The sequence below is a fragment of the Papaver somniferum genome, chromosome 5, assembly GCF_003573695.1.
Source record: "Papaver somniferum cultivar HN1 chromosome 5, ASM357369v1, whole genome shotgun sequence".
NCBI lineage: Eukaryota > Viridiplantae > Streptophyta > Magnoliopsida > Ranunculales > Papaveraceae > Papaver > Papaver somniferum.
The window spans coordinates 136533757-136605845 of record NC_039362.1 but is presented as its reverse complement, the minus strand read 5'-3'; the positions used below and the strand labels follow the sequence as shown (position 1 = coordinate 136605845).

At 37.1% G+C, this 72089-nt stretch overlaps 4 protein-coding genes and 1 long non-coding RNA gene across 6 annotated transcripts; 2 read left to right on the top strand and 3 right to left on the bottom strand.

The window, feature by feature from the left end:
- Positions 1-16892: 16892 nt before the first annotated feature.
- LOC113279667 (F-box protein CPR1-like) lies at positions 16893-17639 on the bottom strand. Its single transcript, XM_026528341.1, has one exon. It carries the CDS (start codon positions 17637-17639, stop codon positions 16893-16895), a length of 747 nt encoding a protein of 248 aa, XP_026384126.1.
- Positions 17640-31837: 14198 nt separating this feature from the next.
- Positions 31838-34532, top strand: LOC113282844 (taxane 13-alpha-hydroxylase-like). 2 transcript variants are annotated; one of them, XM_026531952.1, is made up of 4 exons: positions 31838-32249; positions 32363-32949; positions 33060-33178; positions 33992-34532. In XM_026531952.1, exons 1-4 carry the CDS (start codon positions 31867-31869, stop codon positions 34298-34300), a joined length of 1398 nt encoding a protein of 465 aa, XP_026387737.1. In that variant the 5' UTR covers positions 31838-31866; the 3' UTR covers positions 34301-34532. The 2 variants fall into 2 exon arrangements, with proteins under 2 accessions (XP_026387737.1, XP_026387736.1); XM_026531951.1 differs by having other exon boundaries at positions 31839-32249; positions 33060-33268.
- A 5603-nt stretch (positions 34533-40135) lies between these two features.
- Positions 40136-41917, bottom strand: LOC113282845. The gene is made up of 3 exons (XR_003327188.1): positions 41612-41917; positions 40617-40991; positions 40136-40533 (listed from the first exon to the last, which is right to left on the bottom strand). It is a non-coding gene; the product is annotated as an uncharacterized LOC113282845 (long non-coding RNA).
- A 12142-nt stretch (positions 41918-54059) lies between these two features.
- On the top strand, positions 54060-55598 carry LOC113279666 (taxadiene 5-alpha hydroxylase-like). Its single transcript, XM_026528340.1, has 3 exons — positions 54060-54321; positions 54417-54634; positions 55377-55598. The coding sequence occupies exons 1-3, from the start codon at positions 54060-54062 to the stop codon at positions 55596-55598; spliced, it is 702 nt and encodes a 233-aa protein (XP_026384125.1).
- Positions 55599-55942: 344 nt separating this feature from the next.
- LOC113282843 (cyclic nucleotide-gated ion channel 1-like) lies at positions 55943-61129 on the bottom strand. Its single transcript, XM_026531950.1, has 7 exons — positions 60792-61129; positions 59750-60233; positions 59187-59399; positions 58546-58832; positions 57982-58093; positions 57547-57801; positions 55943-56726 (listed from the first exon to the last, which is right to left on the bottom strand). Exons 2-7 carry the CDS (start codon positions 60107-60109, stop codon positions 56190-56192), a joined length of 1764 nt encoding a protein of 587 aa, XP_026387735.1. The 5' UTR covers positions 60110-60233; positions 60792-61129; the 3' UTR covers positions 55943-56189.
- Between the last annotated feature and the right edge of the window lie 10960 nt (positions 61130-72089).

Below are 72089 nucleotides of genomic sequence, written 5' to 3'. Positions count from 1 at the left end.
ACTTGCAGACTCTTTAAAGGAGTGTGCAAATTTGGACTCCTATACATCCAAGTTGGTACTTGCAAATTAGCATATTTACACGGTCAACGCTATCCAAATCATACTGCTTTTGATTAATGAGCTTTAGCGAGTTCCCGAATAGCTGCTCTTGTTCTGGCTCTGCAGCTGGAAAGCGTTCTTTTTTCTTCCTCTTATTGGGGCTTGGTGCTGATACAACCATATACCCATTCCAAGTGCTGATGACATGAGCATAAAGGATCCGTTAACATGAGGAATTTTGTTTTAGAGGCAGCAAAGATTAAGTCGTGCTCATGTTTTGGCTTTCAATCAAATTAAGCAACTAAGATTAAGGGACCAAAATTTGGGAGAGAAGGATAAAACAGAGCAACCTTCAAAACAACATCTTATGACTTTACGAGTATTGGCCCGCCTACCTTGCAATTTGATCTAGGGGGAAAAGTAAAACAGTAACCACCACGCATGCTGTATGTTGCCCACCAAATTGCGTGAAGAGATGGTCCATAACAAATTTCCACTAAAGAGTTGGGAGTTGTTCTTCCTCGTCGTTTTTCTTACTATTTACCGATCACTTCTCATAGCATCATATGCCGGTTGCCGGTTGGATGAAGCCAATGTCCAGCATAAATGAATGGGGGCAGGAAACAGAAACCATTCTCAATCCGTCAAAGGTTCAGATTCTTCTTAATGTCTGAGTTTCCTTGGGAGATTTTGGAGTTGGTGTTTGATTCTATTAGGATTTTGATTTTACACAGTTTTTGAGATAAAGGTCTTCCGACTATCAAGCCACAAGGAATTATATAGTTCTGTTTCCGATAATGACTTCTCCTTTCAATAGTAAGTCTTTCTTTTCTCATTTTCATCGATTTTGTCTGAATTCTAGCTGTTCACTTGATTATTGTGAAGCTGGTGAGAGTATTGTTCGATTCTCTGCTAACAATGACCTAGTCTGAGTGTGTTATGTAACTAGTTTGAATTTTATGTGCACCTTGTACACTAGGAAGTTCTTAATAATATTCTGGAACATAGAGCAAAGGCATGTTTCTTCCTTCCTGGATCCTGCTACATGTAATTGGGTTACAGGATATCGATGAAACAGAGACTTCTTAGGATTTTCTTATTAGGCCATGGCCATAAGACTCATATGCATGCCTTTGCACCATAAGGACACTGGATTTTTTAATGTGTATTTTAGATGTTGGATGGTGGTAAAGGTTCACCTGTAAAGCTCAATAGCCTTTATTCAAAAGGTATTGTTAGGGCCGTCTTTTTCAAAATAAAAAATATAAGTAAATTACGGATGACCAGTTATGACACGCATGATTGCAAAACGAGTATACACTTCTAAGGCAAAATAAATGGATGTATATCAGTCTATATATATATAATCTGATGGTAGAAGTGCATGTTCTTTTTGTTGTTATGTACTCGTGCACATAACACGACTTAAAGTGCACAAACCTATGATTTACATAACTTGTCAAATTACATCATGTTATTTATGCAAACTATGTCTTGCATTTCATCAACGTATGAACACCGCAAGCTTACGTACAAACAGTTTGAGATAGCATTGACCACGTAACCGTGCTGTCGAGTTTAGCTTTATGTTGAAAAACAAAAAAAAAAACAGAAATTTATTAATGAAAAAGGGGGAACGGGAGCAAGGAGCTCCAGATTCAAACAGGAAAACAAAAGAAAGCAAAAGAAACATAAAGCAGAAAACAAAAAAGTTACAGAAACTTAAAGAGGATTCCACTCAAAGAGGAAATTTATTACAGAAACAAAAACCGTGCTGTGGACTATTTCAATGCTAATTGTTGAATATTGATCGGGGTGCAATATTTTGAGTTACGTTGGAAGAAGCAATCTCTCGCAAATTGGTATTTCACTGCTTCAGATGGATGAATTGCGTCATAGTAAAGACGATTATCTCTATCACTACATGGGGTTTCTCCAGGTACACACTTTCCCAACACATCAAAATTACAGCAAGGTGTTTTTCCATCGGAAAATCCTGCATGAAAAGATGTTTCAACTGTTATATGGGTAGAAATTGTGTATTATGTGTTGGAAAAACGATTAATAAAAAAAATAATTTTTTAAAGTTTTAATAAAAAATTATAATTTATTGTTTTATTTTGTGAATGAAACTTTTTAGTCCCACATCGTGGAGTTTCCAATTTTTAATAGTTTTAAGAAACTATATAAAATTTTTAGTCCCACATCGGGGAGTTTTTCTTTTTAAGTTGTATTTGTCAACTACATAAAGAAATTCATTACTTTTGTAAAATCTATGGGAAAGGGGTTGGTATATATTTTAGAGGGACCCTTAAGGGAAAATATTTTATAGCGTTTCTTAAGAGTTCGCGATTTTCCTTAACGGTTTTTTCGGAGTTGCCAAGCTCAAGTTGAGCATCTACTACATATGCTAGTAGTAGGTGTAGTAGGGTGTTTTATCCTGGAGATATTCGTCCTGTGAGGGCTATAGCATCACTCTTGAGTGTAGCCGGGCACTAATGTCTTAAGGGCAACGTGTTGAACACGTGACTCACTCAGTTTTTCCAAAGTTTTTCCTTGTTGCTGTTGTGGAGATATGAGAAGCTCGTTCGTTTCGTCAATCGATCAATTCCATTATAAAGGAAATAAGTATCAATAACTTTTGCTTATTTGATTTTTTCTTTATTTTGATTATTGCACCCAACAATCTTAAGACATTAGTATGTGTAATCATAAAAAAAATGGTTGGTTGGTTTGTGAATCATGGATGTTAATTGTGGAGTGAAAAACAAAAACGAACTTTTTGCTCAGCTGTAAAGTTTCGAGATTACCTCTTAACCTAGAAGGAATTTCGATGAACCCTTTTGACACAACGTAGTAGACATCCTGATAGTTATCCACGTAAAATTTCAGAATTTTTGGAGTTGTAAAAGTATTTTTTTGATATTTTACAAAACAGACAAATGTTCCTGAAAAATTCTGATGGGCAAACTTTTGTTGTTAACTAAAGTATTTTTTATGGGGTAATCATGAGTTTTTTTATATGGTGGTTCAAACGAAGTTTGTAAATCTAGATATTATCTTCAAAACTCATATTTTATCTTCCGTTTCGGAACTAAGGTTTGTGAGATGTGGTGTATTAGGTGATTGGGAAATTACCGTGTCCGTGGTCAGAGTATAAACGAAGATTGTGACATGAAATTGAAAAGGAACATGGCTACCAGGCGCATGTGGATGAACACAAGTCTTCCAAAGCTGACAAAGGCGGGAATATCAAACACAACTCTAACCGTAGTCTTCATAAGAAAGGTATGTTTCGTAAAACTGAATCCGGCGTTACTTTAATTAAGGGTGATTGTTATGTTTGTAAAATTCCGGGCCATACGGTAGTAAAGTGTAGACAACGTAAAACCTTAATAAGTAGAAATTTAATGCTAATTTAGTTGAAACAAATTAGAACGAGTTCATTGACATGATGTCGGAAGTTATTTTAACAACTAATGTGAGAGACCAGAAGGTGGACTCTGGAGCCACCAAGAATTTTTGTTGAAACAGAGACATGTTCACCTCCTATCATAGGATAGGGGATGTCGAGAAACTCTTTTTGAGTAACTCATCTGCAATAGAGGTTGCATAAAAGGAAAGGGTCGAGCAGAAGCTCATATCTGTAATACTCTCACATTGAATGAAGTTTTCATGTTCCAAGCATATGCAAGAATCATGTATCTTGTTCTATTGTAGATGGAAAAATATTTAAGATCTTAATTTTTTCTGGAAAACTTGTTGTAACAAGGCAGTTATTTTTTAAGCAAGAGTTATAGGACTTTGGGTCTATATAAGCTTAACGGAAAAAACTGATGATGTGAACATAGTTGATTCTTGTGCTTTCTTTATGTGATTGATTGTTTTATGTGGTAAGCTTGTAACCGTAAACTTATAAGTAAATGTTTAACTGGATAGCATAGGCTGCGTACCCAAATTTAGTTTGGACTTTGAACACAAAAGTGAAATCTGTGAAGAATCAAATTTGCTTTAAAACCTTTTAGCACAAATGTTCAGAGTAATTCTAAGCCTTTAGAATTAATTCAGTTAGGCCTAGATGACATGAGTTCAACCTAAAATCACTGTGGTAAAAGATGGTTTATAACTTCCGTAGATGATTGTACGAGGTACTGTCTTGTATAATTGCTTAGGGATAAGGATGATGCCTTAGAAGCCTTAAGATGTATAAACTTGAAGTTGATAACCAATTAGAAGCCTTGAACATATTAATTGTATCCTTAAGGAGATCATAATTACCATGTTGATTAGTTCAGGATTACCTGCGGTCTTGTGGGAGGAGGAAGTCCTCTTAACTAGTATATCCTGAATATAGTACCCTTAAGGATCAGATGAAACTCCATATGATTTATGGAAAGGTAGATGACCTTCTTATGAATATGTCAAAGTGTGGGGGTGTTTGACTAAGATTGTCATTCCTCTTCCTAGAAGAACTAGATAGAAACCAAAAATGGTGATTGTGTCTTCATATAAGGTATGCTGAGTATACTTCTACATATATATTTTTGGTTGTGTGTTCTGATTTTTCATACTTTTTGTGTGATTTTTCTGACTTTGTTGTGAATACTATTACATAATCTAGGGATGTCGAGTTCTTTGAACATGTTTATTCTTAAACTTGTACCTCATTAGAGATGTGTTGTTGATCCCCTAGATTTATTTTCAAGTAGTCAGAACTTATCTTAAAGGAAGATGAAGTTACGGTTGAGCCTAAGAGAAGTAAAGAAAAAAAATACTTGAGACTTATTATGAAGCCGACTTCATAACATGCCTAGCTTAGTCTAAGACCCATACTTGTAAAGAATCCTTGATATCTACTGAAACCCCATTCTGGTAAGAAGCTTCATTTAGTGAAATGGACTCAGTCCGTTGGAAGCTGACTTGGGAGGTTTATAGTTTACCTCCAGAGAGTAAGACCATGAGATGTAAATGAGTCTTTAAGAGGAAACATTAGGTATATAGAACTGTAGAAAAATATTAGGATAAGTTGGTAGCTAAAGGCTATAAACTAAAAGAAGGTGTATATTTCCTTGATTCTTATTCACATGTGACGAGATTTACTTACGTTGAGATGCTAATTGTTATTGCTGTCATAAAAAATTAGAGATACATCAGATGGATGTTAAGACAGCTTTTCTAAAATCGTGAATTAGATAATTAAATTTACATAGACCAACCTGAGGACTTTGTAGTGAAAGATTATGATGACAAAGTTTGTAAGTTGAACAAAATTTTGTATGGTTTATAAAATAAGCACGTAAACAGTGACATGGAAAATTTGATCATGTGATAATGTGTAGTGGATTTAAGTTAATGAATCTGACAAGTATATTTAGAAGTAACTTGTTAAGGATGCCTGTGTGATTGTATGCTTGTATGTTGATGATATGCTTATACTTGATACAAACATAGATGTTATTAATTCCATTAAAAACATGCGCTGAATGAGAACGTTGACTTGAAAGACTTAGACCCTGTTGATGTAATCTTAGGGATGAGGATTAGAAAATAATCTAACATATGTAGTCTTAGTCATTCTCATTATTTTGAATTTGTGCTTAAGAGATACAATCAGTGTGATTGTAAGCCTTCTTGTACTCCGTACGATTATTCTTGTAGACTCAAGAAAAAAGGGTAATGGAGTATCTTAACTTGAATACTCAAGAGTTATAGGATGTCTGATGAATTTAATGAACTGTAAGAGTCCAGACATTGCCTATATTGTGAGTAAGTTAAGTAGATATAATTATAGTCCATAGAAATAGCATTCAGATGCACGGAGTAGAGTATTATGGTACCTAAAATACTCTATTACCTTTTATTTGATTTATCAAAGGTATCTTGCTGTCCTTGAGGGACTTTGTGATGTAAACTGGATAGTTGACTCAGAGGAGTCTAAGTCTACGAGTAGATATGTTTCACTCTAGCATCAGGGTTTTTTTTTTTTGAAGATTTACAAACAAACATATATTTCTCAATTCATTATGGAATCTGAGAGTATTGAGTTAGATAAAGCACGAGAGGGGGCCGAGTGCCTAAGATGTTTTTTAGAAGACATTCCTCTCTGGCATAGGCCTGTGCCAGCTATATTTATACATTGTGTTAGCCAAGATATAATAGCTAAAGCTCAAAATAACTAATCTCAATCGGCGTTATTTCCATTGATTGAATAAAGTCCAAGGAGAATATCGCGCAATCTTTGACGAAAGGTTTATCCCAAGAGATAGGTAGAAATGCATCGAGGGGGAAAGGGCTTAAGCTCATAAATTAAACTTGCCATGAAGGATACTCAACCTTGCTGACTGGAGATCCCAAGATCAAGGTTTCGAATGAGACAACTAATTTGTGGTGGGTAAAGGTAAACACTATCAGAGAATTTTATTCACTGTCCCTTCCCTATGGTGTAGACGTGATAGTGTGACTGCATGTGAAGGATGACTTTTAGGAAGTCTTAATGAGTTCTATAGTTTCAATTTAAGATTGAAGTGGGGTGCAGCAGTAACACTCTTTATGGAAACTCACCTATCTGAATGAGGAAGTGGGCCGCTTCCTATGAGAATATGAGCTTTGATTCTCTAGAGCATTCTGAGAAACAGGATATGTTCAGGGCCAAATTGGACAAAACGGCACGAGCTTGGCAGCAATCTTGGAGATATCACCCGTGGTTGTTATCACGAATTACATCAAATGCTAGCAGTTCAAGACATAGTTCACTGTCTCTAGCAAGTAATTCCGGTAATATCTCACTAAGCAAAGGTTCAAGACCTCATGGACACCTCTGCCTAAAATGGTATTTCCTGCGTTTTTTATATGATTTTCGTTTTGATGGTTTTGGTATTACTAGAACTTAGGACCTAAAGGTCACTAAGGGTTCACTAGTTCATGGTTTTTCACTTTGGTGAAAGATACCTATAGTCTCACCATGTGAGAACTAAAGATGAAAGCTCTCAATACTATTATGATTTATGCAATCCATAGTATGACCCTGGGGTCAACACACTTTTGTGTGAGGGAGAGGACGTAGAAATGACTAGTATGATTTCAACACTTGCACGATCAGTCTGTTTGGATCGTGAGGTTGGGATGTTGATTTACCAAGATCTATTTGTGTTTTCATGTTTTATTGAGTTTTCATTCATGTGGGGGATTGTTGGAAAACGATTAATAAAAAAAATAATTTTTTAAAGTTTTAATAAAAAATTATAATTTATTGTTTTATTTTGTGAATGAAACTTTTTAGTCCCACATCGTGGAATTCCAATTTTTATTAGTTTTAAGAAACTATATAAACCTTTTAGTCCCACATCGGGGAGTTTTTCTTCTTAAGTTGTATTTGTCAACTATATAAAGAAATTCACTACTTTTGTAAAATCTATGGGAAAGGGGTTGCTCTATATTTTAGAGGGACCCCTAAGGGAAAATATTTTATAGCGTTTCTGAAGAGTCCGCGATTTTCCTTAACGGTTTTTTCGGAGTTGCCAAGCTCAAGTTGAGCATCTACTACATATGCTAGTAGTAGGTGTAGTAGGGTGTTTTATCCTGAAGATATCCGTCCTGTGAGGGCTATAGCATCACTCTTGAGTGTAGCCGGGCACTAATGTCTTAAGGGCAACGTGTTGAACACGTGACTCACTCTGTTTTTCCAAAATTTTGCCTTGTTGCTGTTGTGGAGATATGAGAAGCTCGTTCGTTTCGTCAATCGATCAATTCCATTATAAAGAAGATAAGTATCAATAACTTTTGGTTATTTGATTTTTTTTTATTTTAATTATTGCACCCAACATTATGCGTAGGGGGTGAAATGATGAATGGAATCCCTTACCAAATCTAACAGGATTTTGGAACTGATCGATCCCCTAGTGTAAAAAGATCGGCTTGGACGAAAGTAGAGCCTCGTAAGCTCGAAGTAAGTCGTTGTAACATAGTAGGAAGTCCATTGTTGTAAAGGTTAATCAAATTGTTCACATCTTCTACACACAAATTTGTTAGATTAGCACCGGCTCTCACAATTGGTAAACATCCCAGAGCACCGAGAGTATAAACTAGGAATTTTCTCCCTCCTAGTTATTATATAGTCTGCAAAACTCAATTAATGGCAGGAGCGGTACATATAAGCACATTTCAATGGCCAAGTGCTTGCTTCTCGAAAAATAAATGTTACCCGAGCATGCATGCATACATACCGTCAATTGTCGTTCGAAAGTGTTTAATAGGAGATCAGCAAATTGCTGAGGAGAATAAGTTTGGCTACTGTTGTAGAACTGAGGTTGTAAGTAGTTGTTGAAATAGTCATTACTACCGGTGGAAATAACAAAGATAGACTTGGCCAATTTAGCGGATAGGATTGCTGGGATGCTGTAAATTTTAGGCAAATCATTTGTTACTGTGCTGTTAAAGTAGTTGATTTGTTCATCTAGAGATAAGATGTCTCCCTGTTTACAATCAAAAAATAATTGATTAGATGCTTGAAGTCCTATTATGTATTTAGGATACGTACTTTATATTCGTTGTTTTTTACCATTGCGGATCCTGATTCAGGAAGAATTCCTGACGAACCCGAGGCATAGGTGATACCAGTAGTTGTGATTCTTCTACTTGTTTGGGACAGACTCAAATACACAGGTGGATAAGGTAAGCCAAAAAATTGTGCTGCATGATACAAAACAATAACCAAATATTAATTATAGAGAGCTGGCTTCACAGATGTCTCTCTAGCAGAGTAGTAAAATCTCATATATTTATCTCTATATATACGGCTTGCACTCAAAATTTCTAGCATCTTCACACCTACCTACCGACTAATAAAAATTATAGAGAGCTTCCCAATAGGCCAGAAAAAGTGAGAAAACTAAAGAGCCAAAATCAGTTTAGGGATATAATGATGACACTACTGAGTTGCATGCTAATTAGCATTTATATTCTCTTATGAAGCGTTACGTACCAAAAAAATCTCCTCCAGTAGCACCATTTGTAGTTCGTCCCGTTGGTCCGGTGATGAAATCAATTCCGTAAGGAGTATAATTTGATTTCGCTATAGTCTGTAGGAAGTTGTTATTTCCACTGTCTAGAAGAGAATCGCCCATTAAGTATATAGCTGGTACACCTGCACCTGATGATTTTCCCATAAACATTGTTAAACAAAAAAGAAAACTTTGTGAGTTAATGGACATGAAGAAGTAAGACTCCCTCATGGTTTCAGAAGTTTCTCTGAAATGAAGAGTTGTTGATCGATGGAATGCAATATTGTAGGGTTTAATTCTGTATATATAGTAAATCGAACAAGCTAGTGGTATTAATATTGGAATATATTCTCAAAATCACGTTACCACCAGTGCACTATCAATCATTATCCCGTAAGTACAACTTGCCAAATAAAGCAATGAAAGTATGAAGTTGATTGGAGAATTGACTATCCGTCCAAGTTGGTACTTACGAACAGATTTACTCGGTCGATGCTATCCAAATCACAATAGTTTATCTTTTGGCTTAATGAGCTAAGCGAGTTCTCGAGCAGTAAAAGGTTAATAATGAGATTATTCCACATACTACAAAATGACCTTATTTTGTCATTTTGTGAAGCCTGTCATGAATCTTTTTGGAGCCCTGATTAGCTTCAGATGATCTCCTTATGCATTTGAAATGAAATGTTGATCTACATTCGATGCATTTCTTGTGCTTATGTTTTGGCGTTCACCAAATTAAGCAACAAAGATTAAGGGACCAAAATTTGGAAAAAGAAAAGAGAGAAGGATAAAACAGAGCAACAACATCTTATGACTTTGCGAGTATTGGCCCGCTCACTTTGCAATTTGAGCTAGGGGGAAAAGTAAAACAGTAACCACCACGCATGCTGTATGTTGTCGACCAAATTGCGTGAAAAGATGGTACATAGCAAATATCACCACTATCAACCATCGCCAAGAGGATTGAGCAATCAGAGATACTCAAATTGACATAGAAGCTTACGAAAAATTGATCAAGATTCAAGAAAAATGTTTTTTTTTTCTGAAGTTGTGTATTGGTGAGATATCGGTGTTCTGACTTATCATGTAGGACAATGCATATATGTATACAAGCTGGTTTACCTAGCAGGTGTGAGTCTTTTTCTACGTCAAACACTTATCTGAAAATATCTATGTGAACAACACTTGGGGACACTTCAGCCAGTACTACTTGCACATGATGACAGTTTAAGATGTGGGACGTATAAGGCCGTATCCCCGTTTCGGACATATCCTCGTTTTGGTGTCCGTGTCCAATACCTCGTAACTGTATCTAACTCTGACACTCGTATCCTATCATAGGATTGCTGTATCCGGTTATTGCCAACTTATAGGATTGCTGTATCCGGTTATTGCCAACTTTGATTTGCAATGACGACTGAACTTGGAAATGTTTGTGAATGTTATTTCTGCAATTATAGATGCATCAAAGAGTTCTCTTCAAATTACCACCTAAAAAACCATTTGTAATGAAAGAACTACTTACAAAAACAAAAAAAAGAAAATTAAGAAAATATCTTGGTCCTTTTGGCTAACAAATTCAAGAAAATTTTCTTTCTGATCAAATTTGCAAAAGTCTCCTCCTGCTTGCTAATGTATGGTCCTTATTACTTTCACCCTGCAGCCTTTTTCTTCTTGTTTATACTGTTTCTTCTATTCTCCCCGCATGCGAGTTGAGGGAAACTAAGGTTTCAACATAATTCGCTGCACTAAGTATCCACGCTGAACTTCGAATCTTTGTTTTTGTACATGTTACCTGCTTCGGATCATACAAAAGCAAGTGTTCTATAGTTGCTAATAGAATCTTACTGATCCGATCACACTAGTATATATGGGAATGGAGATGAATAATGCTTTGAAGAAGAGAGATCATGGACCTGGTGAAGATGAAGGATAATTGAAGGATATGGGTTTACTGACGAACCCTAAACGTCCAATATAGGCTAATAGAGGAGCCTTAACCTCCAAGAATACAGGCTTACAGTCTAAATCCCTAAAACAACACAGAGTGCCTAAAACATAATTTCATTCGATAGTTCTTTCATTCCTTGATCTGCAAATATATAGCAGATATATTTGACGGTTACATAACTACACAATTACACCCATGTACCAACTTAAACACTACATCCTACAAACGGGGAATTAACCCCACTAATGACAAAGACTCCTAACGACTATGGTCTCCACAACTCACGTAAAACAGGTAAAACAAATCAAACATATTCTGACTAACTAAACATGTTGGTAGGTCGGTAAAGGACTAGATTAGGAAATCTAGTTGGTTAAGGAAACCAAGTACTTGTGTCCTAAGTATAGAAGTTTAAGAGGTTTGTTTCTTAGAGCTAAGTTAGGAAATCATGTACTTGTAGGAAAGTAATCCTTGTTAAGGAATGTGCCCACTCCTATTGATGTGTATAAATAGCCATAGAGAGAACTAGAGAAAACACACCAGAACTAGAAAGAGTTTTCTTCTTCTCTGCTTGAGCTTTGTATATTCCAACCTATACGGTGATATATAAAATTGCTATTCCTTCCCGAGGATTCAACCTCGTTAAATACTTATTCTTCTTGTGTGTGTGATTGTGTTCTTGGCGATATTGGGATACCTCGTAGTAGTGCAAACCTAAACGCTTCCGCAGGCTTTGGCGCAACAATTGGTATCAGAGCGAGGAGACGCTCTTGGATACGGGTACTCGAATTGCAGTAGAAGTGAAGGTATTTTTTCTGAAGATTGCTTGAGGTAATACAAATCTCAAAAGTTCTGTTTTTTTATCTATATTTGGTTGTTTGTGAACAATGGTTGACGGGGACGAAGATCCGAAAAATCCTTCAAGAGAACATTCGGAGTCCACAAATAAAGATAAAGAAACAAAAGAAGAAATACTTCATTCACATAGATCACAAATCAAGGTAGAAAAGTTTACAGGAACCAATAACTTTAGTTTATGGAGAACGGACGTAATGGATGCTCTTGTTCATCTTGACCTAGAAGAAGCTCTAGAAGGTCAGCCAGTGGAGATGTCTGAAAAGCAGTGGAACAAGATGAATAAATTATGTCTTGCTTCGATACGAGGGTGTTTGAAAACTACAATAAGAGTTAATTATCAGCACGAGACTTCTGCTAAGGATCTCCGGGAAAAGCTAGATAAGGAATACCTTGTGAAGAACGTGGCCAATAGGATACATCTTAAAAGGAATTTGTATCGCTATAACATGAAGAGAGGTGCAATCTTAACCGAGAACCTAGATTCATATAACAAACTTCTTGCTGAGTTGGTTAAGTACGATGAGATAATCGACGACGAGGAACAAGCTTTGTGTCTGATAAACTCTCTTCCTGAAAAGTATGAACCCGTGATTAAAGCATTAGTGAACGACAATAATAAGATAACATACGCTGAGGTCACTACAGCATTGCGTAGTGAGGAGTTCAGGAAGATGGACCGTGAAGACCTTACAAGTGAAGCTAATAATGATGTGCTTCTTGCAAGAGGTCGTTCAACAGACAGGAGAAGTAAGACTGGTGGTTATGGTAAAGGTAGAGGACGTTCTAAGAGTAGAACGCGGCCGCGGAAAGATGAGTGTGCTTGGTGCCATGACTTTGGTCATTGGGCTAAGGATTGTACCAAGCGTAAGGCGAGAGAGGATATAACGGTAATACCGAGGTGAACATTGCTAAAGGTAATGAAGAATCAGATGATGCTTCTGATTTGTCGCTAACTGTGACACCATCAGCTTGTGCTATTACAGATGGTACATGGGTATTAGATACTGGAGCAACATATCATATATGTCCATATCGGGACTGGTTCTCAAGTTTTGAAGAGCTTGACGGATAAGTACGTATGGGAAACAATCATACCTGCAGGGTGATTGGGATTGGTAGTGTTCGTATCAAAATGCATGATAGTATGGTTAGAGAGATGAACGAGGTAAGATTTGTACCTGCCATAAAGAAGAATCTGATTTCACTCGAAACTTTAGAAGCTAAGGGCTATAAGATAGTCGCTGAAAATGGTGTTCTAAAGGTAATATCTGGATCTATGGTAATCATGAATGGCACACGTCATCATAATTTGTATTACTTACCTGGGAGTACAACAACATGGGATGTGTCTATTTCTGAAAACATCGAGAGAGTAGATACCAAGAAGACGAAGCTATGGCACATGAGACTTGCACATCCAGGTGAGAAGTATTTGCATAGGTTGATTCAACAAGACTTGTTGAAAGGTGCTATTGCCTGCAGGTTAGCATTTTGTGAACATTTTGTTAAGCGAAACAAAACGAGAACAATCTTTGGCACAGCTATCCACGATACTAGTGGAGTTATTGACTATGTTCACTCAGATGTTTGGGGTCCTTCCAAGAATGCATCGTTGGGAGGGAAACATTGGTTTGTGTTGTTCATTGATGATTATTCTAGGCGCGTATGGGTGTACACCATGAGGCATAAGGATGAAGTCCTAGAAATCTTTGTGAGGTGGAAAAAGGCAACTGAGACTCAAACTGGCAGAAAGATCAAAGTATTATGTTCGGACAATGGTGGAGAGTACAAGAGTGATCCGTTTTTGCAAGTATGTCAGGATGAGGGGATAAAGAGGCACTTCACAGTTAAGAAGACACTGTTACAGAATGGGGTAGTTGAACGCATGAATCGTACTTTGCTGGAAAAGGTACGATGTATGTTATCTAATGCTTGATTAGGTAAGGAGTTTTGGGCTGAGGCAGTTACGTATGCGTTCTTCCTCATTAATAGGTTGCCATCAGCTGCGTCAGAAGGTAAAACTCCTATGGAGAAGTGGTTTGGTAAACCAACTTATGATTATGAATCGATTCATATCTTTGGTTGTCCTGCGTCGTATCATGTTAGTGAAAACAAGCTTGATAACTGCGTTGTAAATGGAATCTTTGTGGGTATGAAGAGTGGAGTAAAAGGATTCAAGATTTGGAATCCAGTTGAGAAGAAGATAGTCATAAGTAGATATGTCACATTTGATGAGATGTCTATGGTAAAGTATTGGGGTTCTCGGCAGGTGGAGAACAGAGGCACCAGTACTAATGAGCCTTTGCAACATGTGGAGATTGATGCAACTCCACCACTTCCAGTTAAGTCTGTATCTGTTCAGATTACATCTAAAGACAATGGTATTGCAAGAGAAGTAGCTAATGAAGTTCCAAATGATAGTGACACTGTTTAGGAAGAGGAACAAGAGTCAGTAGAAGATACAGAAGTTACGGTCACGGAGACCATAGCAACCAGCAAACCGAGAAGATCAACCAGGAATCCTGGTTGGATGAATGATTACATTACTTATGCATTACCAGTTATTGAAGATGGTACTCCTACTTCCTATTTAGAAGATCTACGTAGTGAAGAGTGTAAAGAATGGGAAGGTGCAATGCAGGATGAGATGGAGTCTCTTTACAAGAATGACATGGATTCTTATGAAGCTTCTGAATGGTAAGAAGGCCATAAGGTGCAAGTGGGTATATGCTAAGAAATAAGGATCTTCGGTGAATCAAGTACGCTACAAGGCAAGGTTAGTTGAAAAAGGTTATGCCCAAAGAGAAGGGATTGACTACAATGAGGTGTTATCTCCGGTGGTAAAACACTCATCAATCCGTATTTTGTTGGCCTTGGTAGCACAATATGATTTGGACCTAGTTCAGCTAGATGTTAAGACGACGTTCTTATATGGTGATCTATAAGAGGAGATCTATATGACTCAGCCGAGTGGGTTCAAGGTTGCGGGAAAAGAAGATTATGTATGCAAGCTGAAACATTCGTTGTATGGGCTGAAGCAGTCTCCAAAAAAGTGGTACAAGCGATATGATCAGTTTATGATTGGCTAGACATACACAAGAAGTCACTATGACCATTGTGTATACTTCAAGAAGCTACGTGATGGATCTTTCATATATTTGCTCTTGTATGTCGATGATATGCTGATTGCATCGAATAACAAGAAAAAGATCGATAATGTGAAGTGCAAGTTGTCATCTGAGTTTGAGATGAAAGATATGGGAGAGGCTAAGAATATTCTTGGTATGGAGATTCAACGTGACAAAGAGAAGGGTAAGGTTTGTTTGTCTCAGAAGGCATATTTGAAGAAAGTGTTACAGAAGTTTGGTGTCTACGAAGGAACTAAATCTGTAAGTACTCCCCTTGCTGCTCATTTTAAGTTGAATGCTCGCATGTCTCCTAATACTGTATAAGAGAGAAAGTATATGGCCCAAGTCCCATATGCTGAGGTTGTTGGTAGGTTGATGTATACGATAGTATGTACAAGGCCGGACATTTCACATGCAGTTAGTATGGTCAGCCGTTATATGCATTCTCCTGGTAAGGGACATTGGCATGCTGTGAAATGGATTTTGAGGTATTTTTATGGTACAGTTGATGTTGGCTTGGAGTTTGTGAAGGATAGAAGTAACAATCAGTTGTGTGTTGGGTATGTGGATTCTGACTATGCTGGTGATTTGGACAAGAGACGTTCAACTACAGGGTATGTATTTACTGTAGCAGGGGCACCAGTAAGTTGGAGATCAATCTTGCAGTCTACTGTGGCGCTTTCAACTACGGAGGTGGAGTATATGGCAGTGACTGAGGCATATAAGGAGGCTATATGGTTACAAGGTTTACTAGATGACTTAGGAGTTGTACAAGACCAACTGCATGTGCATTGTGATAGTCTAAGTACAATTTATTTGGCTAAGAATTAAGTTCTTCATGCTAGAACCAAACATATAGATGTACGGTTTCACTTTGCGAGAGAAATTCTTGAAGAAGAAGACATTGCACTTGTGAAGATCCACATCCTTCCGGTTTGGTGAAAGGACCTTTTTGAGTATAGATTCTTAGGAACCTGGTGGAGGTCTTCTAGCAAGGTCATTTGAGAGAACTAAGGTCGGGTTTGATTACTATTGAGGATACGCAGGAAGCCAGTGATGGTTCAATCGACGTTGGAATATGGAGGTGTTTTTATCTATTGATCGTCTCATGCATGCATGCATGATCCAAGGTGGAGAATCTTTGGTAGGTCGGTCAAGGACTAGATTAGGAAATCTAGTTGGTTAAGGAAACCAAGTACTTGTATCCTAAGTATAGAAGCTTAAGAGGTTTGTCTCTTAAAGCTAAGTTAGAAAACCATATACTTGTAGGAAAGTAATCCTTGCTAAGGAATGTGTCCACTCCTATTGATGTGTATAAATAGCCATAGAGGGAACTAGAGAAAACACACCAGAACTAGAAAGAGTTCTATTCTTCTCTACTTGAGCTTTGTATATTCCAACCTATACGGTGATATATAATATTGCTATTCCTTCCCGAGGATTCAACCTCGTTAAATACTTGTTCTTCTTGTGTGTGTGATTATGTTCTTGGCGATATTGAGATACCTCGTAGTAGTGCAAACCTAAACGCTTCCGCAGGCTTTGGCGCAGCAAAACATAATTTAGAAAGTAAAATCCTAAACAAACTAAAAACATAATTAACTTGACCGTAACACTTACCATCTGCGAAACACCAAATGACCTGACTGAAAGGAATTTTCGTAATCAACTGATGGCGAATGACCGAATTTTTAGTCCAAGATTCTGGAACACCATATTCCTGCATCACCCAGCATACTTCATGCTGGGCGCAAGGCATAATAACAGAAAAAAGCAGACAGTGGCACTCTTCCAATACTCCCAAGGTTTTAGGAGAATGTTCAGTCTCCAAAAGTTCTTTTGGTAATAGCAGTTGTGCAAACCTCTCTACGCTAAAATCCAAAGAGATTATAAACTCTAATTTCCTGCCTACGCCTAACCAATGACGAGCTCCATTAACAAGCACCCCAGATTTACTATCATAAGCGACCGAAGGAAACATATAAGGCATGGCGTGTCAATGCTTCTCCATGAATCTGACCGTAACGTATACATTTCAGTAACATAACCATCCTCACTCCCTCGTATGTTTACTGAACCATCTTTACTTCCTTTCAGTTTTACAATCTTTACCAACTTGTAGTTGTCTCCCTTATGATCATAACCGAATGAATAAATAGATCGTCGGCAGCTTACAATTCCAAATTGTGATTTGGGTAATATCTTGCATTCTCTAGTTGTTGGGTTCCAAACTACAAGCAATGGCACAACAACACCAGTAATTGCGTCAACGTGATACATCGCCATGCAAATCAAACCATTACAAGAACCCTGAATGCAATATGGATAATAAGCAGCAGCTGAATCATGGAATGGCCGATGTAATTCAAGAATAGCATCACCACAATCATTATCTATTGATGACGATGATGATAACGAAGAATATGATAAATCATAACTTATGGAACTAACTAGGGTATAGTCTAGCTTAATATAGTCATTAATCAAAAACATGAGCTTGGAATCGTTTTTATGGATAGTACGATGAAGGTGCAGTTTGACAAACTTAGGTTTAGAGATTATAGAAAACCAAGTTTTGCAGACATACTTACAGATTAATGTGGATTTTGCAGGTACCCTTGAAAGGATTTCATGGTAGACATCTTCTGGCAGGCCTGACATTGCTGCTTCTCCAATTAGGTTTTCTTCTTTGATTGTTTTAAGTAGTTTGAGCCTTGGAAGGAAAGATACGAATGTGTAACGAATCTAACGATTTCCAGTTTCAAGCTTTTACACTGTTAGATATTTGATTGAATTAATGATGATGATTAAGAAGGATTTTGATTGATAATGGAGTGGGAAACTAATAGTTTCTACTCACTCTATTTTCTTTGATTTCTTTCTTCATAATAATTCTCTCTCTACACATGGTCAATATAATACCATAGAGATAAGATGACATGTGGACATCTATTGTCCATAGAATTCTATTACTACTTATATTCTTACACTCCTATTACATTTGAACATTAGATTAACACTCAACAATCTCCTCCTTAATGTGATGTTCTACAACTCCAAGTAATTCCCTAAATTTTTGGAACTTGCCTTTGGGAAGTGCCTTGGTGAATATGTCCGCCAATTTGTCTTCCGTCTTGTAATACTTGAGTTCTATATCACCATCTTCAACCGCTTCTCGAATGAAGTGATACTTGAGTTTGATGTGCCTTGCTCTATAATGCTCAACCGAATTTTTGAACATAGCAATTGCGGATTTGTTGTCACAAAAAATTTCGGTGAACCTTTGTTGCTTCTCTTGAATATCTTCCATGATTCTTCTTAGCCATACAACATGAGATGTAGCTATTAATGCCGAAATGTACTCCGCTTTCGTCGTGGATAGAGATACGGTTTCTTGCTTCTTCGATGCCCAAGTAAATATGCCCGAACCAAGAGAAAAAGAATTCCCCGATGTACTCTTCATGTCATCAATACACCCTCCTAAGTCGCTATCACAAAATCCAACTAATTTGACATCCAAATTTCTAGAATACATGATTCCAAAATTCATTTTTCCTTGTATGTACCTCAACAACCTCTTTGTCGCGCCAAGATGTAGATGACTAGGTGAATCATGAACCTAGAAAGCATACTTGAAGCAAACATGATGTCGGATCTTGTATGTGCAAGATAAAACAAGTTTCCAATAAGACCTTTATAATAAGTCTCATCAACTTTTCTTCCTCCATCATCTTTCTTGAGTTTCTCATTCACTACAAGTGGTTCAGATGTGGGGTTACAACCAAGCATACCAAATTTCTTCAACACCTTTTCGACATACTTGATTTGAGAAATGAACACTCCATCTTCACTTTGGTGAACTTCAATACCAAGGAAGTACTTGACTAGACCCATGTCACTCATTTCATATTTCATCATCATTTCTCTTTTGAATTGTTCAATCATATGAACATCATTACCCGTAAAGATAAGATCATCAACATACAAGGCAACGATGAAAATATACGTACCTTTTGTATTCACATATAGTGTAGGCTCACTCTTGATTTTTTTGAAGTGTTGCCTTTTGAAGTATCCATCAATCTCACTATACCAAGCTCTTGGTGCTTGATTCAGGCAATACAAAGCTTTCTTCAACTTGTACACCTTATCTTGTTCTCTTTCCACCACAAAACCTTGTGGTTGTTCTACATAGACCTCTTCATGGAGTTCTCCATTCAAAAATGCCGATTTTACATCAAGTTGATAAAGTAACCAACCTTTTTGAGATGCCATAGCAATCACGGATCTAATGGTGTCAAGATGAGCAACCGATGCAAAAGTTTCATTCTAGTCGATGCCGGGTTGTTGAGAGTATCCCTTTGCCACCAACCTTTCTTTGCGCCTTTGAAGTGACCCATCCGCATTGTACTTCACCTTGTATATCCACTTCACACCAATAACTTTTTTGTCACTTGGCCTTGCTACTTTCTCCCATGTTTCATTCTCATTAATGACAACAACTTCTTCTTCCATAGCTTTTATCCAAACCGGTTCTTTTGATGCTTCTTCAAAATTTTCCGGTTCAACCGTACAATAGTTACATCTTTCATACACTTCACTCAACCTATGCATCTTCTTTGGTGCCGATGGTGGTGATGTTGATGCACTAGTACTTGGAGACATACTTGGAGATGTTATAAACCTTGCATTTGGGGGTGTTTGAGGTAGTTGTTCACCTTCTTCTTCACCTTCTCAAAATTCACTTGTTGCTTAATTTTCTTTCTCTTCATCAAAAATAGCGGTTCTCTTCTCAATTTTACCTTCTTCCCAATTCCATGAAGCACCTTCATCGAACAAGACATCACGGCTTGTGATCATTGTCTTATTTTTCAAGCTAAACAACCTATAACCTTTTGATTGGAAGCTATAGCCAAGAAATATACACTTCTCGCTTGATTCATCAAGCTTTGTTCTCTTCACCTTTGGAAATTCAGAATAACACACACTACCAAAAACTTTTAGATGTCTTACCGATGGCTTTCTCCCACTCTATGCTTCAGACGGAGTTTGTCCCCATACGGCTTTTGTTCGACACCTATTCATAAAGTAGACGGCAGTGTTAACGGCTTCGTCCCAAAACTCTCTAGGCATACCCTTCTCATGAAGCATGGAATTCGCCATCTCCATAATGGTTTGGTTCTTTCTCTCGGAAACACCATTTTGTTGAGGAGTATAACCCACAGTTAGTTTCCTTTCCAAGCCTTCATTTTCACAAAATTTATCAAACTCTTTTTTTTTATATTCTTTGCCTCTATAACTTCTCAAAACTTTGATGTAGTGACCACTTTGCTTTTCAACAAGGCTCTTGAACTTCTTGAACACGCTAAAAACTTCGGACTTTTGTCTCATGAAGTACACCCAAGTCATACGAGTAAAGTCATCAATCAATAAAATGAAGTATCTATTACCTCCATGAGTTGGTGTCTTCATTAGTCCACACACATCGGTATGTACCAAACCAAGAAGTTCCTTTGACCTCCATGCTACACCTTTTGGGAATGGTTGGCGATGTTGCTTCCCAAGTGCACAACCTTCACACACTCCATCTTTGTGGTTGATATGTTATGGAAGTCCTTGCACCATATTCTTGTTGGAAAGCACCTTGAGACTATTGAAATTCAAATGCCCAAGTCTTTTATGCCATAACCATGTTTCATCAATGGTTTCCATCCTCAATGCAACATTTTTTTTGCTTTTCAAACACATTTGGAAAGCTTCTATTCTTCTCCATATTGATACTCTTCATGACTTGTCTCTTGTTGTTGTGCTTCTTGTCATAAATGGTGCAATACCCATCTTCAAAATGAGCGGCATACCCAAGTTCAACAAGTTTCCCAACACTTAACAAGTTTGGTGCCAAATCCGGAACATATAACACATCTCTAATGTATTTTTCTCCATTGATAGTTTTCACACAAATTGTCCCTCTTCCATTAGCTTGAACCATATTTTCATCACCCATCTTCACTAGAGAATTTATGGATGTATCCATATCAACAAACAAGCTTTTTTCACCGGACATATGAGTTGCGCATCCACTATCCACAAACCAAACTTCACTCTTGGAAGTCACCATGGCACTTTGACAAGCATAAAACAAATTTTGTTTTTCTTCTTTTTCTTCGGCTCTACCGACTTGTTCTTCTTCTTCTTTGTATCTACAATCTTTCTCCAAATGTCCATATTTCTTGCAATTTCAACATTGGGGTTTTCCTTTGTTCCAACAATTCTTCTCCAAATGACCATTCTTCTTGCAAAAATTGCATCTTGGTACTTGAGATGAATCACTCTTTGTGTAGTTGTTGGAGCTTGCTCCTCCTTTCTTCCATTTCCCTTTTCCTTTGAAGTTTGATGTTGATTCACCCTTGTACTCATTTTCTTTGTTGCTGAATTTTTTGAGTTCAAGTTGAATTTTGATTGAAAAGCACTCTCTATTGACTTTTTGGAGTGTCTTAACAACCTTTGCTCATACACCTTCAAGGAAGCCCATAATTCTTGTGACTTTAATGTAGAGAGATCTTTAGTCTCTTCCAGAACCGCCACAATGGGTTCAAACTTTTTCGGCAAACAAATCAATATCTTTTCACAAATTCTTCTTTCTTCCATCTTCTCACCACACATCAACATATTATTAACAATTTCAACAACTCTTGAAGAAAATTTATTTAAGCATTCATTCTCATTCATTTTAAGATTCTCAAAATCCCTTCTATAAGAATGTAATTTTAACTCTCTTACCTTCTTATTACCTTCATACTCCTTTTGAAGAATATCCCAATCTTTTTTAGCTTTAGGAAAATGAATTACTCTTCGTAGAATACTGTCTCCAACACCTTGTTGGATGTACATGGATGATTTAGCATTCTTTTTCCTACTCTCCTTAATTAAATCCTTTTTGGGTTGATATAAAGTTGATGTATCTTCTATGTACAATCTCCCACACATCCTGTGACATGAACAAGGTCTTCATTTTGATGGCCCAAAATCATAATTTTCTTCATGGAAAAGAGGTATTGATGGTTGTTGAATGTATAAACTTGAATTGCTAGTACTTGCCATTGATTTGGTTGATGATTGATTGAAGAAATTGGTTTTTTCTTTTTGGATCTAGGTTTTGAGAATTTTAAATGTTGCTGATTTTTGGAATTTAATGGATAGAAATTTATTTTTCTTCACTCTCCAAGATCAGATTCACTTGATCTATGCTCTAATACCAATTGTTAGATATTTGATTGAATTTATGATGATGATTAAGAAGTATTTTGATTAATAATGGAGTGAGAAACTAATAGTTTCTACTCACTCTATTTTATTTGATTTCTTTCTTCATAATAATTTCTCTCTCTACACATGGTCAATATAAGACCATAGAGATAAGATTACATGTGGACATCTATTGTCCATACAATTCTAATACTACTTATAGTCTTACGCTCCTATTACATTTGAACATTACATTAACACTCAACATACACGGTACGGAAAAGTAAAGTGTAACGAGTCACCACCAAGTATGCGTTAGGTGCACTGATTGGGCTAAATTTTTTTTATTTTTAGGACTTGCTTTATCTATGTTTTGGTTTAGTCATACGATCCAACTTGAGGACAAGTTGTGTCTCAGTGAGTTGGGATGTTGAGATACCGACATTAATTAGGAATCTAGTTGTTTTTGGAATTAGTTTATGTTCACTTACTGTGATCACTATATAAATATATAGTCTGACTTCCGTTTCACCGTTTCATAAAAGGGTTTAAAGAAGAATTCAGGTTCCTACAATTTGTTGTTTTTTCTTTCTTTTCTTGATTTCAGTTTTGGCTTTGTTTTCTTATAATCTCTTGATTTGGTTAATAATCTGTGTGCAGATGGAACGGGGTTTAGAAAAATATAAGCAGCTTGCTGATGCTGATGCTGAAGCTGAAGCTATGGCCAAAGAGAGGCAAGCTTACAAATCAACAGGAGAGAACATTAAGATCGTGGCTAGTTTTGAGGAAGCATTTCAACAAGACAATAGGTAAAAATTAAAGCGAGAATGATTATAATTACCAAAATAACTTATTTATATTTCATATATAATTACCACTGATTGATTATAACTTCGGCAGAGAGGAAGTTGAAGTTGATGCACATGGAGACATTCATTCTCTATCGAAGCATGAGTGGATTGAGAGAGCACGAAAGATTTGGGATCTACCTGATGATGATGCAATTAGGTCTCGGGTACAATTTGAAGAAATATATTTGTCAATTCATATATATGGTTCTGTTGGTGAAGGATATGGGGCTATCTTACGTGATTTCCGAAAGTTTCCAATAGTTGCTAGCTGTGGATCTCTCTCTCGTGAAAACAATGTTTCTACCTTCTACACCTAGTTAAAAGGGGTGGCACTCACTGCCAAAATTGCTGTTAAGTATCATGTGTTACGATTTCACCTCTACGTTCCTTCGAAGCATCTATATATTTTTATCAGAAGTATCTGGGATCCTAACTATAGAGGTTCAGAACCCATGGGATATTTGGGAAGTAAAGACCACTTGGAGGAATTATATCGTCCTGAAGATGGTGATATTGAGAAGATTTATCGTCTTACTTCAGATATTATATCTCATCTCAACCAGCTTTTCATTCGTGGTGTGAAATCCTTCGCGGTGCAACCTGTACCAATCCAACGTAACAAAGTTGCGGAGTTTCTTTCTAAGATTTGTTGGTAGGATGGTCATGGACTAGATTAGGAAATCTAGTTGGTTAAGTAAACCAAGTACTTGTGTCCTAAGTATAAAAGCTTAAAAGTTTTGTCTCTTAGAGCTAAGTTAGGAAACCCTATACTTGTAGGAAATTAATCTTTTTTAAGGAATGTGCCCAGTCCTATTGATGTGTATAAATAGCCATAAAGAGAACTAGAGAAAAACACACCAGAACTAGAAAAAGTTCTTTTCTTCCCTGCTTGAGCTTTGTATATTCCAACCTATACGGTGATATATAAAATTGTTATTCCTTCCCGAGGATTCGACCTCGTTAAATACTTGTTCTTCTTGTATGTGTGATTGCGTTATTGGCAATATTGACTTATTGAGTTACCTCATAGTAGTGCAAACCTAAACGCTTCTGCAGGCTTTGGCGCAACAATTGGTATCAGAGCAAGAAGACGCTCTTGGAGACGGGTACTCGAATTGCAGTTGAATTGAAAGTTTTTTTTTTTTTCTGAAGATTGCTTGAGGTAATACAAATCTCAAAGGTTCTGTTTTTTATCTGTATTTGGTTGTTTGTGAACAATGGTTGACGGGGACGAAGATCTGAAAAATCCTTTAGGAGAACATTCGGATTCCACAAATAAAGATAAAGAAACAAAAGAAGAAATACTTCATTCACATAGATCACAACTCAAGGTAGAAAAGTTTACAAGAATCAATAACTTTGGTTTATGGAGAACGGACGTAATGGATGATCTTGTTCATCTTGACCTAGAACAAGCTCTAGAAGGTCATACAGTGGAGATGTATGAAAAGAAGTGGAACAAGATGAATAAATTATGTCTTTCTTCAATACGAGGGTGTTTAGAAATTACAATAAGAGTTAATTATCAGCACGAGACTTCAGCTAAGGACCTCTGAGAAAAGCTAGAGAAGGAATACCTTGTGAAGAACATGGCCAATAGGATACATCTTAAAAGGAATTTGCATCTCTATAACATGAAGAGAGGTGCAACCCTAACCCAGCACCTAGATTCATATAATAAACTTCTTGCTGAGTTGGTTAATTACGATGAGATAATCGACGACGAGGAACAAGCTTTATGTCTGATAAACTCTCTTCCTGAAAAGTATGAACCCGTGATTAAATCATTAATGCACGGAAAGGATAAGATAACATACGCTGAGGTCACTACAACATTACGTAGTGAGGAGTTCAGGAATATGGACCGTGAAGACCTTGCAAGTGAAGCTAATAATGATGTGCTTCTTGAAAGAGGTCGTTCAACAGATAGGAGAAGGAAGACTGGTGGATATGGTAAAGGTAGAGGACGTTCTAAAAGTATAACGCGACTGCGGAAAGATGAGTGTGTTTGGTGCCATGACTTTGGTCATTGGGCTAAGTATTGTACCAAGCGTAAGGCGAGAGAAGGAGATAACGGTAATACCGAGGTGAACATTGCTAAAGGTAATGAAGAATCATATGATGCTTCTGATTTCTCGCTAACTGTGACACCATCATCTTGTGCTATTACAGATGTTACATGGGTATTAGATACTGGAGCAACATATCATATATGTCCATATCGGGACTGGTTCTCAAGTTTTGAAAAGCTTGATGGAGAATTACGTATGGGAAACAATCATATCTGCAGGTTGATTAGGATTGGTAGTGTTCGTATCAAGATGCATGATGGTATGGTTAGAGAGCTGAAGGAGGTAAGATTTTTACCTGCCATAAAGAAGAATCTGATTTCACTCGGAACTTTAAAAGCTAAGGGCTATAAGATAGTCGCTGAAAATGGTGTTCTAAAGGTAATATATGGATCTATGGTAATCATGAAGGGCACACGTCATCATAACTTGTATTACTTGATTGGGTGTACAATAACAGGGGATGTGTCTATTTCTAAACACACCGAGAGAGCAGCTACCGAGAAGACGAAGCTATGGCACATGAGAATTGCACATCCAGGTGAGAATTCGTTGCATAGGTTGATTCAACAAGACTTGTTGAAAGGTGTTATTTCCTGCAAGTTAACATTTTGTGAACATTGTGTTAAGGGTAAGTATACAAGAACAAGCTTTGGCACAGCTATCCACGATATTAGTGGAGTTCTTGACTATGGTCACTCAGATGTTTGGGGTCCTTCCAAGAATGAATCATTGGGAGGGAAATATTGGTTTGTGACGTTCATTAATGATTATTCTAGGCGCGTATGGGTGTACACCATGAGGCACAATGATGAAGTCCTAGAAATCTTTGTGAGGTGGAAAAAGGCAACTGAGACTCAAACTGGCAGAAAGATCAAAGTACTACATTCGGACAATGGTGGAGAGTACAAGAGTCATCCGTTCTTGCAATTATGTCAGGATGAGGGGATAAAGAGGCACTTCACAGTTAAGAAGACACCGCAACAGAATGGGGTAGCTGAACGCATGAATCGTACTTTGCTGGAGAAGGTATGATGTATGTTATCTAATGTTGGATTAGGTAAGGCGTTTTCGGCTGAGGCAGTTACGTATACGTTCTTCCTCATTAATAGGTTTCCATCAGCTGCGTTAGAAGGTAAAACTCCTATGGCGAAGTGGTTTGGTAAACCAGCTTATGATTATGAATCAATTCATATCTTTGGTTGTCATGCGTCGTATCATGTTAGTGAAAACAAGCTTGATAGCCGTGTCGTAAAAGGAATCTTTGTGGTTATGAAGAGTGGAGTAAAAGGGTTCAAGATTTGGAATCCAGTTGAGAAGAAGATAGTCATGAGTAGAGATGTCACATTTGATGAGATGTCTATGGTAAAGTCTTGGGGTTCTCGGCAGGTGGAGGACACAAGCACCAGTACTAGTGAGCTTTTGCAGCAGGTGGAGATTGATGCAACTCCACCAATTCCAGTTAAGTTTGTATATATTCATAATACTTCTGATGATATTGGATCTGCAAGAGAGGTAACTAGTGAAGTTCCAAATGATAGTGAAATTGTTGAGGAAGAGGAACAAGAGTCAGTAGAATATACAGAAGCTATGGTCACGGAGACCATAGCAACCAGAAAACCGAGAAGATCAACCAGGAAGCCTGGTTGGATGAATGATTTTATTGATTATGCATTACCAGTTGTTGAAGATGGTACTCCTACTTCCTATCTAGAAGTTATACGCAGTGTAGAGTATAAAGAATGGGAAAGTTCAATGCAGGATGAGATGCAGTCTCTTTACAAGAATGGCACATGAATCCTTATGAAGATCCTGAACGGTAAGAAGGCCATAGGGTGCAAGTGGGTATATGCTAAGAAAGAAGGATCTTCGGTGAATCAAGTACGCTACAAGGCAAGGTTAGTTGCAAAAGGTTATGCCCATAGAGAAGGAATTAACTACAATGAGGTGTTCTCTCCGGTGGTAAAACACTCATCAATCCTTATTTTGTTGGCCTTGGTAGCACAATATGATTTATACCTAGTTCAGCTAGATGTTAAGACGGCGTTCTTGCATGGTGATCTAGAAGAGGATATCTATATGACTCAGCCGAGTGGGTTCAAGGTTGCTGGAAAAAAAAGATTGCGTATGCAAGCTGAAAAAATCGTTGTATGGGCTAAAGCAGTCTCCAAGACAGTGGTACAAGCGATTTGATCAGTTTATGATTGACCATACATACACAAGAAGTCAATATGACCATTGTGTATACTTCAAGAAGCTACGTGATGGATCTTTCATATATTTGCTCTTGTATGTCGATGATATGCTGATTGCATCGAATAAAAAGAAAGAGATCGATAATTTGAAGTGCAAGTTGTCATCTAAGTTTGAGATGAAAGATCTGGGAGAGGCTAAGAAGATTCTTGGTATGGAGATTCAACGTGACAGAGATAAGGGTAAGGTTTGTTTGTCTCAGATGGCATATTTGAAAAAAGTGTTACAGAAGTTTGGTATCTACGAAGGAACTAAATATGTAAGTACTCCCCTTGCTGCTCATTTTAAGTTGAATGCTCGTATGTCTCCTACTACTGAAGAAGAGCGAAAGTATATGGCCCAAGTCCCATATGTTGAGGTTATTGGTAGCTTGATGTATACGATGGTATGTATAAGGACGGACATTTCACATGCAGTTAGTATGGTCAGCCGTTATATACATTGTCCTGATATGGGACATTGGCATGCTGTGAAATGGATTTTGAGGTATCTTTATGGTACAGTTGATGTTGTCTTGAAGTTTGTGGAGGATAGAAGTAACAATCAGTTGTGCGTTGGGTATGTGGATTCTGACTATGCTGGTGATTTGGTCAAGAGACGTTCAACTACAGGGTATGTATTTAATGTAGCAGGGGCACCAGTAAGTTGGAGATCAATCTTGCAGTCTACTGTGGCGCTTTCAACTACGGAGGCGGAGTATACGGCAGTGACTGAGACATTTAAGGAGGCTATATATGGTTACAAGGTTTACTAGATGACTTAGGAGTTGTACAAGACCAACTGCCTGTGCATTGTGATAGTCTAAGTGCAATTTATTTGGCTAAGAATCAAGTGCATCAAGATAGAACCAAAAGTATAGACGTACGGTTTCACTTTGTGAGAGAAATTCTTGAATAATAAGACATTGCACTTGTGAAGATCGATACCAAGGACAATCCAGCTGATATGTTGACTAAAGTAGTATCTGGGATCAAATTTCGACATTGTTCTAAATTGATCCACATCCTTCCGGTTTGGTGAAAAGCTCTTTTTGGGTAGAGGTTCTTAGGAACCTGGTGGAGGTGTTCTAACAAGGCCATTTAAGAGAACTACGGTCGGGTTTTATTCCTATTGAGGATACGTAGGCAGCCAGTGATGGTTCAATCGACGTTGGAAGATGGAGGTGATTTTGTCTATTGATTGTCTCATGCATGAATGCATGATCCGAGGTGGAGAATTATTGGTAGGATGGTCAATGACTAGATTAGGAAATCTAGTTGGTTAAGGAAACCAAGTACTTGTGTCCTAAGTATAGAAGCTTAAGAGGTTTGTCTCTTAGAGCTAAGTTAGGAAACCCTATACTTATAGGAAAGTAATCCTTGTTTAGGAATGTGTCCAGTCCTATTGATGTGTATAAATAGCCATAGAGAGAACTAGAGAAAAACACACCAGAACTAGAAAGAGTTCTCTTCTTCTCTGCTTGAACTTTGTATATTCCAACCTATACGGTGATATATAAAATTGTTATTCCTTCCTGAGGATTCAACCTCGTTAAATACTTGTTTTTCTTGTATGTGTGATTGTATTCTTAGCAATATTGAGTTACCTCGTAGTAGTGCAAACCTAAACGCTTCCGCAACAAGCTCAATGTGGACAAGGAAGATATGAAGTTTAAGGAAATATGTGAGGACGAGAGATTCTCTGGTATCGTCGATGAAGATGCCTTTCCTGATCAAGTTAATTTACCTCTTATAGATTAATTATACGAGTAGTCGATAATGCATTCTTGTTTATTGGGCAAATCACTTATAGACTTTATACAATAAACAGCTATCTACTTGATCGAATATACTAACTAGGTGAGTTGCACATCAATAAACTACTGATTTCAATTCCTTGTTTCTTTTTATTTGACGACTTAATTCGTGTGAGGTTCCTTCAAAATTATCTCCCTATACATTAGAGTTTTGAGGGTAGTAATATTCTTCCTACAAGAGTGTTAAAGGTTCTAGCTCGTTAGAAATTTCGTATCAGATTTTAGATTATTTTTTTGTTTGTTTGTTTGACTTATATTGGTTTTATTTATTTTTACAGCGTTTTAACTTTTTTGTGATATATTGCCACAAAGACAAAAAGAAAAATAATAACGAGGAGGTCTTTCACGACGACTACATCTCATATGCATGCCTAAGTTCGGAAAAATGTTGGCATAAGCATAATTAACGCCCAACATCTTGGGCTTGAACTGAACCAAATATGCGATAGGTTCACCAGAACTAGCTAGATTCTGCATAATCTATAAGCCATAAGTAGGCGGGACTCTTCGGACTTCTGTCAGGATGTGTCAGAGCCAGTTTTGCATGAATGGGTGGGCAAAAATCTTCCCTATCCATGCCACCGCAGCACAGCTAGACGGGGCGCAAATGGGCTTCCGAAGGCTAAATTTAAACATATAAAGGCTAAAGTTAGGCTTGGAACTTGCTGGGATGCATTGGCAGTTGCACATCCTTGTCATCTTTTCTACCATGCACATTTTCCTCCTCTTAAGACTTCTAAGTGCTATTGACTGATCCAAATACTACGTTGTCGTGAATTTGTCTTCTATCGTAAGATGTCACATCGAAGAAGCTTATTTTGGTAGGATATGCATTAGTAACTGTAACACTACCATTATAGTCAAGCTTCGTGGTCAAAAAAACATTACTCCGATGGAGTATTATTTTGGTAGGATTATTAATCAAAGTCCGTTCAAATTCATATTTACTGCTGCCACCGTCATCGTACCCCATTTATCTTAATTACTATTAACCGCTCTGACTAATTAGCATTTGATGGCAAAAAATAATAATAACCAAACTCCAAAATTCTACACGACTCAAGTTAAAATATTTCACTTCCAAATTACTTAATGTTAATCTTCTTTTCGTGACAGTCTAATAAGACATTTTAATCTTCGTAACTGGAGTAAAATATTATGTTCAATCAGCTAATTACAAATGGTGATATATGTTGGAACCGAAACAATGAAACTGAAAACATTAGATGAACCCGGTTGTACTGAAAATAATCAATTAATTGAAAACAACAACTTGACACACGAGGGCAGAGCCACCTGCTCAGCAAATTGTCCTTAACACATTTGTCCGCGGGTACTCCTCAAGAATGAGAGATGTTATACCCCATCGGTGGAGATGTGTCCAGAATAGAACTGCCCGATATAGACTGTATAAGCACAATACAATCTACCCAGTTACGAACTCAACGGCAAGGATTTGGAAGGAAGATATGCAACCACTGTTGCGGAAAACCAAAGTGAAAAGATGGAGAAAAGAAGAAGAAAACATAGCCGTGTCTAGCCCACTGATGGGGTATAACATCTCTCATTCTTGAGGAGTACCCGCAGACTAATGTGTTAAGAACAATTTGCTGAGTAGGTGGCTCTGCCCTCGTGTGTCAAGTTGTTGTTTTCAATTAGTTGATTATTTTCAGTACAACCGGGTTCATCTAATGTTTGCAGTTTCATTGTTACGGTTCCAACAATCTTAACACATTAGTCCGCGGGTACTCCTCAAGAATGAGAGATGCTATACCCCATCAACGGAGATGTGTCCAGGATAGAACTGCCCGATATAGACTGTATAAGCACAATACAATCTACCCAATTACGAACTCAACAACAAGGATTTGGAAGGAAGATATGCAACCACTGTTGCGGAAAACCAAAGTGAAAAGATGGAGAAAAGAAGAAGAAAACATAGCCGCGTCTAGCCCACACTAAAAAGAAAAATTCGATTTTATATTTGTAAGACAAAGTTGCTTCAAAATCAAGTAGACAAGGACTTGGTGGTATGTCGCATGGATTGGAACATGTATTGTTTTCCCCAACCGTTCCACTCTCGTTTGTCAATATATCCATAATACAATAGTTATATAGTGGAACTCCTCTTTAGTTCTCCACAATATGGGACTAAAGGAGCATTTCATTCACCCATAAAATGAGTAAGTATCCTTAGATCCTTAGGTCCTTAGATCAAACCACACCATGACCAAAAATAATTTTAATCAAACCACACCATGACCAAAAATAATTTTAATTAAAAACTCATTTTCTCCAACAATATCTAACACAGGTTTCTCGGCTCCTATTGTATTATGGATTGACGTAGCAAGAGTGTCGACTATAAAAAAATTCGAGACGGATCTCCGAGATATGAATATAGACTCAAGAGTCGAGACAAGCAAGCAGTCAAGGGAAATGATCGATCATTGATCCTGATCAGTATGGAGCTATTCCTACTTATCGTTTTCCTTACAAAAAAAAATGGACGTCAGGTTTTGAATTTTAATGCCCCTCCATTCTTTTCTCCTATTAATAAATTGCCCACTTTGGGTTACATTAAAAAAAATGTAAGAAAGAGAGAAGAGAATATTTGACCTTACTATATATATAGCAACTGTCAGTAGAAGTTGTAAAACCTTCACTGTTTAGTTATGTCTACATTTCCGGTGTTGATGATAGTGAGTGCTGTTACTCTTCTGTTTCTTTTCAGGTTGGTTAGAAAACATAAGAGAGATTCAAGTAAAAGCTACCCAAAAGGATCTATGGGTTTTCTCCCAGTAATCGGAGAGAGTTTGAGTTTTGTGAACGCCCATAAGGCTAATCGTGGGCAAGAATGGGTTGAAGAGAGGGTTGCAAAATACGGTCCTATCTTCAAAACTTCTCTCATGGGTGGTCCTACTGTGTTTATAACTGGTCGTGCCGGTACTAAATTTGTACTCGGTGCTGAGACTGAAGTTCTTGCTCCTAGACAACCGTTTACGATTGCTGCTATCATGGGTAAACACAATCTATTTGAAGTCTCAGGAACTAAGAGGTATATCGTATATCTTTATATGACACAAGTTCATTCTAGTATTCAGCGTTAATGTTAATGCGTATTTACGACATATCTAATTAACGTGTTGCAATTTGTAAATAATTGTACAGGTATAAACCTCTTCGACGAGCTATGATGAGTTTTTTAAAACCAGATATCCTTCAAGGGCACACAAAACTTATGGACAATATGGTGAAGGCACGCATAGACAATGAAACCAAAGGAAAAGATACAATCACTACGATAAGTTTTATGAAGAAGCTAACATTTCATGTCGCTAGTCAAATATTGTTTGGGATAGCTGATGATTCAACTGAAGAAGCCTTGTATAAAGAGTTTGGATATTGTTTTGAAGCTATGTGGTCCGCACCTTTTAATTTTCCGGGGACAACTTTTAGGAAAGGTATCCAAGCAAGGAAAAGGATTGTAAATACGATGTTACCAATCATGGAGAAAAGGAAGGAACAAATCAAGAAAGGGACACTAAACCCTATGAACGACGTATTGTCTTGCATGTTGTCATTGGAAACAGAAGCTGCCGAGAATGGTGATCATGAAGAACCCATTACGATGAATGAAGTTATTGATAATTTCGTTGCTCTGATGATTGCTAGCCATGATAGTTCAGCTGCAGTCCTGACTTGGGTCATTTGGAAATTGGCTAAAGATCGCGAGATCTATGATAATGTTGTCAGAGGTAATTACTTTTGTACATGCATGATCTTAGCAACTAGCACTCTCTTATTTAATTGTCAAATTTTGTATAACTCAATTGAGTTTATACCTGAAAAGTACTTAATCTTGTAGAGCAAATGAGCATTATAGAAGAAAGAAAGCAGCGACAAGAAGGTGGTGGTGAAGCTGACGGACTGATATGGGGCGATGTATCCAAAATGAAATACACATGGAGAGTAGTACAAGAAGTGGTGAGGGTCATTCCTCCTTTCTTTGGAAGTTTCAGAACTGCAATCAAAGACACCAGTTATGGTGGTTATGACATCCCAAAGGGATGGCAGGTACTAAAGCAAATTTTTAGAGTTGAAGTAGTTTCTTAGCTAGTAAAGCTCAATTCAAATGAAATAAATTTATATATAGAAGAAAAAAAAAGATAAATTTTACCTAGGTTGGGAACAATATTCCAGAATGACATATGGAAGCATAAAAATTTACTTTTGTCAAATAAAAATTTCCACCTCTAACTCCTGCTATTGAGTTTTGTTTCTGGTATCCAACCACCCTCTTAGGTCCAAAACTAACTTTTGACTTCTCAATTGTATTAAGTTGGAGAGTTACTTCTGAATGATCCCTCCCGAAACTCTATTAAAGTCGAAGTACTTATAGTGCGTTTGGATGCGTATTTTTAGAAGTTATTGTTTGACTTTTAGAAATCAGATTAAAAATATTAAAATTATTTCTAAAAATAAAAAGGTTAACCTTTTGTGAAACAAATCTACTTTTGGAGAAGCAGAAGTTAGAAACAAATTTGTATCTAAATACGTTATTAGTAGTCAAGGTAATTAAACTGAAAATTAATTTACCCTGCAATTAAACTTTATAATCTTGACCTGACAAGAACCAATTAACCCTCTCTTTTTTTCTTCTAAATTCTTTACCAGATAAAAAATCATTCTTTCAACGAATTATTTTAATTTTAAATTGACAACTTTGTTTTTTAATTACATTTGGTTCCTTCTTGTATCATACTACTATTGTTTAGTCTGAATCTTGTTGATGGACAGGTATTTTGGGTGGCTTTTTCAACACACATGAACAACGACATATTCAATGACCCGGCAAAATTCGATCCCTCTCGTTTTGACAGCAAGTCTAATATTATCCCCCCTTACTCGTACTTAGCATTCGGAGCAGGCCATCATATTTGCATCGGCCTCGAATTTGCTAGAGTTGAAGCACTGGTAGTGTTGCATCATATGGTGACCAAATTCGAATGGTCACTTGTAAATTCAGACGAGAAACTAACTCGTCTAGCTTTGCCATACCCGGAAATGGGTCTTCCAATCAACCTCATATCAAGAAGCAGTTGTTGATCACGCATCCCATAATCATAATAGAGTCAGCTTTTGGACGATTGCCATATATAATAAATGTTTCCACTTCAAACTTGGGCAAAACCACTTTTACTTTTTACTTTTGAGTTGACTAGGTACGTACTACTGTGTAGCAGTCAGCTGCTTCAATCACATCGTTTCTTTGTCAAACATTTCTCAATGTTCTCATCTATGAGATGGATTTATAGGCTGTTTGGATGGGAAATAAGAGGTTGTTTTTCGACTTAATTAAGTCGAAAAGCAATAAGTTAGCTAGGTTGGATGCTCAATGTAAATTGACTTCTAGAAGTTAATAAAAAGTAAGAAAAGCAACTTCTTTTTAGAGCAAAAATTATCATGCCTGATACAAACGAAGGATGGTCAAAGAATTTGATTGGGGGACAAATATAGGTACTGTAAAGAATGGTATATCACTCTAAAATAATACGGTCGAAGGCCACCCTTAATTTATTAGACGTTTTTGTTACTATATTATGATATTTTTGGTATATCACCACAAAATTTGATAGCTATAAGCAAATTTTAATACTAACTATACCTATTATTAATATTTTTAAGACGTTTTTGTAAGACTTATGCAAGATATAGGTTTGTATTAGTGTTTCTTTTTTAGCTTCAGGGAGGAAAAGAGGAAAAAAATTGTAAAACCTATAAAAATCTAAGGAGAAATTTGTAATTTAAGGATTCTAGAAAGAACAATTGTCCTCCTAGGCCCAACATGGTTCCTCCACTGATGATTAATCCCATCACAATAACTGCAAATATCTTGCATCTTGTTCTTAAAAAAAAAAATGAACAATAACGAAAAATTCGAAACTTTATGTGTATAACGAAAAATAAAATATGTTCTGCAATTTTCAGTCCCATATCATGGTTTCGCAATTTTTAGGCCCATACCACAATGGCGGTATTATGATAGCGACAAAAATTTTGAAACCTGTTTTCCTCTTGTCATAATGATTCCTCCTACTTCTTCTTGTGATACCTCCACCAAGCTGCTTGTAAGAAGCATGCTGCACATGACCTCCATCACTGAGAGCAAGACCTAAATGTGTGTTGAAGTTGCTTATTGTGGATACGTCGGATCTTAGATACATACTACAAATTGTCAGACACTAAAGTAACCCTTGAAATTGTCTCTTTGTTACGAGAGATCTAGAACTTTTTAGTTTAAGTACACATACTTGTATGTATTATCTATGTCAGTATGAATTTCGTAGATTGTAGAGGTTTGCAAACCCGGTTTCCAAACCCTTTATATTTGAGTTACGAAACGGGGGTCGGGTTTGCAAACCCCTTGAATATGACTTCGCGAACTGCCAAGGTTTGCAAACCCTTAGGGTCTGACTTCGCGAACTGTCATTGGTTTGAAAAATCGGTTTCCATACTTATACAGTTCCAGTTTTACATAAGAACTATTCTACATGACTATATTCTACTACATAATTATATTCTCTTTTACTACAACTCTCATAGACACTTCTAAAACAACTCTATTCACAAATCGCTTTGGCCTCGTGGATTATTGTTTAGTCTCGAGTATTATTGAACAATATTATATCCTTGTAAGTCAAAATCATTTATACTTTACGGTAAGGACTATCATTATGTATGGTTTTTCAGAACCCAGGACCATAGTGCATGTTCTTCTATCTAATTTCAAGGAAGACATCTCACATGCTTATATGAATTCCTAATAAGAATTTCATTTAAACTGAGAAAGTGTTTGCTTGAATTTCAAGCAACACTAGAATGAATTGAAAGCTGCCTGGATCCTTGAAAATATATGAATAGACTCTTCAACCAATATTTCTTGACACTATTGTGTCCTACTTGTGTATCTAAAGTCGTCCTCTATATCCTAGGTTATGACTTTGAAGATTTCACTTATGGATTCGTGACTATCTTTTATTTGATAGTTTTTTTATTCGGATTTATTCTACTGGTTGTTGAAGTTGACGGACTTTAATTAGATCAAGGAAAATATAGATAGAAATAACAAAGTTCTCTTCGTCTCAGACTTTGTGATTCCTCAAGATATATACCTAAACTCTTTTTTGGTTGTTTGGATTGTTCTTAAGAGGTGGTTAGTAATACATGATTCTCTACTAACATAGTGTAAGTGTTTCGGATTCGTGAGATATACCTAAACTCCTCAATAATAAGTGATGCCATACCCCATCAGTGGAGAAGTGTCCAGGATAGAACTGCCCGATATAGACTACATAAATACATTATAGTCTACCCAACTTCGAACTCACCAGCAAAGGTTAGGAGGGAAACTAAACAAGAACACTTGCGCAAAACAAAATGAGAAGAGGGGAAAAGAAGTCAGGATAGTAGTTGCTTCTGGTATATTTTTAAGAAGAAGCTGAGGAAGAGAGCATGAGAATATGTTATCACCCCTTATAATTGACTCGTAAAAAGAGATCCGAGGAGAGCAAAACTCGTAATTGACTCACTAACCAGGTCTAGTCTTATAAATTTACATAAATTGGACAAAGTTACCCTTGGAAAACACAAATCCTTCACACGATTTACGTAAAATGAATCAACGTAACCCTACTATCACCTGCAACACCCACCTGTTCCCTAACCTTAAATCTCCAAAACTAAAAAATGTTCGTAGTATTTTGAAAAAATCAACTAAATTACTAAATGTCGTTTGAGTACGAATACAATTATTGGATCAGTGACCATATTGGCTAAGATATTTAGACAAAAATAAAGGAGAGCATAAGTATCCGCTAATGAAGATTGTGGGAGTAAGATAATTCTTTCACTTGAGTTTTTAACAAATCAATCATAATTTTCATTCACTGTTCTTGAAAGGAATCAGAAGAATTCTTAAAGGGAAAATTAAGGGCCTGTTTGGTACAGTTTTGAAAAACAATTTTCAAAAATAGTTTTCCACTGTTTTAAAAACATACCCTTTTTTCCTTGTTTTCATTTTCTAAAAATTGTTTGGTAAACTGTTTTTGAAAACAAGGAAAACCAACTAAATCGGATCAAATGTAAAGATTCGTTTAAGAGATAGTGATATTAGCCATGACTCACTTGCTGTTATTCCCCATCTCTTACTTTGTTCTGAAAAGAAGAAAAGAATAAAGAAAAGAAAAAAAGAGAAAACACAGAAAACAATAATTTGTTGTTTTCATTTTTTTGTTTTTAAAAACAAAAAACAGATAGAAAACATTTTCTGAAAATGTCCTTACCAAACGCGTTTTCTCCTGTTTTCTGTTTTCTCTGTTTTTAAAAACAGAAAACTGTTTTTGAAAACTATACCAAACAGGACCTAACTATTTCCTATTATTTGGGAGGATTAGGTTAATCTAAATATCTAATTTGACCTCTTTGTTCTTTTAACTTTAAATCTGATCAAGTCGATATCATTATGGATCCAATCATCCAAACCTAGCTTATTTTTTAGAGTAGCTATAAATATTCATTGGGTTTCCCTTGTTTGTTTAATCAACCTTGATTTAGTTATTACAAATAAAAACAAGTTCAGTGATAGTTGGGGTGAGAACTGAGGACACAGATGAGCATTGCGGGGAAGAAGAGACGAACAGGACGAGCGGGTTAGGTTAATCCATGGTGATGTCGAGCGTGTGTGAAAAGTATGTGTCGTTAATAAGCGTAGTTATGTTCGACTCGTTTAAAAATATAAAACTAGACCTAGTTACCGAGTTGATTACGATTTTTTCTCTCCTCCGATCTCTTTTTGCTCTCCCTTTAACAAAAATCTTTAAAAGAGTTAATTCAATGTACCAATTAAGGCACACACTTGACATATTGTTGTCATAATGTCGACATAAACCGTTACAAAAGAAATCTATCATATTGTCGACGTAATGTTGCATAAATAATTTTGAAACATAAATAAATTTCTAGCTAGTCAAAAGGCTCTCATTAAGCAGACAATTAAGAGAGAACTAAAATTTGTTTCAATTTTTTTAGTTTTCATCTTGGTTTAAAATTTGTTTTAATAGTCTTGGTTTAAAATTCCTAGTAATTTTCCTTTAGATTGAAGTCTAAAATTCGTTAAAAATTTTAAAAAAATCATTACAATTTTCGTTTAGATCCAAGTTTAAAATTCGTTAAAATTTTAATTTTACTTTAGATCTTGGTCTTGGTTGACAATTTTAGATCTTGATCTTAGTTGACATATATCCACGCCTCAGGCATAAGCCTAAGGCCTAAGCCCGAAGCTTTAGCGGTAATTTGTATAGTTTGTCCGTCGATGCCCGCCCACCCGTATAGGTAACTAAAATACTTAGTATATATATATGGATTCACCTTTAATATATCCAATTTGAGATTAAAGGTCCTATTTCATTCACTCATATGAAAATAAGCAAGCTTCCTTAGTATAGCGTCAAGAGATGGTCCAAAACAAATTTCACTTTAAGAATCAGGAGTAATGTTCTTTGTCATTAGTTTTCTTCTTCTAGTATTGTATCCTATGCCATACTCTCCTATGACAGCCATCATCAGTCTTCTTTAACCTTTCCATAGATTTACCAGGGTCATTTTAAACACGAAGAGTACTTTAGTCATTTATATCAGTATTATCTATGCCAACTAAAGGAAAATGTTACTGATGGACTAAGAAAGGATTGAGGAAGGACCCTGTTTTAGAGCACACACAAAAATTTCTGACATATCAAATAAGGATCAAATGGGTCATTAGATAGTAATCCTTAAAGCCTTTTATTTATATATTTTGTTTAACAAATTTGTCCTTATTCTTATTCTAATTTTAATTTTCTTAAAAGATTTTATTCAGCCAAACTTCGGGATATTCTTCATATATGAAGAACAACGGGCAGTTCGGTTGATAACTTGTCAATCGAACTTCACTTTGTAACTACCGAACTTAGATTCGGCTGACCCGAGAAAAAAAATAGAACACCACGAACATAACGTTGTTCTTCATAAAATGAATTAGTTCGTCTATCATTTTGTTGTTTAATTATCAGTCGAACTGTTCATCAGCACCTACAGAATGGAAGAAAAAAAATTAACAATTCGCACTACAAGAAACATAACCTATTGTAGCACCCAATGGTTATGGCATAAACTCATACTAGTGCCGCGATAATCTATGAAGCAAGAAGTCTATTGATGCACCCTGTCTCTATTACTGCAGAAAGAGATTATACTTTTTTGCCACAGTGTTTTCATATTGTCGCTACAGTTGTGTGGCAAAAAATTTGCAGCAGTAAATTATAGCTTTTAGCTGCACCTGAAAAGTACTGTGACTAGAAATTTTCTTTTTGCAACACCTATATTGAAGGTGTGACAATATATAGTGTAGCAATAGGTAGATTTTCTTGTAGTGTCAGTTGATAATTCATTTCTATTATCATCCGCACTTCATTATATAACAATTGAAAATTTCCAGGTTTTTGATTTAAACCTAATCATCAATCAAACACAAGAAAATAAGATATGGGTTTGTGGGAAATACTTTCTATTTGTACATTTCGGATTGTGTAGGGAAGACAGAGAAGAAAATAAAAAAATTAATAATTAAAAAAACATTGACTTTGTGAAGAGGGTGGAGAACTATTTATCTAGAGAGGATGTTAGTGTTAGGAAAAGCAGTATTTTCTTTCATAGATGAGGAATCGTTATACAGAAAGACGTTAAAGCCCAGTTGTTGCTAGGTTTCCCAATAGCTTTTTGTAAACCCTATTATCATCAATAGTATAAAAAGACATGCACTTTGACTCTGTGATTTGAAAGTCATAAAACGGACAGAATTTAACGGGGACCCCGATCCGGCGGTCGGGAAGTTTCAGATGATGATTTAGACACAGACGGTTAGGAAATCTTAGATTTATGGCTAGAAATCATCCTGTCGTTCAGAATTTTAATCTTGGACAAATTCCAAATACAAAGAACGCTATTCTCAGAAACTCCTTAAAAAAATCAGGGCGGCATGTATTAATTCAAACTCATGAGATACCTCAAAAGATCAATTCCTTACACAGTTCCTGCAGCAATTTCACACAGATTCGGCAGCAAACCTCAAAACTTCGACACAGTTCCTTTCACACAGATCCTTGGGCAATTTGATAGGCAGATATGCCCCCAAAAAATGCTTATCTCAACCTTAGCAGTAGAAGGTCAATTGGGGTGATCACCTGTTTGCGAGCCCCACCTGCTGCTTTTACAATATCAAAATCTTTCAATTCTAGCTTTACCTGCAGTAAAATTCAAGATGTCAAATAAAGAATTTAACTATTCTAAGGAAACAAAATTTCTCAAAGTGTTGGCCATTTGTTACCTGAATGTAGAGACTGAGTACACGCCGCCCAAGACTGACATATGATTCATCAGTTGGGTATAATATCTCAGCGAAGTGGAGTTTCACCGGATAATTTCCATTAATTAAACAATACCCGTAGTAAGTTAGAGAGAGGGGAGAAAGGCGCGCTGTCTGGTATAAGTGTGAGTCGATCGTCGAGAGTGATTCATTTGCTGGAAGTTGATGCAATACCATTGTTGGTTAAGAAGTCGTCGGTGCTGCTAACAGCCCAGTAGTTAGGATTGCTTTGGTAAAACTTTGAAGGACCGTCTGCACCCTGATCGACGTCGTATTTTGTTTTATCATTTCCAATGACTTCTCTTCCACCACAGTTTATATTGAATGAATAACGATCTGGAAAAGTGTAAGGCTAGTATTAACATTTGTACTCCATATATATATATATACTAGTATAATCTAAAGAAATTTTAAAACTTTCCCGTTAAATTACCTTTAAATTTAATGAAAGTAATACGCATAATTTGTTGAACAATTGGTTGATTGGTGAAACTTTATGACTCACATGCATTTATCACTGAGGTATAATGGTTATTATAGACCAACTGTAATGAGAAAATAGCGCAGCTTAGTTTCACTCACTTTATCTAATTTGTATGCTGCCTTATTGACAGTCGTTCATGATAAGTGAGAGTTTTCTATTAAGATTGTAGTAAATATAATGCATACTGCATTATTATATGTCACAAGGAAATATAATACAACAGCGACTTCATGTCATAGAAAAACAACAAATCCAAAAGTCTAAGCCCAAAATTAAGAGACAAAACATGCTAATTCATCAATGTATTAAGTAATCTTAACGTAGTAAAAGAAACTAAACAAGATGTTTGAATCTTCACATATTTGTACAATTATGCATCACAAAATAAGATCTACAGACATAAAAGAAGAGGCTTTACCAACAAAACAAAAAAATATCAGTGATGATAAAGAAAAACTAAAGCAGAATATACCTCATAAATAAAACATTTGGAACTGAACCTGCTGTTACATCCACCACCACCACCCACAAAAGCAACAGAGAAAAGAGCCTGAGAGATTTTTGTATGAAATAAGTAAACTAGATATGAAAATTTAAGATCAATTACAACAAACGCATAGCTTTTTATAATTGATAAACCGAACATCCACCACCACCATCTTATACCACCCATCACTACCCACCACCAACCCTAATACTACCCATACCTATGATTTGATTCCAATTTTAACAATTCAATTGATAGAGTGAAAAAACCCAAACTTCTTGAAATCAAAACCCTCCACCACCCACCCACCCACCAATACCCATGATTTGCTTCCTTTATTTTTACTATTTAACTGATAAAACAACAAACCCAATCTTAAAAAGAACAGTAAAATCAACATACCTTTTTGGATCTCCACAGGCTCATCATTTGAAGTAGTAATAGTTGGTAAATCATCACTATCACCACCATCCCCATCCACTGTTTTATCGACAAAACAGCGGACGAATGAAAAATCAAAAGTTAAGTTGCGACATTTATGAGTGGTTGTTTTTTTTTAAGAATTTAAGAAGAAAATGATTTTGATTTTGTGATTGAAGAAAATATTAGGGTTTCAGATTTAGGGAAAATTGGAGAAAAGAATGAGGGAAAGTATGTAATAGAAACATTCTAAAGCATTGGTTTTACTGTGTGTATAGACCAAGGTTTGAAAAACGGGTCACGGCTCAGGTCACGGTAATTGGGTGTGACCGTTATAATGCATTTTGACGGGTGTGAACACATTTCGGACAAAAAACATGTTATTTAGGAATAAAACGCGTTTTTTATACGTTATTTTAAAATAACGGGCGTTATAACGGTTAAATAGAAAATAAAAAAAGATTATGATTTGAAATTCCTATCTAACGGTTACTACGTACGTGAAAACAGTTATAACGGGTCTAATAATGTTGTTATAACGTTTTTTATATATTACTATTTTATTCTTTTATTTTTTAAAATATTAGTTATAATTTTTTAATCTTTAATTTAAAATATAAAAAATTGTAAGAAAATATTTTTATATTCTTTTTTATTGAAAAACGGTTAATTGACCTGAAAACCGGAAAAATGACCTAAAAAACTTATGTTAAAATGTTTTTTAGATGGAAAAAACGTAATATTCAATTTTAGAAAAACGGTTCTAACGTGTATGAGAACGGAAAAACGGTCCTAAAAAACTGTCGCTATTTCCTATTTATCGGTATTATGTAGGCATGGGGTTCGGAAACCCTCACGGCTACGATTATGAGTGTGACCGTTTTAACGGCCGTTTTTACGGTAAAAACGGGTGTTTCAAACCTTGGTATAGACATGGTTTCAATTTTTATGGATTAAAACCCTTTCGTAAGAAATTGGGATGGAGTTTCAGCAAAAATGAAGAAATGGAGAAAGGAGAACAAACTGATTAGATAATGTATAGTTCAAATGACATAATTATCCTTGGTCTTATAAATATTGACGTAGCTAAGAATATCGAGCCACTTCAAATGGTTAGGAGGTTGAACCGCGCGGTACGCCAGTAAATTCGGAACTTAAACTGTATAGTTTTGTGCATATGTTCAATAACTAAAATACATTATTAGTGCTAAAAAGAGTATTATGTCATTTGGAAATTGATGATGAGTTGATGACCAACAATATGCATCATCAACTATTGAGCCAGTGACAAATTACTTGAAGTGAAACAAAAGCTGCTAAGGATACAAAGACAATGTTCATGTATTCACGTTTAGATGTAAAAGGAAATTTTTGGTCCCCTTCGTTGACATTATTATTGCTAAAAAGGACATACTAATGGGTATTCTCTATCTAAACGAGGATTCCGAAGCAAAGGCTAGGCCTTCTCTATTTGCCTGAACTGAAACAAGTCCTTAAAGAATAGTTAACAAATTTGTCTGCAATTGGATTCTCTGCTAGCCTAAACTCAAGAAAAACTTTTAAATAAGCTATTTAAAAGAAAAAAATGTATGTTGCATTTGCATGGGATATACGGTTTTATGCAATGCCTTGACAATGTTCTGAAATCAAATTTCTTTTGCTTCGTCGACTTAGTTGAGTGATAGAAGAATCAGGATTTTGCATTTAATCTTTTTGGAAATATGAAATGCTTGCAGGCATCGAGGCATTGGAAAAACGATTTATTTTAGGATTATTGGTTAAAGATGTCAATGGTACAACGAATACTTTAGAATTGGATTTAACACTTTAAGAGGTTGGTAAGTCTGTTATGCTCACTTGTCGTGTATCCTTCATAAAATTCAAGATGATCGCCATTTAAAAAAAATAAAAAATAATAATACGAGTAGTTTAGGCGAGTCAAATGAGTTACATATCAAGTGATTAATTTTAATGTAATATATGGATGCCTACTTAATAGTTCAAAAAATTGATGTATGTATGTTATTTGTTCTTTACAAAGCATATATTAGTGAAAGATGAAACTGCATCACTCCGTCATCATCAAAGCACTTGCAAGAGTTACAATGAAGCGGAAAATTATTGGGATTGAAGTCACCGTCAAGTGTAGATGCATGTACATTATCGTTGCCATGGTTAATAAGGTGTATTTTATATGAAAGTTCATCGTCTTCTGCTTAAATTATGATCTTTGTATATATATTGTGTCCTCTTTCGGATGAAATTCTTCCATGAAGGGGCGGCCATGTTCACATAATTTTGCTTGGGCCTTGGACCAAGCATCATTTGATTTTGTCTGGAATATAGTTTCGTCAAAAAAATAAAATAAAATTGTATGATGGTAGCCTCAAAGATTAATCTTTTGATTACGTCGAGTACCGTGGAATGATGTTATAGAATTACGGGTACCCTTAATTATCTATTGTACAGTTATAGTCCTTTTTAAATGTATTGTTACAAAAAAATAAAATATGTACGCTTAAAGCTGCCAGAGGTTGAACCGGGGCCGTAACATCTAGTTCTTTCTACAACTTTGTATTCAGGTTAAAAATTAAAATAAATAATAAAACAAATATAACAAATTAATTAGTTAATTAATCGAGGATAACTCAATGATTTACTTATTCTATGATACCCCTTATCACCATATTCTAGTTAGTTTAATCCTTTTATACGCCCAAATTTTTTCTTGTATGCCCTAAAACAGGGTTCTCGAGGAATTGAAGATATCACTGTGGGGTGTTTGAGAATCTCAAATAGAAACTTAGAAACATAAGAAAACTGCATTTCGGGTGTGTAGCTCCTTGTCCGATGACTTGTATTGTATCTAGCTCGTATCTTATCATTGTCACACATACTGTACAGGATTGGTATATCCTTATATCAAGTGATTGCCAACTTTGATTTGCAAGAGCAGCTGAACTTGGAAATGAATATGATTATTAATTTTGCAAGTACGAGTAAGAAACCATTGATAGTAACATAATAAGGGCAACAATTTCGGATAAAAAAAATTAAAAAAAAATTCTTTAGGCAGTAAAATAAGGTAACTAAGCTTATTATATAGTCCTGTTTGCTACCAAATTTAAAAAAATTATCAAATTTGCGGATTTTTTTTTTTGGATCAAAAGAGAAGTTATATTAAGAAGAAGAATGTACAAAGTTTTTTCCAGAGGTAAATGAAAGAAAATAACAGAAAACTACAAATCACATGAAGATTAAGTCTCAAATATTAAGCACATAACTTGAGAAATTCAAGTCTACATGTTGTCCTGTTGCAGCTGCCCAAGCTAGGACCGAAGATTTAGCTTCTTGAACCAAGTCATTATTTGTTTATAAAGATATTGAGATTCAAAGATTTTACAATTTCGTTCTCTCCAGATCGCATAGTTTTTAAACTCGTACGATTCACGAGTCTCAGAAATTCCATTTCGACTCGAAGCACTTGTGTGAAGTGTTTCACCAACGAACCGGACAAGTCAACGCTGGTCCACGCTTCACAGTGCAGTCCCACCAAATCTCGTGTTGTTTTATATTTATTTTTGCAAAAATAATGTTGGTAGGAGTCCAACCTGAGACCTTGGATTCAATAAACAACATCCCAACTGTTGACTCGTCCTTCGTTTGTGATTGGTAATGTATTTGCTTCTTATATATAAAAAACTTGGAAAATATATGTAATTTTTGTTGAGCTTTTCACCCAGTTCATTATTTTTTATAGGAAAATATATGGTTCAGAAATTGACCATGAATCTTCGCTTCACGATTCAACATATGATTCGATTCTTAAAAATCAAAAACGATTCACGATTCGCTTCACGCTTTAAAAACCTTGCCAGACCATATTAGCAATTGCTGCTGTAATCAAATCTCATAAGTAATTACCGTAACTGGAGAATCAATGATGATGCCACATCTCTGCCAAGGTCTTCATAGAACCAGGCATAACCCACACCCAACATGTACTAGGAATCAAACTAGACCATATATTGTACGCAATCTTACAATGGAGAAATAAGTGGTCTTCCGACTCAACACCAATTCCACATAAGGCACAAGAGTTATACAAGTTCATACCTTTATATGGTAATACATCTATGGTATTGAACTTACCATGAATAAGACATCACATTAAGATATTGGTTCTAGGGAGAATTGCAGACTGCACAAAGGGACTTAACTGTAAAGACCCTCGTGTTATTGAGTTTCTATCTTCTCACGTCTGGAAATCCATCCCGAGCTTGTGGGTTGTCACCAATAATAGTGAGAAGTGTAACATATTCTTCCACCTCTGAAATATGAAGAGCTCTCTTGAAATCAAACTTCCAATTGTCATCCAAAAATATCATGTCCTCTAACCTGACATTTATGTCTCTTGATAACTTATATAGATTTGGATAAATAGTTGCAAGAGGGGGTTGTCCACACCATATATGATTCCAAAAAGCAATAGCTCTACCTGAATGCAAATACAATATGCAGTTTTCGCCGATTAAACCTGCAAATTCAGCAATGCTCCGCCAACAAGAAACCCCATAGGATTGAGTTATTTCCCTGGGATTCCAAAAGGAGAAATCAGTCTCATATTTGTCTTTTATAATTTTGTACCAAATTTTATTCTTTCGACACCATACCTCCAACACCATTTAGCCAATAATTCTTGATTCATTAGCTTAAGATTGCAAACACCAAGTCCACCTCTCTCTCTTTAGTTGCACGGTCCATGTCCCAGTTAAAGAAATGAGATGTCTTTACACCTTCCTTGTACTCCCACAAAAAGTTACGCATCTTCTTTATCTTAAAAACTGAATTCGGGGCCTTAAACAACGAAAAATAATAAGTGGGTAGACAAGACAAGATACATTTTAAAAGAGCAATTGTTTACCTCCTCTTGATAAAGATATCATTTTCCAAACGGATAATCTAGCATAAAACTTCTCTAAAATAGGATCTCAAATTACTTTCGAGCCAGACTTTGCACCAAGAAACATCCCAAGATATATAAAAGGTAAGCAATCTATAACACCCCGAGTTCCGGACCAGGGTCAAACCCATATGGAGATCCGAACTCGCAGCCTTACGGGTCAGAAAGAGACTTACGCATATATTTATTCTTGCTATTTGCTTTTATACCAAACATAATTGAAAATTTTATACATAAATTGAAGCATATGAAATACAATAAACATCATTCAAAACATTTTCAACTAAACATTTTTTTATTCAATTTACACTTCAAGCAATACAAGAAAACACTGCAATCATTAAGCTACTCATTTCTAGCTTCCACTTCCAACTTCCATAAATCTGCAAAGAATGTCAATTGGGGTGAGATGACATCTCAATAGAATGCATTCCCTTTCTCAAAAAAAATATCAAAACACGTCAACCAATCCAACAGAATATCTACAATAAGAGTATATGGTGCAACTTCAAGGATTTAATTATGCATATATTCATCAACTAAACTCATAATCTATCAAATCCTCTTAAATGCACGAGTATCCTCGGTCCGTGCCCTGCCTATCCGTGTATCCTCGGCACGGGAACCTCACTTGCACGAGTATCCTTGGGTCGTGCCTCACCTATCGGTGTATCCTCGGTACGGGCACCGCCATTCAAACAAATATATTCATTCATTTATAAATTCACACTACCGTTGCGCGAGTATCCTTGGGTCATGCCCACCTATCCTTATATCCTCGTTACAGGCACCGCCATCCAAACAAGAATATCATACAATATACATTTTAATATTCCAAACCACTTCATCAACAAGTCATAAGTTCACAAACCAACTAACGATGTAATTCTTACAACCATTTAAGCAAACACACTAACTGCAGAATTTTATTTTATAGGTTTCATAATGATAACCTGGTCCGATCGTCTTCAAATTTTAATTTAACATTCCTGACACCATCATGTATAACATATCCAAATTTCACATCAAACTAACGGCTCAATCAAAATATATTTATTTTACAAACGCCGAAATATAGGCAGATAACATCATTTTACCAAAATAATCATTATAAATTCATATTAGTCTCAAATTAATCAAATCCAAATCACAATGAAAGATAATACATTTATCTACAACTTTTGTTAAGACCTAAAATCATTTTAAAATCATTAATACTTTATAAGAACATCAAAACCACAACAAAACAAAACTGTCCAGAATTTCAGAAACTATCCCCCAAATTCAAACAAACATTCAATGGTGAATTTGTGGTATATTGTTCTCAAAATTTGACCATAGATACCTAATCGTGCTATATAACAATAGGAAAATCCCGATCATCATTAGGAGATATATATTTACGTGATTAAATTACTAAAACTCAACCATACAAAATCATACAAAATAAACACCTAAAGAAACGCCACAAGAGAAAGGGTTTCACATTCTACCTTAATTTCATTAAGCCTCTACTGATTTTCTTAATCCTTCTTCTCCAAAAATCTCTAACTCCATCTTACTCTCTTAGCTTTCTATCTAAATGATACATTATATTTATTATTATTTTTTGTTTGTCTTTTCATTTTCTATTAATCAAAATGTTTATTTTGTTATTTATTAGCTATTATATTTCCACCCTAATTTGTATTCATTATAGTTCAAACAACCTAGCTAGGCTAAGGCAACGGAAACAGCCTAAACCACATGGTTAGCTAATTTGGGCATAACCCAAACCGAAACCGTAACTAAAAATATCGGGTATTACACGATCAACGTAACAACCAAATTCTTCAGCCCATATAGCTAAATCGGGTGCATCTCCAACACCAATAAGTCTTGTCTTAGATGTATTTACCTTTAGATGGAGTTGCGGATTCTTCATCCTGCTTGCTAACGTATGGTCCTTGTCTTCACTCTGCTGAAGTCGGTTTCTTCTATTCTCCCCAATTTGAGTCGAGGAGAACTAAGGTTTCGACATAATCCTTTGAAGTCTGCATCAAGTATCCACGCTGAACTTCGAATCTTTGTCTTCATACACGTATCATGCTTCGGGTCATATAAAAGCAAGTGTTCTTGAGTTGCCAATAGAATCTTACCATTTGTGAAGACCAAATGACCCGCAAGAAATAAATTTCCAAAATTGACTGATGGCGAATGACCGAATGTCTAGTCCAAGATTCTGGAACACTATATTCATGCATCACCCATACTTCATGTTGAGCGCGAGGCATAATAACAGAAGAAAGCAGACAAAGGCACTCATCCAATACTCCCAAGTATATAGGCGAATGTTCAATCTCCAAAAATTCTTTTGGTAAGTGTAATTGTGCAAACCTCCGACCTCTCTTGGCTAAAATCCAAAGAGGCTATAAACTCTTGTATTAATTCCATGCTTAGCCTAACCAATGACGAGCTCCATTAACAAGCACCCCAGATATACACATCAGACTTTTGAGGGAATTTCATAGTAATCTTTGCTTATAATAGCGCTTGTTTTAAGGTTCTCGATCATTGGAAATTATGAATCAGTTCTTAATTTGTTTGATTTGTATCGGTTTTATTTATTTTTACGACGTTTTAATTTTTGTAATATATGTCACAAATAGAAAGATAATGACGAGGAGGTCCTTTACAATGACTACATCTCAAATGTTGAAGTAAGACAGTGAATCTAGCATGCCTAATTTCGGAAAAATGTATCCATAATTAACCCCCAACATCTTGGGCTTGACCTGAACCAAATATGCATTAGGTACAACACAACTAGATAAATTCTGCCTAGTCAGCCATAAGTAGGTGTAATTCTTTGAAACCTGTTTTGAGACATACATTTTCCTAAGTTCGGATGAAAAGTTATCATCCGAACCTAGGAAAAAACATGGGATCGGCTCAAAATTTGAGTATGCCTCAAAACAGCCTTCAATTCTTTTGACTTCCTTCCGGTTGTGGCAGAGCAAATTTTGCAGAAATGGGTGGGAAAATATTGCTTGTCCATGCCATAGGTATTGACATTTATATTTGCTTAGAGGTAAGGATGATGCCTTAGAAGCCTTTAAGATGTATAAACTAGAAGTTGAAAACCAACTGAATACTACCATGAAAACCATTAGGTCTGACCGTGGTGGTGAATACAGAATTCCTATAGAAGATTTCTATGTAGAACATGGCATAATACACGAGGTTACCCCTCCTTATTCACCTCAGTCTAATGGAGTAGCTGAACGTAAGAACTGTACCCATAAGGAGATGATGAATGCCATGTTAATTAGTTCAGGATTACCTTCGAACTTGTGGGGGGAAGTTGTCCTCTCATCCTGCTAATCCTGAATAGAGTACCCTTTAAAGGATCAGATAAAACTCCATATGAACTGTGGAAAGGTAGAAAACCTTATTTTGCATACTTCAAAGTGTGGAGGTGTTTGGCTAAGTTTGTCATCCTTAAACCTAAAACAACCAAGATAGGACCCAAAACTGTTGACTGTGTCTTCATAGGGTATCCTGAGCATACTACTGCATATAGATTTAAGGTTGTGAGTTCTGAAATTTCTGACATTGGTGTGAATGTTATTATGGAATCTAGGGATGCTTTGTTTTTTGAAAAAAAAATCCATTAAAATTTGACTCTCGTAAGAGAGGTGTTGATCTCCTAGATGTCCCTTCAACCAGTCATACTTTACCTTTAGAGGAAGATGAAATAAAAATTTATCCTAGGAGAAGTAAAGGGGATAAAACCAAAACTTCCTTTGAACCTGACTTCGTAACACTAGCCGAGACTGATCCTCAATCTCGTAAAGAAGCCATAACATTTACTGAAACCCCATTCTGGTAAGAAGCCTCATTTAGTGAAATGGACTCAGTCCATCTAAACCAGACTTGGGAGCTTGCTAGTTTACCTCCAGGAAGTAAGACCATAGGATGTAAATGAGTCTTTAATAGGAAACGTAAGTAGATGGAACTATGAAAAAATATAAGGCTAGTTTGGCAGCTAAAGGCTATAAACTGAAAGAAGGTGTAAATTTCCTTGATTCTTATTCACATGTGACGAGGATTACTTCCGTTGAGATGCTAATTGTTATTGCTGTCATAAAAAAACTTAGAGATACATCAGATGGATGTTATGAAAACTTTTTTAGAAACGTATTAGATAAAGAAATTTATATATACCAACCTGAGGACTTTGTAGTGAAAGGTTATGAAGACAAAGTTTGTAAGTTGAACAAATTTTTGTATGTTTTTTTTTAAAAAGTGATATGAAAATTTGATTATATGATAATGAGTAGTGGATTTAAGTTAATGCAATAAGTATATTTACAAGTAACTTGTTGAGGATGCATGTGTGATTGTATGTATGTTGTTGATATGCTTATACTTGATACAAACATAGATGTGATTAATTCCACTAAAAACATGCGCTGAATGAGAACGTTGACTTGAAATACTTAGGCCATGATGGTGTAATCTTAGGGATGAGGATTACAAGATAATCTATTATTTATAGTGTTAGTCGTTCTCATTATGTTGAATTTGTTGTTAAGAGATTCAATCAGTATGATGGTAATCATGCTTGTACTCCGTACGATTCTTCTTATAGACTTACGATAAATAAGGGTAAGGAGTATCTTAACTTGAATACTCAAGAGTTATAGGATGTTTGATGAATTTAATGAACTATAAGAGTCCAGACATTGCCTATATTGTGAGTAAGTTAGGTAGATATAACCTGTAATCCAGCGCAAGCGCATTGGGATACACTTAGTAGAGTAATATAGTACCTATATTACTCTATTACCTTTTGTTTGGTTTATGAAGGGTATCTTGTTGTCCTTGAGGGATTTTGTGATGCTAACTGGATAGTTAACTCATAGGAGTCTAATCTACGAGTGGATATATTTTTTCTCTAGTTTGAGGGCTGTTTTTGGAAGATTTCCAAACAGACATGTTTTGCTCAAATTCACTATGGAATTTGAGAGTATTACGTTAGATAAATCATGAGAGGGGTCCGAGTGACTAAGATGCTTTTTAGAAGACATTCCTCTCTGGCATAGGCATGTGCCAGCTATATCTATACTTTGTGTTAGCCAAGCAGTAATAGCTAAACATAAGAATAACTAATCTCAATTGGCGTTATTTCCACTAATTGGATTATGTCCAAGGAGAATACCGCAGACCCTTTTAAGAAAGGTTTGTCCAAAGAGATATTTAATAATGCATCAAAGGGGATTGGGCTTAAGCTCATTAAATAAAGTTTCCATGAAGGATACTCAACCTTGCTGACTGGAGATCCCAAGATCAAGGTTTTGAATGAGACAACTAATTTTTGGTGGGTCAAGGTAAACACTATCAGAGAATTTCATTTTCTGCCCCTTCCCTATGGTGTAGACATGATAGTGTGACTGCATGTGAAGGATGACTTTTAACTAAGTCTTAATGAGTTCTATAGTTTCAATTTAAGATTGAAGTGGGGTGTAGCAGTAAACACTCTTGATGGAACTCACCTATCTGAATGTGGAAGTGGGTCGCTTCCTATGAGAATAGAGATGATTCTCTAGAGCATTCTGAGAAACGGGATTTGTCCAGGGCCAAAAAGGACACAACGGCACGAACCCGACCGCACCTAGAGAGATACACGTTGGTTATTATCGCGGATTACACCAAACGATAGAACTTCAAGACATCGCGTTCACTGTCCATCAAGTATTTCCGGCAATTTCTCTCTAAGAAAAGGTTCAAGACCTCATGAACACCTCTTACCTGAGTGGTATTTCTCGCTTTCTGTTTTCTGGTTTTTATCGGTATTTCATTATGTGGGGATTGTTGGATAAAATGAGTTTTATTGTTTCGGTTTTGTAGTCTTGGTGGGAATGGAACTTAGGACCTTTGATTCTCTAAGGGCACTTGCTCATTTTCTTATGAGTGAATGAAATATGACCTTTAGTTCTACATAGGGTATAACTAAAGAGGAGCTCCACTATTTACCTATTCCTTTATGGATAGTCATACAAACAATGTGGGTGGAACGGGTGGGATAAACAATACTTGTTTTCACTAAGGCTTGGGCTTAAGGCTCGGGTTCGTTCTTACGCCGTGGACATAGGTCACCCAAGACGTATCTTTTTGGACGAAATTCTTTTGAAATATTTCTTTAAATATTCTAATATCAAATAAATTTTGTATTTAATGTGGGGGCGTATGACTTGGAGAGGATTTATTTATTTCCGTTTTTATTTTTATGTCGACATAATGTGCAGTTAATTGTGTAACTGTTTTTTACCGTTTTGGAAAATCTTGAATTAATGAAAATTTATTTTGGTTTTACTACAAAATTATATTCTCTTTAATTCACTCTTAATGCACATTATTCTCGATTATCTCTCTTCTCCACTATATAAACCTTTTGGTTTCTTCATTCCAATTTGTGTCCAGAAGAGCTATTATCCTCTTCTTTTCGTTTTTCTCCCTCTGTGTGGTTTTTATTCTTTGTTCCATTGATGTTGAGTTCGTATGAGTGGGCAAGTACTGTAGTGCCAACAATATTTGTAACGGGCAGTTTTATCCTGGATACGACTTGACCACAGGGTATAGGCATCACTCATTCTTGAGGCATACCGGTCAACTATCGTGTTAAGGAAAGCGTGTTGAACACGTGACTCTGTCCTCTGTTTGTTGATTCCATTGAGTGTTTATTTAAGCGTTTCAGAAATTTATTTCTAACATCTTCTTTGAGTATTTTATAGTTACAGTTGCAACAAATCGTATGGAAGTATGATGAATGCACGCATAGACAAGGAAACCAAAGGGAAATGGACGATCACTACAATAAGTTTTATGAAAAAACTAACGTTTCATGTTGCTTGTCAAATATTGTTTGGGATAACTGATGATCCAACTGAACAAGCCTTGTATGAAGAGTTTGGACATTGTTTTGAAGCTATGTGGTCCGCTCCATTCAATTTTCCAGGGACAACGTTTAGAAAAGGCATCCAAGCGAGAAAAAGGATTGTAAAAAAGATGTCTCCAATCATGGAGAAAAGGAAGGAACAAATCAAGAAAGGGACACTTAACCCTATGAACGACGTATTGTCTTGCATGTTGTCATTGGAAACAGAATCTGCCGAGAATGGTGATCAAGAAGAACCCGTTACAATGAATGAAGTTATTGATAATTTCGTTGCTATGATGATTGCTAGCCATGATAGTTCAGCTTCTGTCTTAACTTGGGTCATTTGGAAATTGGCTAAAGATCGCGAGGTCTATGATAATGTTGTCAGAGGTACATGATCTTAATAACTAGCGCACTCTCTGATTAATTTCCAAAAATTTAATAACTTGATCAAGTTTATACCTGAGAATTACTTAATCTTGTAGAGCAAATGAGCATTGTGGACACGAGAAAGCAGCGACAACCGCAAGGTGAAGGTGAAGCTGACGAACGACTAACATGGGGCGATGTAGCAAAAATGAAATACACATGGAGAGTAGTACAAGAAGTGATGAGGGTCATTCCTCCGTTCTTTGGAAGCTTCAGAACGGCAATTAAAGACACTAGTTATGATGGCTATGACATTCCAAAGGGATGGAAGGTGGTAAATCAAACTTTTTAGAGCCTGTTTTGGCATCCAAATTTCTGCTTCTTCAGAAGTAGGAAGTTATAATCCCAAAAGTCGGAAGAAAAAGCGTGTTGCTGCAAAAATAAGCTACTTTTTTGTTTTTTCAAAAGTTACTCTGATACTTATCGCGTTTGGATACCAGAAGCAGAAATGCTTCTGCTTTATCAGAAGTAAAAGTCAGGAAAAGAAATCATTCTAGAGAAATGTTTGGATCGCACGTTAGAAATAGCTTTTCGACTTCTTACGTGAAAAGTCGAAAAGCTAGAGGTCAGTTTGGCTGTCAAATTTCAAAACGACTTTTGAAAGTCGAAAAGTTTAGAAGCAGAAATTAGAACTAGATTTATATCCAAACATGCGTGAGGATTAACTTTTCAACTTCTCGAACCAAAACTTACTTCAATCATCAAAGTGGAAAACCTACTTCTGAAATGAACCTTACACACTCCTGTTCAAGGTCAACTAGAAAAGAAATGAATTTACATCCTATTAGGCTACCATTGAACTTTATAAGTTGACCAGACAAAACAAAATTTAACCCTTAATTTCTTTTTACTTTTGAATTCTTTACCAGAAAAACAAACAAAATTTCAATGAATCATTAGATTTTTTTCATTAGATTTTTTCAATTGAAAACTTGATTGTTGTTTTTTGATTACCTTTGGCTCCTTCTTGGTACAATACTATTATTGTTGAGTTTGAAAATTTTGATGATGGACAGGTATTTTGGGTGGCATATGCAACACACATGAACGATGACATATTCAACGATCCTGCAAAATTTGATCCATCTCGTTTCGACAGCAAGTCAAATATTATTCCCCCTTACTCGTATTTACCATTTGGAGCAGGACATCATACTTGCGTAGGACTCGAATTCTCTCGAGTTGAAGCGTTGGTAGTGTTGCATCATATTCGAATTGTCACTTGTGAATCCAGATGAGAAAATAACTCGTCTAGCTTTGCCATATCCACAAATGGGTCTTCCAATCAACCTCATACCACAAAGCAGTTGTTAATCACCCACATCCCATAATCACAATAGAGTCAGCTTTTGGCCGGTTGCAATATGTAATAAAGGTTTCCAGTTCGAACCTGGGCAGAGCCACATTTACTTTTTAATATGTATGAAACAAGTTGTCTAGGTACCCCTATGTGTAACAGTCAGGTGCTTCAATCACATTGTTTCTTTGTTAAACACATCTCAATGTTCTCACCTATGAGATGGATTTTAGCATTCACTGAACAGAAGCAAAAAATTTCATTTGTGCAAGTGCTGAAAATTGATTACTAAAAAAAAAAATATATTACTCTAATCATCACCATCCCTACTACAAAGAAGGATGGTCAAACATTTGCAAGTCTTGGGGCCATATCACAATAATCCCATTACAATAGCTGCAGATATCTTGTAACCTGTTTTCCAAAAGAACAACCTGGAGTGAGCACTAATGAAAAACCGTCCAACTATATGTCTATAACTACTAACAACCATATGTTCTGCAAGTTTCACGCTCATATCACGATGACGGCATTATGATAGCCGCAAAACATTTTGCAACCTGTATGAAACACGCTCTTGGCGTAAAGATTCTTCCAATTTCTTCTTGTGATACCTCCGCCAAGCTGCTTGTATGAAACATGCTGCCCATGTCCTCCACTGCTGAGAGTAAAACCTAAATGTGTGTTGAAGTTGCTTGCTGTGGATACGCCGGAATTTAGATGCTACATATTTCAAATTGTCAGACACTAAAGTAAAACCTTCGACCTCTGACAGAGCCCTTACAGTTCTGGTAGAGATGGGGAGATTGGTAGTTGAATGAGGGTCTAGAGCCCATGTAAAAAGTTCTTCCCCACAAAAGTCCCCAGCTTTTATAATTTCGGAGTTGAAAAAACCCGTCCTTCCACCATTTGTTGTCACAGTTAATAGCTTTCCCCTCCCAATAAAGAGCATCTCATCAACAGGGTCGCCTTCACGGATAATACAACTGCCTTCCGCATAGAAAGCTGGCTCCATGCGATCACACAGAGCATCTTGGAGTTGATCATCCATCTTTTCAAAAATTGGCACCTGAAAGAGAATTTTGTTCATTATAAAGTATCTCGTATTTCGTCATTGGTTTACATCTAGAAAGCTCATTTTAATGCAATGAATTTTCTGTAATGCAATTAAAATTAGTTAACGGACTGCCTAAGTTCAAACCAAACATAAAAGAATTATATCCGAAAATCCAGTTCCTAGGTTTCTGTAATTAGGCACCAACACTTGACCAAATAACCAGTAACACACATGTAAGTCGTCAGTGACAAAGAAAAGTTGCAAAATTTGAGCCTAACCTGAAATCCCTGTGAGCTATACTGATTATAAATGTCCGGTGCTGTCAGTATCTTAAAAAATGTGTGGCTGTTTCGTATTTGGTATTGCTCAATAAAGATTATGGAAATTCTGTTTGGGAGGATTCAGCATTTTACGACATCCATTTGACACATATAACGTAATCTATAGCAATGTTTATCTGGAAATTGAGTCATTCAGCGACAGCTGCGGGATCACCAATATATATGTTTCTCAGTGGGACATTGAAAAATATACCTCTATGGTACGTTATTCGGGAATTGAATTTGGAACTCTTATGTGATATCACATATAACACACATTTACAGATAAGCATTTAAATCTATATAACAGCCAACAGTTATGATCTTCTCAAAATTATCAAGAAATAAACGACCATTAAGGTTTGTGTGTGAGTGTGTGCGTGTGAGAGATTGGTCACCTAATTTGGAGCAGAATGAGAAGGACAAGAGAGGTATGCCTGGAACTCCTTGTCCTCTTGCAAGTAAAAGGGTGATGAAAACACATGGAAGTAAAACTGTGTAAAAAGACTCACTCTTATGAGTAGACTTAAGCAAAGATGACGCTTAATGTCCCTTCTGAGGTCCTTCGGAAGTCTATGTATGATATTTTGCTCATTGATCCCTCTTGTTTGTTTCCATTTGTATTGTTCATACCGCCTGATCCGTTCCCTTATCACCTCTGGAAATAATCTGTCAGACATCCACTGTTCTACGTCCCAACTCTCTGCATCTCGACGTTTTGCTCTCATCATCTCTTCTGATCCAATTGTATAAGATTGTAGATATGCCTGTAATTGCGTCAAAGAACTGAATGTTATAAAGACAGTAATCTTGAATGCGGAAAATTTTTGGTCTTGGGATGCCCAAGGAGTAGAGTTCTTTACAAACCCTGCCTAATCTCATATCTATCCACGGAAAATGTAGATTTTAGGTGTTTGAACATTATATAGATTTGGTTTAGTAGCAACCTGCATGTTACCAATGAGAAGAGCAAAGAAGACCAAGCCCAAGATAGAAATAGAAGCTGCAAAGTAGATCTCCCCAACAAAAGTACTTGTTTCCAAGTTTTGACCCAAAGAACTGTAAAATGTAATAAATACATGGAAAAGGTTACCCCATTAGCTAAAAGTTTTACAGAAGTATGCAAACCTACTAGTATTTATGATTAAAAACACTAAGAAAAAATCATATCATTTACAGTAGATACGATGCTCAACGAATGCAGGTGCACATGTAGTACAGTGGCACATTGCATTACTTTCTGGTGGTAGACGTCAGGAATTCGCAAGCTGGATTCGAACTAAGTTATACAGCAGTTGGATTCCGTTATCCGATGGTTTAAAATCTATATAGTGACAATAGATCTTTAACACTTCCTACATTTGATCAACACTGCCTAAACTACGGGAAACATCAAGATACCACCAGAAGAGTTTGGTTTGAATGTAGAAAACACCATCTATGAACTCATTGAACCACGTTGGCTTGGATCAAGAAACATAAGAGATAGAGTGTTTATTATATGCACAAACCTCAGATTTCTCAGGCCCCACCACATGCAGAAACAAAGCTTCTGGTGAAAATCTGTTGACTCAACCACACCAGACTTAAGAGCAGTAAGGTATATTCCAAAATCAAATGGAGTTGCATCCGATTCAGTATGTGGACAAGAAGCATTTAGAACTGTTTTACTTCCTACTGAATTATTATTTCCACAGTATAAAGAAGAAGGATCGCATGCTGCCTCAGTGCCACAGGCATTACGCCAACACCTATCTTCGCGTTGTATAGACAGCACATACCAAGAGGCGCCAAACATCTAAAAATAACAGAGACATATCACCACGTCGTTACATTAATTGCTACAATTCAATTTTCAACTTTTTTCACTATTCTTAGTCGGTTATGATTATATATTCCATTACAATAAGTGAGGATTGTGCATTTTTATATTTCAACTGAAAACCCTCCCTCTATTTCCACGATCCCCAACCTTCAATCAGTAAGGGTATGCAGAATGATGAAGCTGGTGATCGGTCACATGTTAATAAAGAAGGGGGAAAGGTGATATCAACACGTAAAACTATCAGAATTCAGAAGAACTCAGAAATATTAGATAAAATGTGAACAGTTCACGCAATGGAGAAAGTAATGATTGGAAAATGCTACTTACGTGACTGAAAAGTATGTAAAGAAAGAAATTAAAAGCAGCTCCAATCCACGCCCTTTCAGTGATTATGCCACAAGTTCTTGTGACTTCTTTATACAGTGGATAAATTCGAAACACCCTTGGAAAGAACTGGAATAATACAGCGTACAACAGCAAGTTCTTCGTATCCAATGACGCTGAGCCTTGCAAGTTGGGGATGACAATCAGAATTACCACCTGATCAGACAACACGAATAAACTGAAAACCTCAAAATTGCAGGTCAATCCGAAAACTAAGAATAATGTTTGAACTGAAGTAAAAAAATATACTTCCAGATTCTAATAATGTAGTTGTAACAACGAGTAGTTCCAATTATATGGATATAGCAATACAGTGAAAACATTAGGAGGAAACTGATGTTCTTTCCATAATCTTATATGCGCATGACTGCATCCTTAAAGAAAATGCTACCTGAACTACACATAAACCATACCTTACCTAGATAGTAACTGCATTTGGTACTACTAACCAAAGTTTAACATAGTGGAATAAAGTGACAGCTGAAGGCCTAAAGGAACTAGCATACCTGTGGAAGTGGAAGAGCTGCAAGGAAATCAACAAAGAAGTATGAAGACAAGTATCTCCGTGCTATTGCAACAGGATCATTTACTAAATGACCCTTTACAAACACTCGAGAAGAGGCAGCAACGAAACCAGTTCGGAATTGAAAGATAATGTGAAGTACATAAATAACATCAGTGAAGGAACGCATAAAAATAACGGCAATCAGAAGCTTCTTATCCAAACCAATGCAACTCTTGTTCCTGTCAATCACCGGAACATAGAAGAATATGGGATCCAAGTAAACTGCAACCACGTGGGACAATAGAAAAAACTTGTTCCACTTTTTAAGAAATGAACCATGTGGATCGAGGATTTTCGTCATGGTTTTCAATCCCAAAGCTTAAATTCAGTGGAATGCCCCTTTGTTCTTGGACTATATATGGTATACACCTTGTGGAGAAACGCCCAACAGAATTTAAAGATATCGCCAAGCTCTGTGCTACAATCTGAGCAACAAAAACAGCATTCTTATAAAGCTAGAAATTCAACAATGTAAAACATATGACACGGGACGCGCCTCTTGATAGATAAAGCATACTTAAGAGCTAGATAAAAGTTGCTCTTTGCAAGGATTTTAACAATAAACCATGGGGAGACTGATCCCAAACTATAGCACTGGTAATGTCCTTGTGCTAGTAAGAGGCATAGCATCCATATTACCTCCTCGGCATTTCATAAAATAAAACATAACTTGCAGTCACTACAGTTATGATAGACCTGCAATGCTTGACTAGGCCAACGAACAGAAGATAGCAGATACAAAATTTAGCGGAAATTTTGAAATTGTCTGAATCTATAAAAAATGATGGCAAATAATAAACTAAAGACTTGAATTTTAGTTTAAACAGCCAGTAATTTCTCCTTGAGTAAATTAAACTTGTTGGTAAAACACACAGAAACAAGTCGAAGTGGATTCAAACAGTAAAAATAAACATCAGTTCAAGCACCTAAGAAAATTCAAACTCAAACTGAAATTGAAAATGAATGCTTAAACTTGAACTTACCAGGTTTTTCCAAGTAGGATGAAAGAAGTAGAAGAAACTCGGCATTTTAACCTCAATCATTTTTGACGCGTTTACCTTCGGAACGAAGTACTTTTCAGGAATGTTCCTGCAATTTGTGGGAAATAGAGAAGAAGTCGTGGTCGTCAGCCCACTTGACTAAACAACAATTATCTCTCTTTTCTTCCTCATCATCAAATCTTATTTCCATTGATATCCTGATTAGATTTCTCAAAATCTCTCTATCTTCCGAGTTCAAAGTTATTCTTTTTACCAAATTGGCCTCGCGGCTTGCTTTCCCTATTCAAGGCTCATCAGTTTTGTATGGGTATTATATTATGGAAGACCGGGTATTCTCTCGACTCTCGAGAGTCGAGAGTAAAGCGTCTGTGGTGGCCGGGAATCTTCTGGACACATTCCCGAGGGAAGCAAGCATGTCTTTGGGCAACCTACTATCATAAGTGTTTTATGTACGGAGGATATGCACCCTGATGTGTACCGTGATGTTTGGTGTGAGGGAAAAAAAAGGATGATGGACCCCACTCAGGATGATATGAAATAATTTGGTGTTGGCAAGTTTAAAAATTGGTTCGTCCTTGGTACCATCCTACTATTTATTGAGCTTAAATTTGATGATGGACATGTGCAACGCACAAGAACAATCACATATTCAACGACCTCGCAACATTTCATCCATTTCGTAGGCAGCAAGGTCGACGACATTACTATTCGCAGCAGGACATCATGCTTGCATCATTCTCTGGAGTTGAAGACTGGAAGCATACTCGATCTTTTTTCTTTTTTTCTTTTATTGAAACAAATACTTCATACTGGATTGATCTGACTATTTCTTTTTTGCCAGCCGAAACCCTCACTGTCTTGATTATAATTATTGGACAGGGACTTGGATATCATTACTTCTTGTGTAGAGTGCCAAATCCTTATGTTCAGGAAAGGAAAGGCTAAAGTATATGTACTGTCTGGTAATATTTTAAGTGGATATAATGTAGTATAGCGTATATAGTTTGTTCCCGCACAACGCGTTCACTTGGAACGATTTGTCGCTGGTGCTCGTGCTTCACTTTCCTTCATTGGCCGGAGCTGCTAGTTTTACTATCATAATTGTTGGCTCTCCGATCTTAGCCACAAACGGCAAGCCCGGTTACCTCTTCGGCCCGGTCCCGTGTTTACCTTTGGGAAAGACTTGTTGGGTTCATGTGCATACCTATCAAAAAGGTATCGATTATTGTCCCTCGAATTAGTGAACTTGTGAAATCATCCTAACAGATTGTGAAGGGGGGGAATTCCTTCGTAGCTCTGCAGCTAGCAGGATTGTGAAAAGGGAATCCTCGTAGCTCTGCAGCCAGGAAAAGGATGTGGGTATATCCTTTTTAAATGGTCGCGAATGCATAATTCCATTGATGTGGTGACAACTCTATTCTCTGTACCAAAACGAACACGGCGCGAAGTGTGCCAAGGATTAGTTCCTTCCCTGTACAAATTGTGTTAGGCAGGCATGCCAGCGTAAAACTTCTGTCATACTTTTATGAGATAAAAAATTAATGCCGGGACTTGCTTCTGGACAAAACACTTCGATTATCTGTTATTGGTTATTTTAAAGTAGATTAGAGGGAAATATAATTGGAGAAATATTAGTAGAATTATTTTGCATTCATTGATCACGACTAAGAATTCATTCAGTCCATCTACATAATTAAACAACCTGAAATTGTTAGATCATTACTTAATCTTCTTAAAAATGTTGATTTCTAAAAAAGTTATTTGTTTCTTTTTCATTTTTTCTCTATTCTCTATTACAGTAAACTCACTGAAAATTCAAGAAGATGAAGAACAAAGGATTCTTCTAAAACTCAAGAAAGAATTTAGAAATCCATCATTATTGGAATCATAGAATTCAGATAAAGACTCAACGTCACTGCAATTCGGAAGGTATTAAATGTGATAATCATGGTTCTGTTTCTAAAATTTCACTTTTGAGCATAAATATTGGAGAAAAAGTTCCAAATTTATCTGCGATTTAAAAAAGTTTAACATATATTGATATTTGAATCAATCATATTCATGGGAAATTCCCAATTTCCATCTTGAATTGTTCAAAGCTTGAAGTTTTAGAAAGATTTCCATTAATCACTTTGTTTGAACCATTCCAAATGATATCGATAGACTTTTGAATCTTCAGAAACTTAATTTGGGATCAGATAATTTCTCGGGTAATATTCCTTCTTAAATTGGAAAATTTCAATATATATAGAATTTACATATTACTAAGAATCTTTTAACTGGTAGTTTGGCGCCAGAAATCGGGAAATTATCAAGTCTTGAAGTTCTTGATATGAGCAATAATGATTTTTTACCGTCAGAAATTCCAGATGAATTCAGTAAACTGATAAAGTTGAAGAGTATTTAGATGATGAAAACAAATTTATATGGAGAAATTTCGGAATGTACTGGTAACTATTCAAATCTGGATATTTTAGCTCTTGGAGCAAACAATTTAACCGGGAAGGTACCGAGGAATTTGTTTGTGTAGAAGAACTTAAACCATGTATATTTATATGATAACAAAGTTTCAGGTAAAATTCTTTGAGAATTTAAATGTTTGAATATGGATACAGTTGATCTTTCGAAGAACGAGTAAACGGGTTCGATTCCAGAAGGCATTGGTAAATTGGAGAACTTGACAACTTTAGTTATTTCCCAGAATCAATTAATAAGAAAAATACCTGCAAGTATTGTTTTATTTCCATCACTTATTATCATTCAAATGTATCAAAACAACTTATTAGGTGAATTGCCTCAAGAACTTAGGTTACATTCCAAGTTGATGTATCCTATGGTATCAGAGAACAAACTTTCGGAAAATTTACCCGAAAATTTATGTTTTGGTGGTGCATTCACAATATTGATCAGCGGGTTTTCAAATAATTTGACTGGATAATTATGGAAAACGTCTGCGAATTTCTCTAGTTTGTCATATGTTACGCTTTACGACAACATGTTAAGTGGTGAGATTCCAGCTAATTTTTGGTCAAACAGGCAATTGTGGACTGTAATCATGGACGATAATTTGTTTTCCAATGAACTGCAAAATTAATTAAATTCGAGTTAACTTAGAAAATAACAACTTTAGAGGTAGTATACGAAGTGGTCTTGGTTCACGCGAAAACATTATAGTCCTTTCTTTAAGTTCAAACCATTTCAATGGTTCGATCCCTGAAAACATTGTTTATCTGCAGATACTTCTAGGCTTATTGCTAAAAAATCTTTCAGGCTATATTTCTAAAATACTGGGGAACTTGAGTGGATTAGTAAATAACTCTCAATATGGGCTAGCGATTCATCAATCAGTTGGATTTAAATTTCATATGGTAAACAATGGGGCCATGATACAACTTTTGAAAATATATCCATATATCTCAACAATTGACTTATCATGCAACAACCTTGATGGAAGAATTCCATAAGAGATAGGATTATTAAAAGTGTTTTATTCACTTAATTTGTCCCATAATTACTTCTCTGATGAGATCTCAGGAAATATTGAAAATTTGTCTAGTTTAAGATCTCTGGAGTTTTCTTCCAATAGATTGTCTTGACATAACCCGCAATCTTTGACAATAATCGAATCTCTCGCAGTTCTAAACTTATCTTATAATAAATTGAGCGGAAAGATTTCACAAGGGCTTAAATTTGATACGGTAAGTTTAGATGGTTCAACATTCATCGGGAATTATTTACGGTGTGGATTTCCAACAAAGAAAGTCTACGAGGGTGATCAAAATAATAGTATGAGGGTGATCAACGGTGTGGATTTCCAACAAATAAAGTCTATGAGGGTGATCACCGGGAATGATTTATCGGTTACCCTAGGATTTAGAGTCGGATTTAGGGGTCTTTTAATTTCTTTGTTTTTAAAGAGAAAGAGAAATTGTGGTTTCCGTATTGGATATTATTGATTTTATTGCGGTTAAATTAACATGCTTTATTGAAAATAAACGATTTTAATTATGTATTTTTTTTTCCTGGTTGTAACTTGGAATTTTGAAGGTTTCCATTTCATCACGATGACATCAAATATGATTGAATTTTCATTAACAATTTATTATAATACTTTTAATTTTGTTACAATTGAAATATCGAATTTTGATAATAATCCTTCAAATCGATACAATCACCTGAATTCAAAAAGTTGAATTTCCTATTTCGTTAGTTTTACTTAAAAAGTTGGATTTCCATATTGGATTTTGTTTATATGCTTATAATTCGGAGAAATTGTTATTATTTATATTCTTATAATTTGGAGTTGTATTTTGGGGTCTTTGTTTTTGTTTTTTTTGTCCTCAAAGAAAGAGAACTGGTGGTTCCCATACTGGATATTTGTTGATTTTGTTACTGCTATAACATGTTTTATTTAGATTTAAAGATCGTGATAATGTATTCACGTTTTTCCTATTCTTTTTTTATCCAGTTGTCTTGGAATGTTAGAGAAAAACAAGTTGTTTGTTATCCAGTTGTTAATGGTGGTTCTTAGCTTAGGGTTAAAGTCGTAAAACCTTGCATCTGACCTGACGTCACTACGACCACTAACGCATTTATTGAATCATTCAACATGCCTACGTAAAAATTACTGGGGTACCTTTTTTTTTATATATACGCTATATTCCACGGTAGAACCCTCAAATACTGACTGGCAGCATCTCCACACCAAGGCATGCCAACCATGCCAGACACATCTCCGCGCCAAGGCATGCCAACCATGCCAGCCGCACCACCGTGTCAATGGCATACCATGCCAGCCACATCTCCGTGCCAAGGCATGCCAACCATGCCAGACGCACCACCATGCCAATGGCATGCCATGCCGGTCACATCTTCGCGTCAAAGGCCTTCCAACCATGTCAGCCGCACCACCGTGCCAATGGCATTCCATGCCAGCCACATCTCCGCGCCAAAGGCATGCAAACCATGCTAGTCGCACCACCGTGCTAATGGCATACCATGCCGGCCACATCTCCGCGCCAAGGCAAGCCAACCGCACCACCGTGTCAATGGCATACCATGCCAGCCACACCTCCGCATCAAATCCATGTCGTCCATGCCTCCATGCCGTTGGCCGCCAAATAGAGGGTTGCAACGATCAACGACTATCCTTCCCTCTGAGAGGAAGATCTCAGCCGTCCAAGTTCTCCACCTAACGCATGGAAACTTCCAGCCCAAGGCCAAACATCACGGTTTTTCCAAAACCCTAATTTTGGCCGCGCCTAAAATATTCCAAAGCCATGCCGTCCCTACCACATGTCGCTGGATGCCAAACAGAGGGTTGCAACGATCAACCGCTACCCTTCCATTTGAGATGTAGATCTCAGCCGTCTAAGTTTGCCACCTAAGGCATGGAAACTTCCGGCCCAAGGCCAAACATCACGGTTTTGCCAAAACCCTAATTTTAGTCGCGCCCAAAATATGCCAAAGCCATGCCGACCCTACCACATAACGCTGGCTGCTAAACGGAGGGTTGCAACAATCAACGACTACCCTTCCATCTGAGATGCATATCTCAGCCGTCCAAGTTCGCCACCTAACGCATGGAAACTTCCGGTCCAAGGCCAAACATCACGGTTTTGCCAAAACCCTAATTTTGGTCGCGCCAAAAATATGCCAAAGCCATGCCGGCCCTACCACATGCCGCTGGCTGCCAAACGGAGGGTTGCAACAATCAACAGCTACCCTTCCATCTGAGATGCAGATCTCAGCCGTCCAAGTTCTCCACCGAACGCATGGCAACTCTTGTCCCAATGCCAAGCCCTAATTTTGGCCGCGCCTAAACTATGCCAAAACCCTAGTTTTTGGCCGTGCCTAAACTATGCCAAAATCCTATCTTGGTCGCGCCTAAGCTATGCCAAAGTCATGTCGTCCATGCCGCTGGCTGCCAAAAAAAGGGTTGCAACAATCAACTGCTTCCCTTCCTCCTGAGATGCAAATCTCAGCCATACAAACTTGACACCAAACGATTTGTAGAAATCTCTTGGTCGCGGTGCCAATTCTTGGCCACGACGCCAAAACCCTAATTTGGTCGTGCCTAGAACATACACGCGCTGCAACCATGCCGCTGGTTGCCAGACGAAGGGTTTCAACAGTCAACGGCTTCCCTTCCTCCTGAGATACAAATCTCATCCATACAAACTTTCCACCAAACGATTTCTGGCAATCTCTTGGCCACGACGCCAAAACCCTACTTTGGCCGTGCCAAGAGCATGCAAGGGCTGCAACCATGCAGCTGGTTGAAAAACGAAAGGTTGCAACAATCTAAGGCTACCCTTCCTCCTGAGATGCAGATCTCATCCGTACAAACCTGCTACCAAACGACTCGTGGCAATGTCTTGGCTGCGATGATAACTCTCTGGTCAAGGTACCAACCTGGGTACGATGCCTATTCTTTGGTCACGGCACCAACTTGGCTACAAACGCCAAATCCTTTGGCCAGGCCACACGTAGAAACATGCTACACGTTTTCCACGAAAACACTCGAGACATCAAAACATGTCACAAACTGGGGGATGCTCATCAGGGTATTGGTCTGGCGGTTTACAGGGTGCGGCGTACACTATGCCCGTTACAAGAAAGTGTCATAAGAATGAGGCGGCTAGTAAATACAAGGAGTAATGGTGAAATGTTTCCTTCATTATGGAAAAATCAATTCCAGGTGTTACCCATTACCGCTTTCTTCCATTTACTCAACCGTTTCCAATTCTTACGAGACCAGGGTACGTTTTCGTTGCGACTTGTATAAATAGGTCTCACCTATTTCCACCAAAGGACAAGTTTTGGTCAGGAACATACAACACTCAGAAATCACCTGTTAGATTTCACATATGTTAGCTTTCTACTTTCTGATACAAGTCGTCAAACAAATACTCTTCCAGAATCAATTATTCTGGTCTCAACACTTTCTTCGCTTCCCTCCCCAAGACCAACCCTTCTCCTTCACTTTGTGACCGAAGCAAGTATGGAACGGCCATTTCTTGGTTTAGGCCGAATTTGTACAGATTGATCTCTCGAATCAAAGTACTCCCTTGCAGTACATTGTTTAGGGTTTAGACTCGTTTCTCACCCACATACCCGAAATTACCAAAATCAGCAGAAACTTTTTTCACCCTCAAACAATTGGCGACCATAGTGGGAGATCAATCTCTCGGTTGTAATATCGATTTTCGATTCCATCTTTTCAACCTAGATATCGAGATGATGGAAGCAGACTAGCCGTCGCCTCGGTTATCAGACGACTCTGGAACGACTGAGGACTTAGGAGTGATTTGGGACTTTTCACAGTCGTAGCGCCACCGCCTACAAAAACTCAGATTTACATCCGGGAGATCCATTTTTTTGGGAGACTCTAAAAAAAAAAGTAAGTCTCGTCAAACGAGTTGCATGTTCTACTACCTAGAATTTTCACATAGATGGTAGAAACCGACAGCCCATGTTATCCCTATGTTTCATCCCATACTTTCTACTGTCACACGATTCCATAGCATTTCTGGAATATTTCGTGTCACTTATGGTCATGATCAAACCCGTGATATTCTAGAAAAAAAATCATAATCCAAAATCCTCATAGGTGACAATTATCTACCAATTCAAAAACAAAAAAAAATATCAAACCATAAACTAGGCGTTCCATTCGCCTTTCAAAAATCAAACCATAAACTAGGCGTTTTTTCCTTTCAAAAAAAAAGAAGCCTAAATAAAGAAGTTCAGAGGACATGAGTACACTCAAGGAAAACCATCTAGTAATAGCTTGATCTTCTTAGAGAAAGCCTCCTTCGTGCTTGCGAGAGCCGCCCGTTTCAGCTTCAGCTCCGTGGACAACCTTTAGATCTCCGCCTCCTGCTGTGTGACCTCATCCACGGAAGGACCTTCAGCCTCCATGGTCTGCAACCTTTCGATCTCAGAGAAACCTTCAACAAACCAGGGAACGTTGAACCCGCGGTCTACGCACACATTACGATGGAACTTCCAGCTTGAGACCACGTCCTCATAAACGGTATGGCCAGTCACTTTGCGCATGTCGTCAATCGAAGATAAAGCTTCCTCCACACGCTTGACCAGCGCAAATCGACTAGCAACCTTTTTGGTTGTGGCGATATGTCCATAACTTTCCCATATCTTGGTATATAACGCCTCGTATTTGGCTGGCACGCCGAAGCCACCGATCAACACATGATCTGGATAAGGAACTAAGTATGGAGGACCGAAAACGGCGCCCGCAACCGAACCGACAACTGGCAAGGGATTCTTAACTACAATTGTGCAAGCGGTCGCTGGAGCACTCTCCGCTACCTGAGCCGCAACAACATCTTCATCTTGATCGACCTCCATTTCGGTGTTGCCAGGCGCAGTTGCCACGGTTGGAGGAAAAGCTGTATCTCCACGGTTTTCCACCTCGGGGCCATCTTCAGGAGCGGGTTCTCCATGTGGTATCATGGTTTAGACTTTTTTTTCAAAAAAAAAAAAAAGAGAGAAAGGAAAAAGAAGAATGCGTGGAAGACTCACTGATTCGCTTCCTGACTGACTAGAAGAAGACTCAGCACTGCTGTTGGAAGAGTTATTTTCATCATCACTAGATTCCGAGCTTTCCTCCTTTTAGAGCTCTTCTTCACCGCAAGAAGGCTCGGCATTGTCATCCTCTGCCCCGAGAGCCGCCGTTCTCTGAGACTCGGCGTTACCACTTTCTGCTGCGGGACCCGTCGTTTTCTGACTACGTGCAAGCTGGGCAAAGGCATTCACGCCCTGGTTAAGGAATAAGGGAAGATTTTCAATAACGAAAGAACTGTGCAATCCGACTGAGTGGGCAAGAAAAAGAATACATACCCGAACGTTGGAACAAATGAAAGTCACAAGGGTCGTTGAATCTGATCGAAAACCACCCGCGCGATCTTTCGACCTTCGCTACTTTTTTGGGGACTGTCTGTATCCGTGTTAGGAGATTTCCTCTTGGGCGAGGAAGGATCCCTTAACAATGGATTTCTTGCTAAAGTTGCAGCAGAAGGCCTACCACAGGTATTCTTTACTGCGTCATTCACGAATCCATGAATGGAAAGGAACTCGTCCTGCCATAATATGTTATACTTGGAAGTGGTTGTCGGATTTAGTGCCGGAAGAAAGAAGGGAAGACTTATACCCGGCGCAAGAGCACTAGCATCAAGAGCAGCTGGCAACATGTTTTCTGTAATAACCGACTGACTAGAGAGCGGGACCCCTTGGTCAAATCCCATATGTCGTGTCGCCCTGTCAATATTGTAAGAGACTTTCTAACAAGATCCTCGAAAGAAAGACGGTATATAACCAGGCGTGCAACTTCGCATGGACACAACCTCCCCAACGCTCGTGTTCTTTTCAGAAAATAAAGATGTATTTGGAACAGAGGAAAAAGTGTCTATTTGAACTATGGAACCATGCACCGGAGCTCATGGACGAAAGTTGATTGTGTAGGAGTTGTCAAGGAATTCAACTAGGTTCGAGCTGGATCTTGAGCGCCTGTTCAACCAGCGAAGTATCCTAGAACCATCCCAAGACTCGGGAAGTGAAGCCAGCGATTTGGGAGCGTACTTCTCGAAATGATCCCACAACCACGCTTGGAGAAAATCAACATGGACATACGAGTCCACTTTCATGTAACCGTTCGAAGCACGCATGTCCGCAACCAGATAATCCAAATGTGTGTACAAAAAACCGAGAAACAAGCTGCCAATGGGAATAACAACACCTTTCGCTAATCTTATGGAAAACTTAATGAGACCCTGTCTTATTTTCTTCTTACCAGAGTCGTCGTCAAAAATGTCCCTGGATAACCAAAGAACCAAGAACGTTGCGACATGAAGCGTACCATTCTTTTGATCTTTCTCCAACTCATCTAGGAACCATTGAGACACCCACCAGCTGTAGAAACACCTCGTCTCGTTTTCCTTCCGAACAAAACCTTTCGACTTCGCAACGAGAGAAGCGTGCATTTTTTCTTCATCTTCAGAAAAGGTGATATCAAGATTCCCTGTTATGGGAAGGTTCAGCAAGACGGCAACACTTTCCAAAGAGACAGTCATTTCACCCCACCTGCATGTGGCCGTGTGAGTATCTGGACACCATCGGGAGATGAAAGCAACTAAGACCGGGATATCTTTCCTGATTTGAAGCACCGCAGAAGCGGTGACAACACCAATGATTTGCGCCTTGGTCAAATTTGCTTTCACGCAGTCCTAACTTATCATGAATTACATCCACTTGTCGAAAGAACACAACGGACTCTGGCAGATTCTAAAGTCAACGGAAGAAGCAGGATACTCTTTCCTATGAAGGCAAAACCGTATTACACAACCTGGTTAAACCGACCAGACGTCTCCTTCACCCTCTGAACCGGTCAGAAGGACGGGCACAAACTTGGGATGATTTCTCCTAGCTGTGGTGGACATTGTAAGGAATTCATCATCTATGTTTGGCTTGAAACTACCAACGTTTTTCAAAGCCGCGGTAGGGTTTTTCTCAAGTGACATCCTAACGAAACCTTCTTAAGCCGCTTGCACTTTCAAAGCAACTACAACAAAAGAAAGGGTATAAAAAAATTACTACTGGAAGGAGGGTACACGAAGATTACTTTGTCATCAATGAAGAATTCATTTCGGTTGCAAGCCACTCTATTTTCAACCACAAGTCATAACACACATAACCGAAAAAATGGAAACTATCAAACCCTATGTAGCCATGGAAAGCACACTCCTCTCCAAAACCGTACCTCGCAGCGGAAAGTGCGCGCCCGGCCAAGAAAGCACGCTCCACCGCGGAAACAATGCACACGGCTACACCAAGAAAAAGGAAACCCTAAAAACTAGTTTTTCATGGGAAAGGAATTGGTGGCAGTCACCTTCCCGTGCCTACTATTGCATAATAATTGAGGTGTTTAACGCTATTGCGGTGTTCACGCTAAAATATTTCTACAAGTTCATAGAAGATATACCTATGGCTAGGGTTTGCGCCAATAAAAAAGAGGAAAGAGATTGAAGAAGAAACCCTGGAGTACATTCCTGGAATGCTTGCTCGCTTTATTTCTATCACTCTATCGCTAGCACAAGAACGTGAGAACAAAGATACGAGGTAAAGAGGAAAGCAAACCCTTTTATGGGCGTGACACTTTTGGAATTTGAATAAGGAAAGGATTTCCTATTTGAGCTATGGGTGAAAAAAGCAATTGGGCCCGCAAGAACAAGCTTCACGGTGCCAACAATCCGCGCCACG

Bases quoted from the DNA above. Each gene is read 5' to 3' on its own strand.
- LOC113279667 (XM_026528341.1), bottom strand. From the start codon at position 17,639: ATGTCAGGCCTGCCAGAAGATGTCTACCATGAAATCCTTTCAAGGGTA.
- LOC113282844 (XM_026531951.1), top strand. From the start codon at position 31,867: ATGTCTACATTTCCGGTGTTGATGATAGTGAGTGCTGTTACTCTTCTG. The intron at 32,950-33,059 runs GTAATTACTTTT...TTAATCTTGTAG, and splicing joins CTATGATAATGTTGTCAGAG to AGCAAATGAGCATTATAGAA. The intron at 33,269-33,991 runs GTACTAAAGCAA...GTTGATGGACAG, and splicing joins ACATCCCAAAGGGATGGCAG to GTATTTTGGGTGGCTTTTTC.
- LOC113279666 (XM_026528340.1), top strand. From the start codon at position 54,060: ATGTCTCCAATCATGGAGAAAAGGAAGGAACAAATCAAGAAAGGGACA. The intron at 54,322-54,416 runs GTACATGATCTT...TTAATCTTGTAG, and splicing joins CTATGATAATGTTGTCAGAG to AGCAAATGAGCATTGTGGAC. The intron at 54,635-55,376 runs GTAAATCAAACT...GATGATGGACAG, and splicing joins TTCCAAAGGGATGGAAGGTG to GTATTTTGGGTGGCATATGC.
- LOC113282843 (XM_026531950.1), bottom strand. From the start codon at position 60,109: ATGACGAAAATCCTCGATCCACATGGTTCATTTCTTAAAAAGTGGAAC. The intron at 59,400-59,749 runs GTATGCTAGTTC...TTGTCTGATCAG, and splicing joins CAGCTCTTCCACTTCCACAG to GTGGTAATTCTGATTGTCAT. The intron at 58,094-58,545 runs GTTTGTGCATAT...TACATTTTACAG, and splicing joins TGGGGCCTGAGAAATCTGAG to TTCTTTGGGTCAAAACTTGG.